At 37.1% G+C, this 72,089-nt stretch overlaps 5 protein-coding genes across 8 annotated transcripts; 1 reads left to right on the plus strand and 4 right to left on the minus strand.

Moving 5' to 3' along the window:
* Positions 1-18,837: 18,837 nt before the first annotated feature.
* Positions 18,838-21,749, minus strand: LOC113326104 (oxygen-independent coproporphyrinogen-III oxidase-like protein sll1917). 4 transcript variants are annotated; one of them, XR_003348297.1, is made up of 4 exons: positions 20,677-21,749; positions 19,817-20,587; positions 19,470-19,545; positions 18,838-19,021 (listed from the first exon to the last, which is right to left on the minus strand). XR_003348297.1 is itself a non-coding variant. In XM_026573900.1 (2 exons), the coding sequence occupies exons 1-2, from the start codon at positions 21,462-21,464 to the stop codon at positions 19,960-19,962; spliced, it is 1,416 nt and encodes a 471-aa protein (XP_026429685.1). In that variant the 5' UTR covers positions 21,465-21,749; the 3' UTR covers positions 19,773-19,959. The 4 variants fall into 4 exon arrangements, 1 of the variants encoding a protein (XP_026429685.1); XR_003348298.1 differs by lacking the exon at positions 19,470-19,545 and having other exon boundaries at positions 18,838-19,018; XR_003348296.1 differs by lacking the exon at positions 19,470-19,545.
* Positions 21,750-26,189: 4,440 nt separating this feature from the next.
* On the minus strand, positions 26,190-27,177 carry LOC113326177 (protein MAINTENANCE OF MERISTEMS-like). The gene is made up of 2 exons (XM_026573950.1): positions 27,043-27,177; positions 26,190-26,927 (listed from the first exon to the last, which is right to left on the minus strand). The coding sequence occupies exons 1-2, from the start codon at positions 27,175-27,177 to the stop codon at positions 26,190-26,192; spliced, it is 873 nt and encodes a 290-aa protein (XP_026429735.1).
* A 1,682-nt stretch (positions 27,178-28,859) lies between these two features.
* Positions 28,860-32,474, minus strand: LOC113327004 (Golgi apparatus membrane protein-like protein ECHIDNA). The gene is made up of 6 exons (XM_026574652.1): positions 32,281-32,474; positions 30,629-30,685; positions 30,336-30,539; positions 30,174-30,233; positions 29,901-30,027; positions 28,860-29,219 (listed from the first exon to the last, which is right to left on the minus strand). Exons 1-6 carry the CDS (start codon positions 32,287-32,289, stop codon positions 29,131-29,133), a joined length of 546 nt encoding a protein of 181 aa, XP_026430437.1. The 5' UTR covers positions 32,290-32,474; the 3' UTR covers positions 28,860-29,130.
* Positions 32,475-51,197: 18,723 nt separating this feature from the next.
* Positions 51,198-53,587, plus strand: LOC113326733 (cytochrome P450 71B36-like). Its single transcript, XM_026574397.1, has 2 exons — positions 51,198-52,449; positions 52,691-53,587. Exons 1-2 carry the CDS (start codon positions 51,562-51,564, stop codon positions 53,030-53,032), a joined length of 1,230 nt encoding a protein of 409 aa, XP_026430182.1. The 5' UTR covers positions 51,198-51,561; the 3' UTR covers positions 53,033-53,587.
* Positions 53,588-53,979: 392 nt separating this feature from the next.
* On the minus strand, positions 53,980-54,740 carry LOC113326734 (glycine-rich RNA-binding protein 2, mitochondrial-like). The gene has a single exon (XM_026574398.1). It carries the CDS (start codon positions 54,621-54,623, stop codon positions 54,213-54,215), a length of 411 nt encoding a protein of 136 aa, XP_026430183.1. The 5' UTR covers positions 54,624-54,740; the 3' UTR covers positions 53,980-54,212.
* Between the last annotated feature and the right edge of the window lie 17,349 nt (positions 54,741-72,089).

The raw sequence follows: 72,089 nt of genomic DNA on the forward strand, positions 1-72,089 counted from the left end.
AAGATACCTCACTCGTATTGTCACCTATCCTTGGCAACCATCTGGAGATAGCGATCACCACACAATCAGGAGAAGTTGGTACCGACGAGAATGACATTCCACCAAGTACACAATCATCAGGTAAATCCGGAAGACAGATCGTCGCTCTTGTGATGGGATTGTAACCGAAAACAACTTTTTTCCCGTCAGATAACAGAAGCCATCCATCTTTTGAAAAACGGATCGTAGCACTTGCAACCAATTGATCAGATACCTTCATGAGGTACTTTTCATTGTTATGCATCGGGTCTAAGATGTTGCAGATGGTCTCTTCATTATCTTCAAAGATCGAAATCATCCATGGAGATAAATATGTAGTTGCTGAGGCCATTGTAGAAACAGATCTCCGGTTCAGTGCAGGGAGAAAAATAGAACCTCTTTTACAGGCTACACGAAAATGAATGTAATCCACTGGATGAAGACATTTTGCGACCGCCAGTGTGCTGTCAGGATCACTAAGAAAATCCCACTGTTTTAATGCTTCTAATTCTCCCCCGTTAAACCTGCCCATGTTCTCCTCCTCTACACAGGTTTCAGTTGTATCTTGGCTTACTAGAAGGTCTGCTGCTATTCTTCTCCTTGTTCCAGCAACGTGCCTGCTTACAGTTGTGGGCATCATTATCCAAGTGGGAAGAAACCATGGAGTTGGAACCTTCAAACACGGCATGGCAACTGTAGTAGCATAGTCTTCAACTTCAAATATGTACAAGGTTTGATCTTCAGGTAATGTATAAAACAAGCAACCCCTTTCAAGACCCATATCAGCTGCCGAGCAATACGCACTGGAAGTTGAATAACACTTTCTAGATTCTATGTCTAACTTGTCCATGTTTGTACATAAAAAAAGAACATGATCCCCCAAAGACTTCAACAGAACCCAAGTCATCGATGAGAAATCCAACTTGAAGATATGTGTCGTGGTGGCTTTCTTATAACCTCTCATACTGCACTTGAAAAGAACTTTGAAGATTTCATTACCAGATTCAACCCAATCTTCCATGTAAACAGTGTACCTTTCACCTGCACTTATTAGTGGTGGGAACTCGGCTACCTCTAACTTGAATTTTCTAAGAAATTGCGTTTGTTTATCAACAACAAAATGATGCCATAGTTTTTGTATTTCAATCTCTATAACCCAGTTTTCGCCCATACAGAATGCATACAACTTACCTTGAAAGCTGTTAAGCGTACATCATAGAGTCTTCCTCAAGACTCTCTGTTCAGTTAGTCAGTCAGTCTGCACTAGACTATAGGCTAGTTAATCGTTCTCTTTTGGTTAGCTATAAATTCGTTCTCAATATTTGTAACAATATTTGGCTTTATCAATAACTCTGTAACTGTTTTTCAGAGTATAAATAAGAGTTTAATCTCCACAAGATTTCTGTAGAAGATATTCACCAAGAATAGTGTTCTAAGTTGGTATCAGCTTGTCGATCCAACGCTTCTGCAAGAACCAAAACCAAATATAACACAAAAAAAAAAACCCTAAAACATCAGAATGGCTTCAACATCCAGTCTTAGACAAATCCAGATACATCACCTGGTAACCCTCAAACACACAGAAACCAATCATCTTCTTTGGAAGACACAGTTCAAGCCTATTCTCAAAGGATATGGTCTCACTGGTTTTATTGATGGCACCAAGGTAAAGCCTGCAAGAACTCTTCCTGACGGTAATGACATCAACCCAGACTTTACAGAACATGAGGCTTGTGATTCACTGCTGGTTGGCTGGCTAAACTCCACTCTTACACCTGAAGTGCTAACTGAAGTTGGTGGACTGGATACGGCTAAGCAAGTTTGGGATAAGCTAGAGAGCCATTTTACACCAAAAACCCTTGCACATCAGGTGAATCTAAAAAGGCAACTTCATTCACTACAGAAAGGTAATAAATCTCTTAAACAATTTCTGCAAGAAGCTAAGAATCTATTTGAGCAGCTTACTGCATCTGGATGCACGGTTTCAGATGATGAGAAGAAACATGCCATTAGTAATGGTCTAAATCAATCTTATGACCCAATTGTAACATCCTTGAGCACTGCTGAAAATCTGACTATAGATAGCTTCTATACTCATTTACTAACCTTTGATATGCGGTTAGAGCAACAGTTACAATCTTTGCAGCAACCTTTGGCTAATGTTGTTGTTGCAAGCAGCAGGCCTGATCAGAGGCGTTTTAACAATCATGGGAATCAATTTCCATACAATAATAACCAGAACAACAGGAGGAACAACAACAACAATCCAAGAAACTACAACAACACTCATCAACAACCAAGAGGTAATCAGGGAGATAAGGTCTGTCAGATTTGTAAGAAGAGAAATCACATGACAAATCGTTGCTGGTTTCGATATGAGAAAAGTAGTGACAATCAACGTCAACCTGCAGCATATGTTGCTTTACCAGGTGGCCAGAATGATAATGGTTGGGTAACGGACACGAGAGCTACTCATCATCTTATTGCAGATTTGAGGAATCTCACTATACCTCATGAATATGATGGTACTGAGCAAGTACACGTTGGTAATGGTAATGCACTTAACATTGCCAATGTTGGTAATGGCTCATTCTTCTATAAGTCAAGATCTTTTGTTTTAAACAACATTTTTCATATTCCACAAATAAAAACAAACTTGCTGTCAGTTACACAATTTTGCAAAGACAATGATGTATTTTTTGAATTTCACACTTCTTACTTTGTTGTGAAGGACAGGCAAACGGGGGCAACACTGCTGCGAGGGCTGAATAAGAATGGACTCTACATCTTCTCGGGCATAGACATGTTAGCACCCTCAATAAAGCCGCAAGCTCATGTCTGCTCTACTCTACCACTGTGGCACCAACGTCTGGGTCACCCAATGTTGCGTACGATCTCCAAAATTTGTCATCAATCTTCAATTCCTGTCTTAAGTAATAATTTTGATTTCTGTCACTCCTGTCATGTTAGTAAAAGCAGGAAGCTACCTTTCTCTCTTAGCAAAACTGTTTATGACAAGCCTTTAGGCTTGATAGTCTCTGATATTTGGGTTTCACCCAAGCTGTCTAGACTTGGTTATCGTTATTATATTCTTTTTATGGATGTTTATTCTCATTTCACATGGATATATCCTCTTGTACAACGTTCTGATGCATTGCAAACATTCATTCTCTTTCGAAAGCAAATTGAAAATCTTACAGATCATAGCATTAAGGTTTTTCAATCTGATAATGCTCTAGAATACAAAAGATTCACATCTTACCTGAATGAGTCTGGAATCCAACATAAGTTTTCTTGCCCACATACTTCGCCTCAGAATGGAATTGCAGAACGTCGCATACGTCATGTGACTGAGTCGGGTTTAGCTCTATTGTTTCATGCACACATGCCTCAGTCTTTTTGGGCTGATGCATTCTCTACATCTTGCTATCTCATTAACAGACTCCCAAAATCCAAATATGAGAATATTACTCCTCTTGAACTCTTATTTAAAAAGAAACCAGATTACAGCTTTCTAAGAGTTTTTGGATGCTTAGCATATCCCTGCCTTCGCCAATACAATAAACATAAACTTGAGCCACGTTCACTTCCATGTGTTTTTATAGGATATAGCAGTGCACACAAAGGTTACATGTGTCTGCATCGTGAAACAAATAGAATCTATATTAGTCGTCATGTTCGTTTTGAAGAGATATCATTCCCTTTCATGCCTATACCACAACAGCTGCCGTCGTCTTGTTCAGGTATAAAGCCCTCTTGTACTAGTGTATTGTTTTCTCATCCATTTAAGAAACCAAATCTCTCAGCAGCTCATGATTCTGGTACTCATCACTCACTTGTTCACAGTGATTCACCTGCTAGCCTACCAAAAGTGTTGTCTACTGAAAGTGCATCTTCATCTGCTCAACAATCTCCAGTTTCTACAGCGCAGAAATATGGATCCGCTCAATGTTTCTCAGGCAAACTCAAGCAGTTCTTTGGAATTAAATCAGCATATACTACAAAATGTTCAGCACGAAGTTGAACAGCCTATGCAGCAAGTTGCAGTCACACATCCCATGGTTACAAGGGCTAAGGCAGGTATCTCAAAACCCATTCAAAAAATGTGCTTGACAGCTACGAAACATCCTCTTCCTGAGTCAGATTTCATGGAGCCAACTTGCTTTTCTACTGCGAACAAAGATCCACAGTGGAGGAGACCTATGGATGATCAAATCAATGCTGTCATTCAAAATAGTACGTACTCGTTGGTTAAGTATGAGCCTGGCATGAATGTAGTTGGTTCAAAATGGCTATTCCGTGTTAAGCAAAACCCTGATGGGAGTATTGAAAGACGCAAAGCACGTTTGGTTGCAAAAGGCTTCAATCAACAGGCTGGTGTTGATTACGGAGAGACTTTCAGTCCTGTTGTAAAGCCATGTACTATTCGGCTTGTATTATCACTTGCTGTGATGAATCAATGGCAGCTGAAACAATTGGATGTTGAGAATGCCTTTTTACATGGAAATTTGGAAGAAGATGTCTACATGACGCAACCGCCTGGATATGTGGATCCAAATTTTCCCAATCATGTTTGTAAGTTGCACAAGACGCTTTACGGTCTTAAGCAGGCTCCCCGTGCTTGGTTTTCGAAGCTCTCCAATCACTTGTTGCATCTTGGGTTTAAAGCATCAATTTCTGACAGTTCTTTATTTATACTGCTCTTTGACTCTTACACAATTTATGTGTTGGTATATGTTGATGATATAATAGTCACAGATTCGAATCCAAGAATGATTACCAATTTCATTACGGATCTCGGAAAAGCCTTTGCTATAAAAGACATGGGTGATTTGTCGTTCTTTTTGGGTGTTGAGGTTCTCAGGCAAGGATCAGAAATTGTTTTAACTCAGCGCAAGTATGTAACTGATCTTCTGCGTCGAACAAGGATGGATGGTGTTAAACCAGTGACGACACCTTTAGCCTCAAATGTCAAGATTCATAAAGTTGGCTCAGAAAAGTTTGCAGATCCAACTTTGTATCGCAGTGTTGTTGGTGCACTTCAATATTTGCATCTGACACGGCCTGACATTTCAGTGGCAGTTAATAAAGTGTGTCAATATATGCATGAGCCGTTTGTGGAGCATTGGGAGCTAGTGAAAAGGATCATCCGTTATCTGAAACATACTATTGACTTTGGTTTACATCTGAGATCATCCAAGGACTTCTCTTTACATGCTTATTCTGATGCGGACTGGGCAGGCAGTTTAGATTACAGAAGGTTTACAAGTGGGTATTGTGTATACTTTGGTGGGAATTTAATCTCATGGAGTGCCAAAAAGCAGAAGACTGTCTCTAGGTCGAGCACGGAGGCTGAGTATAGGGGTGTTGCAATTGCAACCTCTGAACTTATCTGGATTCAGTCATTACTTAAGGAACTAGGTATTTTTGCATCATCTCCAACATTGTGGTGTGATAATCTTGGTGCGACGTATCTCACTGCAAATCCTGTCTTTCATGCACGAACTAAGCACATAGAGATCGACTATCATTTTGTTCGGGAGAGGGTCGCTGACAAGCAGTTACAGGTGCGGTTCATATGTTCTAAAGACCAACTGGCTGATATATTTACTAAGGGGCTCTCATCTCCTAGGTTTCAGTACATACGAGACAAGTTGCACATTCGTCCACTCAAGTACAACTTGAGGGGAGGTGTTAAGCATACATCATAGAGTCTTCCTCAAGACTCTCTGTTCAGTTAGTCAGTCAGTCTGCACTAGACTATAGGCTAGTTAATCGTTCTCTTTTGGTTAGCTATAAACTCGTTCTCAATATCTGTAACAATATTTGGCTTTATCAATAACTATGTAACTGTTTTTCAGAGTATAAATAAGAGTTTAATCTCCACAAGATTTTTGTGGAAGATATTCACCAAGAATAGTGTTCTAAGTAAAGCAAAGCAGGGAATCAACAAACTCCGAGTCATCACCCACGGGGTTAGAATGGTGATCTAATTCCATTATCCTCCATTGTCTGTCCCCAGGCCGACAAAAAACTAGAATGTGCTTATGTGTACTAACTACACCATTACCATGTAATCCTCTAAATATGAGGAATACCGTGCAACCATCATCATTGTCAGGATTACTAGTAGGTGGCGAGGATAACACTAAATCGAACATAAAATATCTTTCTGATTTTTTTGAAAAAGACCGACGATCCAGGTTAGGTAATCGAATAGTTTGAGATGATACAGGGTTCCACAAGAAACAATCGTTTAAGTTTGTTGCCTCGGCCACCGAGTAATGATCAACATTATCTTTGACGTCGCCAATCACAATTAGCCATCCCTGATGACAACTTTTATGATAATATGATTTTCCTTAAAGCTCTGGCATAGATTTTATGCAACTTCTATTATTGGGTTCACAAGGATTATAAATACTTGGAATTACTAGGTAGTCCAGGAAACCCAGTACTGGTTACTCTCTAATCCACCCCTAGAATAAAATTATCCGCTGGTCCAAAAACATGTTTTTGGACCAGAATATTTATTCCCTAGTCCAAAACGTGCGGGTCACAAGAGACAAGTTTTTCAAAAGTACCAAAAATACCCTTTCTGCAACTCCACGAACAAATCAAATTCAGTTTCTTTCTCTTTTTTTTTTCATCTCAGATTGTTTCTCTTTGGTTTTCTCTGCTCCTGCGTTTTGGTTCATCACAGTATTTTATCTCGTAAATCACAGCTATTATCTCGTAAATCATCTGTACTTCGAAATCAGATTCGAACAAGGTATTTATCTCGTAAATCATCTTCCTCTGCTGTTGTTCTTGGAATGTTGATGAATAATTAGGTTTATTCTGATCCGATTTCTATCAGAATAGTTGTCTATGATGTACATTGTTATCTTTCTTTTATGATTTCAGTTTTGTGATGATTTATATTGTTCAATTCAGTTCCGTTCGATTTACATTGTGATTTTTGTGTGTTTCAATTAGGTATCTTAAAATCGAATTAGGTTAATCTCAGATTCGAACAATGTATGTTACTATAATCACCTTTTCTCTGCTGCTGTTCTGTTTTAGTTTCTTTGTAATCTGATATAGGTTTGTTTTACTGTATTTTTTGATATAGGTTTGTTTTGTTAGATAGATCGTGTAGTAATTTTGTATTCTCTTTTTGATATAGCTGCAGTTCTTCTATTTATAGAAGATGAAACTCAAAACATATTGATATGTTGTAAAATATATTCTACATGTTACATACAAATACATATCAATATGTATAACGTATAGGAATTCATAGACTTAGTTATTCTACATGTTACATACCAATACGTACTACATATAGCCTGCGCTCTTAGTATGTGTCGTGCAATACAGTAGATGCCAATACATATCAATATGTATAACTTATATCCATTCAGAGACTTAGTTAATTTTTGGATCATTTACAGGGTTAACATGTCTGACGTTAGTCCCAAACCAGACTTCTCCATCTATTCTCATGTACACCATAAGCAATATCATTTTGCATATGAGGTTACATCGTTTTCAACTTTATAGGATTTGAAATTTTGCATCTGTAATATGTGGAGCTGGTTGACTCCATCGACTATTCTGGTTAACTATTTCCATAATCAAGTGATAGTTCCTATTCTTGCCGATGTAACACTCCAGGGCATCTCTGCATTACATTCTTCAAAGCAATCAGCTTTCTTTGATTTTCACGTGGATGTAATTTCAAATGGCGCGTCTAGGCGTATGGAAGTTGACAGTAATGCAGACTTAGTTGTCAGTGCAAAGAATAGTTATTTGAAAGAAGGTAAAGAAGCCCCAAGAGTGTTTTTTTCAGATGGTTGGGATAAGATTTTTGATGATACAGATCAATTATTCTATGGTGGTGTTGATGCCGTTCGTATAGCATGCCAAAAATACTGCATGAGAACTGGATATGGGGTAATTAAAAAGAAGAATGACCTTGAGAGATTCACCGCCGTATGTAGTGTGAAAGGTTGTTCATGGAAGCTTCACGCAACTGCCATTGGTAGTTCTATTGATGTTTTTAAGATAAAGGAATATGTGGGAAGGCACACCTGTGGCGGTGGTTATATGTTGAAGAATCCAAGAGTTACAAAAAAACTCATGAACAGTCTAATTCATGAGATGGTCAGGCACAACCCTCGCATAACACCAGCAGAGATCATAGATTATCTTAAAGTTAGTGGTGGCATTGAAATCCAGTATCACCACGCATATCATGCAATTGAGTTGTCGCATAAACAGATTTTTGGTAATGATGTTAAGTCGTACACTGATCTTGCTTGGTGGGTGAATGCTGTTAGGGAAACAAACCCTGGGTCATTTATTGATTTCGATTTCAATGATGCTACAAAAAGATTCAATAGAATTTTTGTTTGCTTTGGAGCTTGTATAGAGGTATATAAACTATGTCGTCCCATGATTTTCTGTGACTGTACATTTCTCACTGGAACTTTTAAAGGAGGTGTTATGGAAGCAACATGTCTTAATGGTAATCAAGGTAACTGGTTCTTTTTTTTTTTTTGATATGTAGTGTCTGGTAGTTAGATCACTCATATTGATCTTACTTCACTATCTGACAATGAGTATTGACCATACTACATACTACATATTGACCTTACTGAGTATGAGATAAACCATACTGCATGTGAAAATGTAGTGTCAATCAGTTGCTTAACATGTTATTATGTAGTGTCAGGTTTTCACATATCAACAAAGAGGTAAACCAACTGCATGTCAATATGTAGTGTCAATATTAGTTGTTTAACATAACTAGTAATTCCTTTTTGCAGGATTTTATCCGCTTGCGTTTGCTTTAGTACCTGGTGAAGACAATATCAGCTGGGAATGGTTTTTCAAGAAACTGAAGGAGGCTTTGAATGATGATCGCCCAATCACTTTTATGACTGACCGAGGTGAAGGGTTGGTTAAATATATTCCCAAAGAGTTCCCTGATTCTCATCAAAGATATTGTTACTTCCATTTGGACAAAAACTTACCTATCGCAAAGTCTGACGAAAAGTATAAGGAAGTGACTGATGCTTTCCGAAAGGCGACATATGCTCTTTCTCCTGCAACATACGAGGAAGGTCTTCAAGAAATGGTTAATTTGGGAAGGCCTTGGGTTGCTGACTACTGCCGCAACATTCCAAAAGAAAAGTGGTCCAATGCTTTCTTCAAGGGTTGTAGTTATGGTTTCACTTCATCTAGCGTTGCTGAATCGTTCAATAGCTGGATTAACAAAGAGAATAAATTACCTGCGTGTGCGTTCGTTGACTCGATCAGGTTTGTATCAGTTTCCTTAGTCACAGTACAAGCTTATATTAGTTTTCTTTTTGTAACAGTATTAGCATATATGTTCTGTTAATCTACGTATATTTTTAGTATAACAGACTTTGCTATCCCCTTGTCGTGTAGGATACGTATGATGGAAATGATGTCAGAACGTCGTGAAGAGAGTCTCTTGATGGACCCAGAACTGTTAACCCCTACGTATCAAGCCTTGCTTGAACTACACATCCAAATTGGCCGTCCCTGGAAAGTTAGCCAGTCAGATGCTAATCGTTATGAAGTGCATTCTCCAAGGTTAGCGTTTACCCCTAATCTCTATCATCTGAATGTTATTTACTTTATCTTTCTTTTTTTTAGGTACCATGTTTCTGTGAGAACATATAAATATGTACTGTGTATATTAGGTGTCACATGAATATGTACTGTGCAGATCTCATATGGTAGATCTAGAGAGAAAAACTTGTACTTGCCAACGATGGCGCGTTTATGGTTTTCCATGCTCGCACGCTACTGCAGCTATTACTAGATCTGGAGGAAGGATTCTTTATTACGTTGAAGATTATTTCAAAGTTACCACTTTTCGCAAGCTATATTCAATAGCTATTAGACCCGTTCCTAACCACGACAGGTATGTGTCTTTAATCAGTACATTTTGTCAGCTATTACTAGATCTGGAGGAAACTGTCAACATAAACCTACTTACATATGGATGTTACATACTGATATGTAATGTTAGATACCACTACATTTTTTTATATTTGTTTTTCAGGAACAATATACCGTGTACATATTCATATGTAGTTGTGGTTCATTCCATTTATATGATACTGTTTTTTTCTCACAGGCCCGATGAGTATCACGTAGATGATATCGTTCTCCCAGCAGAAGTAATTAGGTCTCCACCAGGCAGGAAAAAGGGGAAACGTTTTAAGTCTGCATTTGAGACTAGTAGAAAATCTGTCAAGTGTTCAAACTGTAATTTGAAGACTCATCACAACAAGGCAACATGCAATCTTATCCGACAGTATGAACTTTCTGAAGAATGATTTTGTGTCAGGTATGTATTTCAGTCAGATACATATTAATGTCTTAATTAAGTAAGTTTGATACAATACAATGTACTTTTAAGCAAGTAGTGTTCTGATTTCTCTTTTCTTTTATCACAGGCTTGAACGTGCAGCAGAATGTTATATCGATGATGTTGCCAGATTCCTTTTCCACAATTCTTTCCTCTAGCCCTTGTTCTATTCTACCGTTTTTCTTTTTGATTTTGTCAGTACCAACTGAATTTGGTTAATAAGTATTTCATTTACAGTACATACATTACAAGTGTACTGAAAATACTGTTTTTGTTGTTTCTTAGAACATCTTTTGGTTTTTGAAACATTATAAGTCTATCAAAATGTAGTTATTGTAGTTATTTTCGAATAATGAAATATGTTTTTAAGTCTATCAAAATGTCATTATCTATCAGCAGTAGTGAAGTATTTACATACTGAAATTACATGTCAGTATTGTAGTGTTAGTATCTACCACTACATACTGATATGTAGTGGTTGTAGTGTAACCATACTAGATGTTTGTAACAAGAAAACAATTAAATATGTACTGGTTTGTGGTTTAACCATCTTCCACTAAGATTATTTAGAACATCTTTTGGTTTTCCAGCTGATTCACCATCTTCACGGGGGTCGAGGGGGCAGCGCCCCCTCGTATCAACAACACAAAATCATGTTTAAGTAACACAATTGAAATATCACTACATTAAAGTTAAACCCAAATTCAAATTAAAAATCACTACATATTAGATATATGTTTTTGAACATTCTTGAACTCATGAAATGAAATGAAACCAAGAATAAAAAAAAAGAAAATAGTTAAATAGTGATATGTACTGTCAGATTACTTTTAGCAAGTAAGACTATTTTTATGTCATCTGCCAACTGATTTCCGGTGGAGATGCTTTCAGCAATTTGCATGCTAACGGGACCCTTTTGTTACGAATCTTCGCTTGCACTTCTTCATCATCTCCCAAAGGCACTCCCACATATTTTCTTTTTGACATCATCTTCATAAAATGCATCACAAACAGTAGACAGTCTGGCGATCCCCCTTGTTGAGGTGCTTCACATTCATTCACTATTACATTCTTCATTGTTACTTTGTCCTTCTCCATCAAGTACACGTTGATAGGTACGTACATGTAATCTGCCATTTTGCAGGCGTGTGGATAACAAATACCTCCCCATTCAGCCTTAGAAGAATTGTAGTGGTTGAACACCATTTTTTCGCAGTCATACTCAAGTAGCGTCCAATGAAGATTGTGGTGGCACATTGGTACAAGAATCTTCTTGATACTTTCATCATCCATCGCCAATATTGGTTTGTAAACAGAATCATGTGCTGCTCCTTTGAGGTTATCCGGGAACTCGACATTGTACTGAAAACATGGATGTACTTGAAATAGTTTATATCTAATTTTGTTTTATGCAATATTGATATGTAGTATACCTACCCCTACATACTTTTTTAATTTTTGAATATGTGCTGTAGTAAATATGCAGTGTAAGATAACAACTTACCCAAGCGGATGGATCCAGATGCAACACAGGCAAGTATTTCCTGTATACTTCGTGCATCGGTTGCTCATTCTGAAATTTGGTGTTAAGCTTGTATTGTGCGTAGTTGAGAAGATCTTGTTCTAATAAATCGTTCTGCACCAAGTCATCAACTGTAGTTCCACTTACACAAAGACCACCTTCTCCCACTCTCCAAGCAATTGAGCTAGAAAATAAACGACGTAAAGGTTAGTATTCTTTGTGTAACAGTACATACTGATATGTCTTTCTCAGTATTTTTTATACAAATATGTATGTATATCAAATATACATACACAAACAACTAATATCAATCATATAAAAGTGTCAATTGAGAACTCACCTAAGATTTTTTGCATTATTGATGTATGTGGAAAGAGTACTCTTTTGTTCATCGTTCATGTCATTATAGAATGGTGATTTAGTCAGTTTCCGGAAATACTTGCGCAATTTAAGCTTTCTCTTTTTGTTTAGTGGTAGTGCTTCTGCAGCTGCAGCTTTCGGTCCTTTATATGATGGTGAGAACTTACTTCCACTCTCATATATCATCTACCTTCTTGCAGGATGGGAACGAGTAACAGGTCTGGTGGGTGTTGTTACCTGCTGCTTTTCGGGCTTTGTAGCACGCTTTTTGTTCACTTTTACCATTTTTTGTTTCTGGCTTCTTGTGCTAAACTGTTCCTGCATTTTTAATCAACATAAAAAAATATGTAAATATCTATATTGCATAAAACATAGTTACATCACCTAATCATTTTTGAAAGCATGTAGTGGTATATGATTGTATGGTATAGTGATTTCTAGTGCTACCATACTGATATACATATCAGTATGTAGTGATTTGTAGTGTAATATTAACTACACAAAATGAGATTTTTAGTACATATCATTCACCTGTGATGGAACCTCCAAAACATCTTGCGAGGGGACATCCAGAACATCTTGTGATGAAACATCCAGAACATCTTGTGATGAAACATCCAAAGGATCTTGTGATGCAACCTCCAAATGACTTTTTGAACTGGTTGTAGGTATGTATTCTTGTTGCTTACCTGTAACTTCACCTGCATCTTTCGGTTCAATGGGTTCTTGTTGCTCAGTTGTTTCTTGTGGAATTTGTAAAGGCCGCAAATCTCTTCCAAACAGATTATCAAATTGTTCTCGTAAGTTAATACCAAAAAGACCTTCGTTGTTATCTGGAAGGAGGTCTGCAAACTCTTCGACATAAACACCAATGCCAGAGTTTGCCATTTCTATAAAGTCTGGCATAGACAGCTTTTCAATGTGTTCCAAACTCGACATCATAGTAAACAAAGGTACATCCAGCAAATGAAACTCTTCCGCCGCCAATCCGGCGTTATACTCTGGAAATTTCTGCGAATTAACTACAATTGAAGACTTCGTTTCTAGCATAGTTGTAAGCAACTCCTTTGCTGCTTCCTGCCTAACTTCAAGTTGATCAACCTGCAAAAATCAATTGAAACTGTCAACAAAAACCTACTTAGCTTGAGTTTTTGCTATGTATACCACCACAAGAATGTACTGTTACATATAAATATGTTCCACTACAAGAATGTACTGTTACATATCAATATGTAATGGTAGATACCACTACATATTGATAAGTAACAGATAGATATTGATATGTAACAGATAGATAGTGGTATACAAGAATGTACTGTTACATATCAATATGTAATGGTAGATACCACTACATATTGATATGTCACAGATAGATATTAATATGCTACTTACCTGTGTGTTTTCTTTTCCCTTTTTCTCTTGTATCTCTTTGACTTTTTCCTCCAAATTAGATTTAGCCCAATTTTTAACCTCAGAACGCGGAACTTCAACATCATGGAACTTCAATACTGAAGTTGTTGACAATTCAACCTCAGAGGTGGCATTAACATGAGTTTGATCTTTCGGTGTTGACAAACCAACTTCAGGAATGTTGACATTAGCATCTGTTTGATCTTCCGGAGAACCTTGCATTTCGTTCTCAACTATTTGGTCCACATTCAACTCTTCATTGGGGTTTCTTGGAGTAGGTGTACATCCCAAGCTAACATAATCTTCCTGGCTGGCTTCTCTCTGCAAAGGGAAAGCTTTCCGGTAAATATCATGCAACATGAACTCAAGCTTTGAAGCGTCAACCGGTTCGCCCTCTTGCTGCATTGTGTTGAATTCACTCCATTTGGAAGATATTGTATTCCTCAAATCATCGTATTTAATCTTCCAATCTTCTCCCCCCAATACTGAGTCCTCTTCTTCTTTCTCTTCTTCCTCTCTTCTTCCTTTCTTCTTTCTCTTCTTCCGATTCGGAATTCTCATCTAAACAAAAAGCATCATCATTTGCTTCCTGTTGAATCCTTCTTGAAATACGATTAAGGATTTGTCTTTCTTCGTGTGTTATCTCATCTTTGAAATCAACATGGAACTGGTACAAATCAAATAAATGTAAAGAAGCAACTACATATTAGATATTACCAAAAAAAAACATGTCGTAGTTCTTTCTCTATTAGATACACAGGGAGAACTACATATTGATATGCTAATAACTACATATCAATATGTATCACCACAAATTGATATGCTAATAACTAATAATCTATGTATCTCTCAGAGATTACATTCTTATCTGAGTAAAAAAAATCATGGGTTTTCTTATAAGCATGATTTAGGTAGAGCGAACTTGATGTAGTTTTGGTTTTCTTTTTTCTAGGAGCCATTTCTATGTAGTATGATGAAGATGAATAGTAAATGTAAAATGAAAACAGATAATATGATCAAAACAGAGCAAATTTAATTGTTTGTATTTAGAAGATTACCTGGATGGCTAGATTAAGATCAGTCGTATGAGGAAACACATATGGAGAAGAGAAGAAAAGGAACTAGGGTTTGTGAGAAGAAAGTAGAAGCCCTAATTGATCATGATTCATGAAATTGAAGTTTCTACACTGTACCTAAGCAGCATTGATATGCTAATAACTACTACATATTGATATGCTAATTATTACATATCAATATGTCGAACTACGTGTACTTATCAATATATATTTTTATTATGACAAAATATGTAAGGCAAGTTTACCTGATACTCAGAAAGATCAATATCCTTTAGGAACTCAGCACATATCTTTGTATGATTCCACCTAGACACTCTTGGCACATACATTCCTGCAGGTTCTGTCACTATATCCTCGGGCGCCACCAAATGGGTATGCTCCGCAAACCATGGCTGCAAAATATTGATATGCAGTATTAGATATACTATCAAAATGTAGAAAACACATAAAACAAAAACATTTTGAAGTAGAATAAACAAATAAATAGATTCTTACCAACAAATAAATAGCACAACCATTTGTGCGTTCTACGGATTCCACGTTTTCATTCAGCTCTTTCTCTAAATGAGAATGGATGAGGTCAGGCCATGAAATATTCTTAGCCTTCTCAAGATCAAGAACGAAACCAATATATTTTTCAGTCAAAGCGTTTGCATCACTTGTAGCGAAAAATGAAGTGCACATATACAAGCAGATAAGCCTAACAAGATCTTCGGCATCTTCCTCGTCTTCCTCGTCTTCTTCAGAATCTTCATTTGATTGATCACCCACGCTTTGCAGAGACTCTTCATCAGACTTCTTCTTTTTCAGATTAATTGGTGTTCGTTTAAGGATATTCAAGATTGCCTTCACAATCATTGGCCTAGTCACTTTATCACCAGCTTTCATATCAGTAGGAAAAGTCCTTTTGAAAAATTCTGTTTCACGCCATCCACTTTTTTTATTGACTTGTGTAAGCCTATAATCAAGATATTCCCTATTTGGAATTCTCGGCATCCCATAAATAAGTGCCATTTCTTCTGGTGTGGATACTAGCTCATTCGGTTGGCCATGCCTTTTAAAGACAAATCTAAGCTTGTTTGGATCTTGACCCCTAACGTAACAGCGTAACATTTTCGTCATTGCATCTTCAATCTTCAACCAATGTTCCAACTCAAATCTTGTGTACCAGAACATTAGGAACAGGTTACCGAATGATGCTTCAGAAATCATCTTCAGCTGCAACTCACTCAACTCAAGGTTTTCAGTGGACTTCGCAATAGCCTTCTTAGTGGTCCTAATAGTCTTCGCAAGCCCCCACAAGCCCCTGAAACCGCCACGGTATAAACTTCGTGGTTTTCCAGCTCCTTTCTTACGCTTATTAGCACCTACACAATAACAAGAACCAAAAACTAATACAGTACATATCAATATGGTATATCAAATATGTAGTTACATCATCAATATGTAGTTGTAATATCTACCAAGTCTTCAGAAAACACTTAATACCAAAAACAAGCACAACAATGCATCATTACATACTCATAAACATATGTTATTAAGAATTATCTTCAGTTTTAACATTACAAACCTTCTTTCAGGAGCGCTTTTGCTTTCCCCCTTTTTTTTTTCCCTTTCCTTTTGGAGAAGGAGTAGCAGCTCTCAGGACAAGTGCTTTGTCCCCCTTTGCTGTTGGTGAAGGAGTAGCAGCCGTTGTCGCTGTTTTTCCTTTTGCTTTAGTAGTTGCCGCTGCTGTTTTTCTTTTGCTTTTTGCTTCAGGAGCAGCAGCTGCTTTCTTTCCTTTGGTTTTTGCTGTTTTTGTAAACCAAAAGTTTTGTACACATTACATATTACAGGCAGATAATAATATGTAGCACACATATCAATTTGAGATGCTATCATTACATATCAATAACTACAAATTGAAGACAACATATTGATATGTAGTACAGATATAAAACATATGAATCACACACTGCATGTCAATATGTTGTGTCAAATTACATACACAACAGATGAAAAACATGTAAAACATATGACTCACAGAGATGTTGTGTTTCTATTGAACAAAAAACATATGAATCACACATTGCATGTCAATATGTTGTCTCAAGTTACATATACAACATATGAAAACATGTATACCAGACACTACATACAAATATTTAGTGATTCCATTGAAAACATGTAAAACAAACACTACATACAGAGATGTAGTGATTCTATTGAGCATATGTAGTATATTAGTTGAACATTACTACATATCTACAGTTTTTCATCAGCATTAAATATTGATATGTATTGCATGTCAATATGAAATTCAACAACAGTTTTCTAAGTATTGCATGTCAATATGAAGTACAAAATTAGGCTTTACTTTCTTCTGATTTTTGCTTACCTTCTACCTGAGGAACATTTGTTCGTGACGGAGTACCAACTTTACTCATACTCCTTGTTGTCGGAGATTTAGCCGCAGGAGAGGATTGTGTTGGTGAATCATCAACATTTTCTCTTCTTCTTTTTACCTGGGTTTCTTCTACAATTTCTTCTGTAATTGTCCGCTTGATAGTTCTAACCATTTTTTCTCTTTAATTGAATGAATAAAAATTAGGTTAGGAACTGATGATTAGGTCAGGAACTGATGATTTATGTAATTGATTAGGTCAGGATCTGATGATTTATGTAATTGATTAGGTCAGGAACTGATGAAAGAAAGAAGTTGAAAGAAAAGGGAAATTGTTCAGATTATTTAGTTAGGTTTTTGAATGAGGAGAAGAAAGAAGAAGATCTGACAGGCGTCTTTGCAAATTCTCGACAGCGGAATTTTGAGGCGTCTTTTTCTTCAAGGCAGAAGAAGAAGTGGGAGGAGACAGTTTTAACCCACGCATGAATGTTGAGGGTAGGCTAGTAATTTTCTAGGATTTTAAATCTTTTTGGACTAGCGGATAATTGTTCTATCCCGGGTCGGATCTTTGGACCAAACAGAAAATTTCTCTTATAAAAACTCTGAAATTTCCTACCTTTCCCATGTGGAAAAACAAGGCAAGGCACTTCCTTTGGACTTCTCTCATCTGATACCTCGGCTGATGCTGCTTGCTTGTCCATGAAAGCAACTATATAACTTTGTGCGCACTACCGCTTTTTGAAAAGCCAACAAAATTTTTGCTCAAGTAATCTTTATATAAGAAATAAATATTGCGGAAGCATACGTTCTTATATAGATCGCAACATCCGAGTTGAGTGTCTTTTCTTTAGAAATCGACGAGGGTTAGAAATTGTTTTCAAACTTGGAATAGAAGAAGCTAATTATGGCAAGTCCATGGACCGGGGAACTTGCCACTTCGAGTCCTCTATGGGCTTGCCGGATTGGTAAACTAGGGATATTGGTTTGCCCGCTCACTGCTACTCTCCTACTCTTTTTCATCATCTGTTATTTGAAAATTGTGATATGACAATTGCTTGGATGATGAGCGAATTCATGGTAAAAAAAATAATCGAAAAAGTGCCAAGGATAGCCTGTAACTTGTTTCTTGGTATAATGCAGAAAGATCTAGAAAAGTTACTTATCATGCCTGGAAGGGGAATAAGTAACTTGTTTTGTAGTATGATTCAAAAATCCCCAACACTGAAAAAGAATGGGAAAAACAAGAGCAGAAGAATACAGAGTAAAACTCTCACAGAACAAGAGGGCTGGCAGTAGTTTATACGAGTATAATCGAAGTTATACAAAATCGTTGGGAGATCAAATTGTACACCCTTGCTGTCTTTTACATTCAAGTGCATACACATTTACCAAATGTTCATCCTATTTGGCGATGCCATCATATCTGTTAAGATGTTTGGTGGGGAAACCATCGTCTTTCATATTCATGCCAATTTTACCTGTCATTGTTCTAACTTTCAGACAGCTTTTGAGCATTGGACAAACAAAATAAAGACCAGCGTACAGTCTCCATAAAGAGCAAATTTCGTGATTATCAGTTCTTCTAACTGAAATTGGAGTAAGATCAATTTGAAAATGAAAAGCTACAAATTAAGATGAATAAAAAAAGCGTACTAGTTAATGACAACTGTTGTATGCATAAAACTTTAAGTTTCGAGATGAACTTTCATCGAAATACTGTAAACCAAGCATAAAAAAACTCTCAGGCAATTCAAAACCTTCGTTGTTGAAACTTGATTCGCTACAATAGTACTGCGACCTGATAAGAAGATTGACTAGATAATGCTGCAACTCACTTTATCGAAGAAAACGCAATCACCCTGCTACAAGCAAGTGTAAGTTATTTCAGTTAGAGTGCGTACATATATATATATTTGAAGTAATAATCAAAAGAATACAGTGGCAAGTTTACTAAGCAAGTGGATGTGCTATGTCAACAAGAATAGCGTTGCTCCCATAAGTGCTAAAGAACTCCGAGAATTGTGTATAAACAACCACAATACGTGAAAACCATCTTACTGCACTCATGAACCTATCTTAATTTCTTGCAAAATTTTCGCAGGCCTGGAAGACTAGCAAATTAAGTTCCACAAGGCTGATCCATTGATGAGAAGAAAAAAATGCTCAAGAAAGTACGTCTTAATCCAGAAATTAAGGTTTTTTCCAAGTTTATTTGTAGCTTACTAGAAGTATTTGCATCATTTATTCATTTGACAAAAAAGCCTAGCCAAGAACACGCAAACAAGAGAATAAGGATGAGAATGCCAATACTTTTCTACATGTATGGACTTTGCCTGCAGTCCCCAGACCGATTCTTAGTCCTTATCACTATTGCTTCAACTACACACTGATCAAAATAAATGAAGTAAGCACCTTTACAGCACAATTGACTTTTAATCAAGATATGCTTTATATGTAAAATTTTCCTTGTGTGCAAATAAAGATGCTTTTAACAGTCAATTAGACAAGGCAAAGACGCAACAGATAAGCTAAAAAAAATATCCTGCCAATAGGAAACTGAAAGATTAGTATTCTCTCTAAAGATACGGAACGGGCAAACAAATTAATCGGCAATTAGAAAAAGGGATAAATCTTCCGTTAAACTAGAGTTTGCTTACATCATAAATAAGCCAAATGGCAGTCCATGGTGCAGTGCTGCTAGAGCAAAATTCCTTCCATTGGAACTCCAGCTTACTGTATTATAGTTACTAGAGTATTTGATTCACAAATAAAAGTCTGAGCTGCAACAGTAATATCATCGTTATGGGGATATGCAACCAAATGCAATAGATATTAACTCATTTGATAGTAGGAAACCATCTGGATCACTAAGCCGAATGAACGCCACTTCCTCTTCAATCTTACTCTCGTTAGACAACACTGACCAGAATTCTTCTTCCACTAACACTCTTCTTTTATCATCTAACAGAAGTACATGTCCACTCTCTATATATGGTCTAAAAGTCTTGCAAAGAGATAAAACAAGACCACTACCAAAACATTCTCTAAAAGATGTCAAGTCCAGGCCTTTGGAAGTCCGAAGAGAAAGCATTACAACATCCATTTCCAAGTCCTTCGCATCCTTTTGGCCATTTTCATGCTGAATTAATGCTCCATCTTCCAGATTTTGGACGTAACTTGTGTACTCTTTCATTTTCCTTGGCCGTGAAAATCTTACCCCGTCGAGGTGACTTGCAGACCCAAGACCAAATGCATAGTAGTATCCGTTCTTCCAGTATGTAAGATTGTGTTGGCATTCGTACCCCTTTTTGCAGTAACTGCTAATCTCATAATGATTGTAACCAGTATTACAGAGTGTCTTTGAAGCCATTTTGTAAAACTCTGCTGATAGAGTATCATCTGGCAAAGGAAATTCACCAGGTTTATACCTGTTAAGATTCAAAACTCAAAATCATTAACAACTGGATAATGGCTATAAAAACTCATAACTGTTAAAGAGACGATAATGGATACTTACAATAATCCAAATTTGGTGCCTTTCTCCACTTGCAGATCATAAACCGAGACATGAGTTGGTTCTGCCTTTATGGCGCGTTCCAAACTCTCTTTCCACATTTCTGAGGTTTGATGAGGGAGTGATGAAATAAGATCCAAACTCCAATTACTTGCACCACAGGAACCAATAATCTCTATAGCTTCGTACACTTGTTTCAAACTATGAGCTCTGCCACAAGCCTTCAACAACTCCTCTTGAAATGCTTGAACTCCCAAAGATACTCTATTAACACCAAGGTTCAGTAAGTCGCTCAATTTTTGTGCATCAAAAGTTCCAGGATCCATTTCTATAGAAATTTCAGCATTAGAATTCACTCCAAATTTCAAGTTCAACGTTTCTAATATTTTCGAAACAAGTCTTGGAGGAACAAGAGAAGGTGTGCCACCTCCAAAAAACACCGTTTTAAGAGGTGAGTGGTTATCCGATTTGAGAACCTTTGTTGCTTCAATCTCTCGACAAAGGAGTTGAACATAATTCAGAATGCGCGGATCATCAATGTCATCGGGTAGGTTCGCAGATGATGAACCGAGAGCAACAATAGGAAAGTCACAGTAATGACAACGTTTTCTGCAGAAAGGAAGATGAATATAAGCTGAAGTTGGATATGACTGAGGTGGTGGTTCAACCGCGTTTGCTGAGACATTATCACGAACAGCTGATGGACGAAAAAGTGAGAGACACGCAACTGGATATTTTGGTGGTTTCATTGGAATGATTGAAAGAATAGGTGCCAAGGATGATTTGAGCATGATTGGAAAGAATTCGTGTCTATCTTTTCAGTGAAATGGAACCCAGTTTATTAAAAGATTTCTCGGGTTTTGCAGGAAAATTACCTACAGAAAAAAGGCAAAACGAAATAAAAGAGGAATATATCTTTTCGTATTCTTTATATTATTCAATACAATGTAAGACTGCGACTCGAACCCATAACCTTCGGGGTAAGATATAAAAGTTGAAAACCCAAGAAGTGGATGATGAGCAAATTCATGCCATGGTAATTGGTAAAAGAAATCGAAAAATTGCTACAGTGGTATGATGCAGAACAACCTTGGTATAGGGGCGGCAAGGAATAGTAAGATAAAAAGGGTTATTAGGTGGTAATTTAAGTGCCGCTTATCAAATAAAAATTTAGAAATGACCAATTAACCCTTATTGTTAATAATTAAGTTTAGTGTTTGATAATCAAGATTAGTGTGATAACTAATTTTCACTTATAATAAATCTAAAATCAGACTTTTAGAGTTATGAAAATTAAAAAAAAAAGTTTAGAGGAGAGAAAAAAAATTTATGTGATATTTGTGAAATCTTAGATTTTGATTCACTCAACCAAAATGAGTGATTTCAGTGCAACTTTGAGGTGGGTGAATCTCTATATGATAGACAAAACAAGTACTACATACTTCTTGATGGAGATCATGATATGGAGTATTTGTTAGATGGTGTTAACCCAAAGTGATGGTCAATCTCAACCAATTGAAGAAATTAGCCAATAAAGTGGAGAACCAAGCACTGAAAATGACCAGATATACTTCTAAACTAGTTCCCATTAGTTTTTTGTTGCTCAAAATTCTCTAAAGTACGTAAAAATATCAAACTTTTAAAATTTTCAGAAGAACATACGGTTGGAATTGAGCTCATTACCAACCGTACCTAGTGGTTACGGTTTGTAACTTGATCAGTTACCAACCGTATGTTCTTAAATTTTGGGGAAAATACCAGTTACGGTTGGTTGAGAATTTTCGATACCAACCGTAACTGATCATCCTATGCATGGCGGTATTTACTGCACCTAGTACGGTTGGTGTTTAAGAATTAGTTACCAACCGTATATTACTCTGTATGCTGGTACGGTTGGTTAAAATTTTCGAATACCAAACCGTACCCAAGGTTCGGTTGCTAAGTTTTTATCATTACCAACCGTACCCAAGGTTGGGTTGCTAAGTTTTTATCGTTACCAACCGTACCTATAAACATATATTTATTTTGTTTCCTAGTTTAGACTAATGTTGGTATATTTTTGTCCAGATCCTTATTGTACCTCCTACAATGAATGACCAACCTTTAGCAAATCAACTTCTCACCGAAGACTTTACCTCTCACTATGAAGCGGAGGATGAGATGGAAGAGGATGATGTTCAAGGTTGAAACAAACGAAAAATAGGTCAAGCGGATAAAGGGGAACCAAGCCGTCGAAATGTAGAACAAAGATGTACCGAGCTTCCTACTCAAGAAAGTATGACAAGCAAAATTGATGTTAAAGGAAAACGTCCGGTATATCGCTCTAAAGAACAAAAAAGAAACAAAGTTGATGATAAAGGAAATGGTTGCAAAGAAATTGGAGAAAAAGATGATGAATTTAAATGTAAAGGTTCCAATGTCGGTCCCGAGGTTTCCTCCCAAAATAGTTCAATAAAAGGCTTGTTGGTAGAGTTGGTGTTAAACAATTAGCAAGGAACAATGGAAAGAGTCCGATGGTTGAAATAATTCCGTCAAGTGCTGACAAGGAGAAGGTGACGATTCATCTAAAAGGATTGCCTAAAGCACCACCTAGAGATGAGAATGGTCGATATAGCCGGAACCATTACATTCTCTATGAATATTACCTTCGTTTTTTCCCCGACTATATTCGTGGTTATATCAAGGCCACGGAGGATGTTCATGGTAATGGGAATTGTGGTTACCACGTCTTCTTGGATCAACTTGGACCCTTTAAAGACGCGATAGGGTGGGGTTGTGATCAGGTTACTTACGTAAGGCAAAAAAGCTTAATGGAATTACGTGGTTATCGCGACTTCTATAAGCCGATAATGAGAGTTGAAAGAAACGAAACCGATAAGGTGTTAAATGAGAGCTTCAAGGAAATGGAAAAGCGATTAACCGACAAAATATGTTCATTACTAAACCAACACTACAACCATGAAACCATTACAAATATAAATGAAATTACAACTCATTCATTCATGCGAGTTAAAATGATACTAATATCCGGGTCTACGAGTGCGATAGAAGTCTTTAAGGATGTTGAAATGAGGTAAGTATTAAAAACTCGACCTTTTCCATTGCCTCCATTCTTGAATAGAGCTCTCTAAAACTTCAGCGTCAGTTCACCCCTTAATCGTATTTCACCCATAATACGAACTAATTCCATAAATTCTTAAACGTTATCCCGAATAGTTCCATAATGAACATACAACATAATTCCATTGCGGTTATTAGGGTTCATGTTTCGGAACAAAAGTTTTCAAATAGAGTACTCAAATAACTTGTACTCACCAAACCACATCGACGTCGTTCTTCTCCTCTTTTTGGATAGCATAGAACAAAGTTGCGGCAAATACATAAATCTTCTTCCAAAGTGAATTCAAGGTTTGGATCCATAATAAAGTTTAATGCAAGAGATCTATTTTTGGAATTCAAGTGGAGGTGTAAGTCCAAGCAAGGAGGATAAGCATATATATAAAAAAAAAAGTCTTCAATAACGGATCTATTTTTTGAAATTTAAGTTATTGATACTCTTAACGGATATATTTTCAATTTTCACAAGTACATGTCAGTGCAACCAACTGTCAAAAAGTGGGGAAAGTACATGTACGGTTGGTAATTACTAACCGTACCTATGGATTAATTTGAAATTCAGAGATACGGCTGGTAAAGGAAAGAAAAATACGAACTGTATATCTGAGTAAATTTGAAATCCGTACATACGGTTGGTAATTAAAAGGCAGTTACCAACCGTACCTATGGATTCATTTGAAATCCAGAGATACGGTTGGTAATTAAAAGGCGGTTACCAACCGTACCTCTGGATTAATTTGAAATCCAGAGATACAGTTGGTAATTAAAAGGCAATTACCAACCGTACCTCTGGATTAATTTGAAATCCAGAGATACGGTTGGTAACTGTTTCGGACTTACACACCGTACCTCTGAGTAATTAATAATTCCAGGGATACAGGAATATATAAGGTTGGTAGCGTAGTTGGGTTACCAACCGTACCTCTACATACGGTTGGTAGCGTAGTTGGGTTACCAACCATACCTGTTAAGTTAGCTTAGTTGAAATTCCATAGCTTAGTAGTTCAAATCCATACCTAACACATATAAGCTCATAAGATAAATTCCATAACTAACATAAAACAATTATCCATAACATAAGTCGAAATTCATAACATCCACACACAAATAAGATAAATCCACAAGTCGAAAGTCATAACTAACAACACACAACTAAGATAAAATCATAACTAAGAATGGCGGCGCCACGACCCCTTTTGTTGGTGCTACCACCACCACGAGTTTTAGGACCACCGCGAGTTTTAGTACCACCGCGACCGCGACTACCTCTTCGGCTATGGCCCACCCCGCCCTCCTCCTCTTCATTATTTGTCTCTTCGCTGCCAGGTGAAGGTTGAAGGCGGCTACTACTCGCACCTCCAAGAGAGTCTTTACTCCTCTTTGAGCCTCGTTCTTCCATGACCAACCCCTCATACAATTCTTCCATGTTGGGATTATGAAAATTCCTTATTTTCTCTTGCAAGATCTTTTGTTGAGGAGCTTTAATCATACCATTACTACGTATGCATGAAGTCATGCTATTTGCCAAAGTTTGTCCTCGCTCTTTCTGTTGACATGTCAAAAAGAGTGTTAAGAGATTATTTCATAATATACATTAATCTTCAAATCCAAAGTCATGAGGATAACAAAATTACGTACCGACATGAAGTATAGCTTCTTCCAAGACAAACCAAATAGACCCGTTTTCTCTTTGGTCTCATCAACTGCCTTCCTTTGTGCTACAGCCTTTAGAATAGCTTGCTGGGCCTCCGGATCATTATTGATCACATATGGATGACCAAAATAAGTATACCAAGTCATGTAATCAGCAGCGGCTTCTTTCGTGTTGATACAAGGAATTGCCTCTCCCACTGCGAGTTGGTATCTTTCTTCATGGCGATTGTTCCAAGCATCAACCATCAGAGTTGGGCGGTAGTTGAGTACAATGGTGGGGCCTTTTGTCTCGGATCCTTCCTTGGATAATTTGAAGTTTTCCTTGATAGCCCTTACTTGAATATGACCAATTTGGCGTAGAATGCGACGAGGATTGGTCATAACGTAACCTGTGGGATGATACAATGGTCCGTTGTAGCCTGCGGTCTCTGTGAATCTACGAACATCAACTCCATTGTGGATCCTCACATAAGGGTCAAAGATAACATCTTCAACAGTGAAAGCATCTATTTTCTCCCTCATTCGAATGAGCTTGTCGTCTTTGAACCTTTGTTGTCTACCAGTGAACATGAACTTATTTCCCGTAGGGCCATAATCATGTGGTTCCCAATTAGTAGGAGGGTCCAAGATAGGAAAGTGGTCATAAACTCATGCCTAAAAAAAAAGACGAGTATAAACTATTGCCTCATGACTAAAAATATAACAAACCATCATATAATTGAATAAAAATATAACCAAACTTACCATTAGAATCGCAACATTCCCGGCAATTCAGTATCTCCAACCCTCGAGGCTTTTCTTAGGCTATCAAGTAGATATGCAAGGGTGGCAGTGGCCCACGGATAGTTTTTGATGTTGTCCAAATTCTTCAACAATTGTAGATAATGAATATTCACCCGATTTCCCGAGTTGTCGGGAAAGAATACGGTCCCAAGAGAATAGAACAAGTAAGTTGTGGTTGTACGCTTAGCTTTTATTTCATCAATCACCTCACCTGCCTTTTCCCTCTTGAACGTTCCTTTAAACTCTTTCCTCAGATTCTTCAACATTAGCTTTTTCAACGGGTTTTTAAGTTTATGTGGTTGTTTTGGGTCATAACCACCAGCCAACTTAAACTCCATCTCAGTTTCATCTTTTCCCCACCCAAGTGTTTCTTCAAGAAGAGCGTAAAGGTCAGTCCAAGCTATGTTGTTGTTGAAACCTTCAAATACTGATTGTCCTTCAACTTCAAGGTCAGTAATTTGTTTCACATCGTCCGGTGTTATTGTCATCTCTCCAAATGGAAGATGAAATGTATCGGTTTCAAGCCAATATCGTTCCCTGAAGGCAGAGACCACAACAGTATCATACTCTGTTTGGCAATTGAGGATTCCGGGCCCTAATCCTGTACTAACCACTAGATCTCGAACCAAAGCACATTCTTTACTTAATGCCCAATGTTTAGCCCTTTGACGCTTGAGCAATTTTGTGCATCTTGCATGGTCCTAAAAACACAAATATGCAAAAATATTAGCACATATTGGTGAACTGAAATAAACAAACAAAATGGATCACAATCAGTTAAAAATTGAATGCTAAGAAAAACAAGAAAAATCATACCCTTTTCTGACAAACTTTTGCGGCCCAGGAATCTTTATAACCAAATAATATTGAAGACTTATCTGGAGCCTCGCCCCAAAGCATTTTGTTCTTCTTCGCTGGCAACAACAATTCTTTGCCTTTAGGAATATGCATCCCTTTCGGTGCGGACTCCTTTCTCGGCTTCTTTTCTTTCTTTTTCCTTCAAGGTGCATAAACAACTACCTCTTTTCTTTTGGTATTTTCTCCCTCTTCATCATTTTCTTCCTCTTCCATTTCTTCATCATTCTCTTTATCTTCCTCCTCTACATCATTTGCTTCCTCTTCCTCCTCTTCATCATTTGATTCCTCTTCCTCCTCTCCACCATCACCGGTTTCTTTAGATTCTTCTTGAGCTTCATCATTATTAGTTCCTTCCTCTTCAATTTCATTTACATTGCCTTCACGGTTAGTTTCAACTCTAACTTCTTCTTGATCATTATGTTCCACTCCTTCTAACTGAGCTACAGATTGAGCCACAGGTTGCTCCCTAACTTAATTTCAAACCTATTCTTCTTATTCATCTCATCCTTGTGGATACCTCTATTTTGAAATCCTAAATGTTTGTCACCACGAGGGGTGGGCGTATGATCAATCAGGGTTAAGTTATTTCCTCTCTTTTTCCTACACAAGCATTACAATTGATTGATTAACTAAGAGCATAACAAATAATATGGAAAACAAAACACAAAGATATTCCTGAGTAGGCTAAAGTACGGTTCGTAACTTGGGTTTCGACACCAACCGCACCCAATTCGGTTGGTAATTCAACTAAATTTTGTAACCGAACATAACAAAACATACACAGGACAATATACGGTTGGTAATGTGATTTAAGTTACAAACCGGACCCAGGTACGGTTAGTAACTTGGGTTTATACCAACCGTACCCAACTTCGGTTGGTAATTCAACAAATATTTGGAACCGAACATAAAAAAACATACATAGGAAAATATACGGTTGGTAACTAACGTTTCGCTACGAACCGTACCTAAACCTAATTCTTTTTCAAGGTACGGTTCGTATTTGGGTTGAAACCAACCGTATGTTCTTCAAATTTTGCAGGTACGGTTTGTATGTGGGTTATTTCCAACCGAACCTCACATGCAAGTTTCAATTTCCAGTTTCAATTTCGATCTAAAACCCTAATTTTTCATACAAAACTAACTTAAATCAAACACAATAGACTAAACACTAACTGGGTTTTTCGAAACATACCTTATATAAGTCATTGTGCATGATTTTGATGGTTTAGGAGTTTCAAATTGATGTTCTTGACCTAATGGAGGATTTGGTTTATTAGAACCGGTACAATGTTCACCAACCTGCTTCTTCGACATCTCTAATATAGTTTCAAATCAACGATTATCAATTTTTCAACTCGCCGATTAATCGAACAAGAACGATGAAAATAAGTGTTAATGGTGGTGGACAAGAGGAGAAGAAGATGAAGTTAAAAAACAAAACTGTGTTGAAAATCAATTTTAATTGGGTTAATAATGGGGAAGGACAATTCAGTCTTTTCAACCACAAAAGCAAGGGTAAATTAGTCCATTTGAGGTGAAAAGGGTAATCTGGTCAATTAACAACCCCCATAGGACACCCCCTAACCAATTAGAGGGACATTGCTATCACCCTTGCCGCCCCTCTACCATTCCTTGCCGCCCCTATACCAAGCTTGATGCAGAAAGGCATAGAAAAGTTGCTAATCATTCCTGGACAAGGATAAGTGGAAATTTATCCAAATATACGACTTATTTTCAAAAATCCACAATACTAAAAAGGAAAGGGAAAAACAAGGGCAGACGAATACAGAGTAAAATTTTCACAGAACAAAAGGGCTGGCAGTAGTTTACACGAGTATAATCGAAGTTATACAAAACGTTGGGAGATCAAATTGTACACCCTTACTGAAAGCAAACAGAAAATGATGCTTTCTTTTCTTTGTATTTGTCTAAGCAAGAACACACCAAGGTAACCAGGGTGATGAAACACGAAAAATTCACGTAAATACTTTCCTCTCCTCTTACAAGCTCCAGTGGTATTTTGATTATCTATAGATGGTGGAATCAGACAACGCTGAATGCTGACTGTATCGTTGATGAAAAGCGGTTTGCGATTGTTTGGGAGGCGAATGCTTGAATCTGTTTCTTGGCATCTGGACCGAAAACAATAACAAAAGAAAAAAACATTGAGATACTAGCTTTCTTGCAGATTATAAAATAGATACTAAACATCCAGATAATAGGTCATATCTTATAGCCTAAGGACAGTTACTAAAGGTGAATTGAGCGTAAATCTGTAAGAAACTCAATTTGATTTTTCAGCTGAAGACTATGTATTTCCTAGCCATCTCATCGACATCAGTTAAAACTTGCAAAATATCCAACTGTATAGCCTGAAAAACAAAGTAGCCATTCAACAACATATTTCAACTCAGCTCAATGTCGAAATGCGACATGTCGGTGACTCGAAGATCATCAGATAAAGAGTTTTTCTAATTGGTAACAGCTAAACTCTGAACCTATGTGAACCACATTTATCAGACATTATCCTTCAAAGTTAAAACAGATCGTTCGAAGTATCTAACTTTGATTCCTGAATGTGAACTTAACCTTATCCCTAAAACTCATGTCTTGTAATTTGTGCGTCCACTCCCTAGAGCTGCACTGACCAAATCTAATGCTCAGACTATGTAATGGTTCAAATCACCAGTATGGTTTGTGATGTTTATCCTGTTACCTATTTGCTTGTTTTAGAAAGAAAAAAAGGTACAAGCTATCTTGCTAAAATGGAACTGCTAGATTTATGATAGGCTTGTAAAAATTCTTTTGCTTACCTTTGCGGCACTTGGTGAAGCCAACAATATTAGCAATGCTTAGAGTCAAACAAACTCCGACAACAAGGACATAATCTGGTTGGAATCTTATAACAGAAAATATCCCAAGAAAGATCCATGCAACCGCCTGCACAGTTAGAACAGCGCATATAAGAAGTGACTAAAGTCTAAAGTCTGTCATTCCGAAGCTTGAAGATTCAACCTTAATATCCATCAATGTAATGCAGTAGGAGGTCAGAATAATGTATAACATTCAACTGAATGGAAACTTACAGTAAGGTAGAGTGTCCACCAGAATAGCCATGAATCCTTCTTGTTCATCCTAGACAATGACTATAACCAACAAACAACCAAATACAAGTTAAGGACCACTCAAATAATGGATGCACAAGTAGAATCAATGAAAAGACAAGGTACTAAAGAAGTATTAGTCACCTCTTGGTCAAGGCACTCAAATTTCCAGACACTTTCACCCAGGTCATTGATTTCATTCCACCATCTCAAACCAACCAATATTCGCCCACTAACATTCTTGACTACCCAAAAATCAAGAGCAGCAAGTAGTACCGTAACCACGAAAATGATCACAAAACTATTAAAGAAAAGCGCTGAAAGTATGTAGAATGCTAAAGCTCCAGCCTGTCGACAATTAAGAAATCCCGTTAAACACTACATATATTTCCACAGAAATAACTTACGAACAATTGAAGAAGGGTATAATCCTATACCTTGAAAAGCACATGAAAGAAACATGTTTTCGGGTTCGCGTAATTCTCCACAGCAGGCTGTAAAAGAAAGTAAAACTCCCCTCATTTAACAAATAATTCAGTTTCAGCTAGTGTATTCTAATACCAAAATAATGAATTATAATATTTCATACTGCAGAGGCGTAGAGAGAAAACCTACTAACCTAGACTAAAAATTAAAACTAATTTTGCAGAAAATTAAGGTTTTGACAATCCTAGCTAAATTGTGTGTTCAACTATTTCGCTCAACACACAATTAAAAATGAATTCAACAAATACCAACATCTTCAGTTAGTTCAATTTCCCTCCAAAGCTTAAACCTCCACCAACCCTGGGACCTACACTTGTACCATACAAAATACTCCACATCCCCTGGGAGCTACATTTGCACCGCACCACCCCTGGAAACTACACTTGCACCGCCCCAAATCCTCCACCTCGAGCACGCCATCCAACAAATCCACATCCATATGTACCAAGGTCCGATACACCTCATGCTCCACCACCCTCACCAACTCCACCTCCAGCACAGATTACATCACCATCTTCAACACCTCCAACACCGATTGCACCACCATGTTCTACACCTCTAGCACCAACCCAACCCCACATACTCCTGCACTGACTCCAACTCCTTTCAACACCTTCAGCCCAAATTCCACAACATATCCCAGCACTTCCTCTAATTCCTCCTCCTCCCCCAATACTTCCTCTACATTACAAGTTACTTTCTCTAGTTCTGATCTTGAAATCCCACATTATCGTAACTCCAATCCCAGTACCATCGCTGGAAACCAATCCCACATTATCCCAAATACAATCCCATATCCACCACCTCCCCTGGGCTTACATTTGCACAGCACCAAATCCTCCACCACCCCTGAGACTTACACTTGCACCACACCGAATCCTCCACCTGGACCACCTCCAACAAATCAACATCCATCTGTACCAAGGTCCAATGCCACGTTATACTCCACCACCCTCACCAATTCCACCTCCAGCACCCACTACCTCACCATCTTATACACCTAGCACCAATTACACCACCATCTTGTACACCTCCAGCACCAATTACACCACGATCTCTACACCTCTAGCACCAACCCAACTCCACATACCCCTGCACCGCCTCCAACTCCTTTCAACACCTTCAAATCCAATTCCAGCACATGCCCATCACTTCCTCTAACTCCTCCTATACCTCCCATTCCTCTTCTTCTCAACTCTACAGTACAAGTTACTTTAAATTGTTCTAATCTTAAAATCCTACATTTTACTGTAACTCCAATCCCATCACCATCACCAGAAACCACCTCCACTCCCCGCCCACATCATAATCACCTTCGTAAAACTTCTCTCCGATTGCAAAAAATCCCCAAACTTCAACAAATTAGGGTTTCAATCTCCATTCCCTCTAGTTTCCTACTTGTTCGATTTTCCCAAATTGTTTTAAATGAGTAATTTTACAAACTCCACTAAATATAGATCTTTCAGCATCAACTCAAAACAGATCCACAGATAATTCAAAGAAACCATTAAAAAACACATCCAAATTACGAGAGATTCAAATCAAATTACAGAAAGACAGGAAATGAAGATTTTTCTAGTTTTTTTTTTTTGACATTACTGACCTGATCCATCGCGCACTCTCTGGATTTCCTTCAGTTTTTGATTCTCCGATTCTTGTTGTTGTTGTGAATTTAGAGAGATCTTCTTGTTTCTTCAGTATTACGCTCTTCGTCGAATTTTAAGAACTAGATCGCGATGAGCTTGTGGCCTATGGAATCGTCCGACGTTTTTCCAAACACCAGATGAATTTTATTCACACCCAACCATCGCTCTTGGGTTTATATAACATGAGGCCACAAGGGGCAACAAATCTTCGATGAGGGGTACCAGTTTTGGCCCACCATTACATATACATTAGAAATTTTTTAAATTAATACTCGTTAAATTAATCATCTCTTTAAAGTAATAACATTTGATGATCCCAACTAGGCTTGCACAAATTAAAATTTAACTCGCTAAATTAATAATCTCTCTAAATTAATAGATTTCTCTGGTCTCAGGACTATTAATTTAAAGAGTTTCTACTGTAAAACAAATAATTCCGGTCGTCGAGAATTGTTTTGTTTTTAAGAGTCCATCTATGTGCACCCTATTTAACCAGAGGTGCATATTCCTTCCCTCATTATCGGCCACAACTAACCTTAGTTGTTACAATTTATAAATTCGGTCCATCACATATATAAATAAGAGTAAGTTCTTTTTTTCTTTTTTTTTGGGGATAATGATGTTATTAATGTCACTTTCATCATTTTTTTTTGTATGTTCTTCCTCTCACTTGCTGAAGTTCTTCTTCCTTTTCTGTTTTATTTGCTCGATTTTTCTTTCTTTACGGTAACTAAAATTTCAGCATCATGTTAATAAAAAATCATCTTGAGAAACCAAATTGAAGATTCTAAAATGTATCCTCGTCTCATTTTTTGTTTTGGCTAACAGAGATAATCCTTAAAGAGATCCCTAAATTTCAATACTTCACAGCAAGAGTTTAATTTCAAGATGATTAATTTAATTTTTCTTCGTTGTATTCTGTTTCTTTTTTTTTTTTATTTGAAGATGAATGAAATTCAACCTTTTTCTCCAAACACTACACTAAAATCAGGATTTTGTCACAATGTAACATGTCACAGTTTATTTTTTAATCACCGATACACTTGTAATAAGTCTTGTAACAATTATAATTGTTAATAATTTTTTTATTTGTGATAACGATTATGAATATTAATTTTTTTTATTAATAACAATAATATTTGTTGACAATTATCTAGACAATCACAATTATAATCTAAAATGATGTTTCCACCCAAAAAATTTAACAACATCTAAAGCAACCCAAATTAATAACTTATGATTTTTCTTGTCACTACTTTCGCAACATTTATAGAAAATAACAATTTTATTTAATTTCTAAAAATCAATATTTATTTTTATTTCTTTTTAATTTTCTTAATTTTAGAAAACAGGATCAAGACCAAATCAACAAGTCATGACTTTGTAGGAAATTTGACTTTGAACCACAATAGAAATATCTGCTACTTTCGAAGACTATGAAAATTACCAGACTACTCTTATCGGAATAAGTGCAATAAAAATTCCGAAAATTGTGAAAATGACAGATTATACCCTTACCGAAAATAAGTGCAATAAATATTCCGAACACTGTGAAAATGACCATACTACCCTTATTAAGAAAATAAGTAAAGTAAATATTACATATTGTGAAAATGACCATATTACCCTCACAATTATAATATTATCAAAATAAGTAAAGTAAATATTACAGACTCTTAAAATGACCATATACCCTTATTGGAAATATTATGGAGATTGTGAAAATGACCACACTACCCTTATCGGAAATAAGTAAAGTAAATATTACCATCAGTGAAAATGACCATATTACCCTTACTGGAAATAAGTGCAATAAATTATTATGGAGACTCTAAAAAATGACCAGACTACCCTTATCAAAATTAAGTAAAGTAAATATTACAGACTGTGAAACTGACCATATTACCCTTACTAGAAATGAGAGCAATAAATATTATGGACACTGTCAAAATGACCAGAAAACTCTTATCATAAATAAGTAAAGTAAATATTAAAAACTGTGAACATGACCATATTACCCTTAATGGAAAAAAGTGCAATAAATATTATGGAGACTGTGAAAATGACCAGACTACCCTTATCAAAAATAAGTAAAGTAAATATTATAGACTATAAAAATGACCATATTACCCTTACTGGAAATAAGTGCAATAAATATTATGGAGACTTTGGAAATGACCAGACTACCCTTATCGGAAATAAGTAAAGTAGATATTATAAATTATAAAAATGACCATATTACCCTTACTGGAAATAAGTGAAATAAAATATTTTGGAGACTGTAAAAATGACCAGACTGCCCTTATCGAAAATATGTAAAGTAAATATTACAGACTATTAAAATGACCATATTACACTTATTGGAAATTAGTGCAATAAATATTATTGAGATTGTGAAAATGACCATACTACCCTTAATGGAAATTAGTGCAATAAATATTACGGAGACTGTCAAAATGACCACACTAGCCCTATCATAAATAAGTAAAGTAAATATTACAAACTATGAAAATGACCATATTATCCTTACTGGAAATAAGAGCAATAAAATATTATGGAGACTGTGTAAATGACCAGACTACCCTTATCAAAAATAAGTAAAATAAATACTGTGAAAATGACCATATTACCTTTACTGGAAATAAGTGTAATAAATATTATGGAGACTGTAAAAATAACCAGACTACCCTTATGAGAAATAAGTAACGTAAATATTTTAGACTCTGAAAATGATTGGACTACCCTTACAAAAATTAAGTGCAATAAATATTATGGAAACATTAAAAATGACCAGACTATCATTATCGGAAATAAGTAAAGTAAATATTACAGGCTTTGAAAATGATCATATTATCCTAACTGGAAATAAGTGTAATAAATACTATGGAGACTGTGAAAATGACCAGACTATCCTCATCGAAAATAAGTAAATCAAATATAACAGACTTTTAAAATGACCATATTACTCTTACTAGAAATAAGTGTAATAAATCATTGGTTTAGATGAACCTTGTGTGGAAATCGATTCTCCATTTCTTATCCTGAAAGAGAAAAAAGATTGGAAACCGTGTTTTGTGGGAAGGTTAGCTAGCCACAAAAAATCTCATAACAAAATCTTATTGAATGCATAACATAAGTAGGGGTGGGACTTGGGTTGGTTTGGAGGGTTAGAAGCCTTGGCCGAGGCTAAAAAATTCGGTTTTCATAATTCCAATAAATGCTTGTCCAATATTTCCGAAATCTCTTAATAGAAAGTCTCAAATTAGTTAATGCACATTACTATTTTTTATTCTCTAGAGCTATATATGCATTAATTTCTGATAATTAAAGCATATAAAACCAAAAACCTTAATTAGAAGATTCTTAATTTATTTCAGCACGGGATCACCTTGAGTACCAAGGAATATCTTTGAACAATAAATGATAAGAGTTACTGCTCGTGTTCAAACTATTTTGACATCTTTTCACTGCAAATTCTTATTTCATATTTACATGGATTTGCTTCTTAGAATCGGTTCTACCACACTTCCAAACAAGTTTAAAATTGGTTTTACCAGTATTCCAAGACTACTATGTGATCGGTCATACCAAGTCACAATGATTAGTTGTGATCGGTGCTACCAAGTCACATACATTGGTTTAGATCGGTTATACCATCACTAGGATTGGTTCTATTTAAACATCGTATCTACTTGTGATCGGTCAAATCAGTCACTAAGATCTGTTACACCAATTACAAGGATCGGTCATACACACTTATGATCGGTCGCACGAATTACAAGGATCATTCACACCAATTACAAGGATCGATCATACCATCTCATGGTGATTACTTAGGATCGGTTACACCAATTACCAGGACTCGTCATACCAAATCATAAGTCTAGGTATTGTGATCGGTTATACCAAGATACATAACCTGAGTTAAGATTGGTTCTACCAACTCACACATATTGGTCATCCATAGAAATTGCAATGAATAGCCGGACCAATAAACCTATTGATTTCCCTTTCGATTCACGAAACAAGTTCATGAATATACTTTCTTTAAACAAATGTAAAACACTGTTTCCTAGGATGAAATCTTCATCATATAGCCATACACATACACATAAAACTATACAAGATTATGTCGATGTCATATCTATGAAGTTCAAAAGATAAGCGTTATGCTTCGTAGTCTAATTCTTTAATACTATGATCATACTATTATGATCATGTCTCATTACCAGAGTATTATATAAAATATGTAAAGCTTCACAGTTATGCTTTCAGTATGCACGACTTGAAAAATACGTTCGGAATGAAACAAGTTCAAGTCAGTATTATTAACCTCAAGTGGAAGGATGATGTCGTTGTTGTAGTTCGTCACTTCTTCTCATTCTTCAGGTATTCGGAGTAATACTTGTATGTCTCAATATTTCTAAACTTTCTAGTATAACGTAAACGAAGTTGACTCTAGTATGTAATGAAGCGACTCTAGATGAGTTTTTATACCAAAATATGACCACCAAACTTGACGCACCAATGCTTGGTGAGTTCAACCGAGCTATGCTCTAACACTCATTAATCTTTCCATACATGTATGGAAATCCTCTTTAAATCTCCTATGAATGCTAAGAGTGAAGGACGGATTCATTGTATCATAATAGTGAGAAAAGCTGTTTCTGTAAGTCATTTACTAATTGGAGACGACTGCATTTTTTTTCTGTAAGAAGCTAGGAACATTTTGCATATCTTGAAGGAATTTATTGAGTGTTCAGGACAAATGATAACCGATATCTTTCTCAAAAAAATATTATGATAAAGATGATCACACTCAGATCATAAATATCATAGGAGTCAAACCTATATCTATTAATGACAACAACTTGGGTTGTTAAATGATCACTAAAAAATCCAAAGTCAAAAAGTCTTTTATCCTGTTATTAATAAAATGAAGAACCAGTTAGCGGGTTGGAAGGGTAAGTAACGTCATTACTCCAGTCGGAAAAACTGTCCTGATCAAAACCTCAACTGCAACGATAGCTTCATACCAAATGAATACATTCATAAACGAAGACTATAATCGAGCTTCATACCCATTAACGAGTCATTCTGAGCGCGAGCTAAGTTCAATAGGTTCGCATTGGAAGATGGTTCTCCTGCATGTCTATCCCGATCCCTTTGAAGCAAAGAAACATTGCCTTGAAGATCCAAAACTTCAGCCTTAAGAGAAGAAATTTGACTGGCCTGAGCGCGAATCAAGTCCACCATCTTACAGTAATCTTCAACCCGGGTGACACTTCGACACATATTCAGGAAAAAAAGATAAAAGCATTAGTCAGAAAATAATACGACCAATCAATAAGAGGAGCACGAAAATAATGACTCACCAGATAATCAAGCGCGAGATGCTGATTTGGAGTAAGCAACGAAGCAAAATCCCATTCAGATTTAGTAGCATCAACAGATGACTGAGGAGCAAGATCCAACATTAGCTGGCGAATATGCGAAAGGCTAGGATTCGATATAGAAAGCTGATCAAGAGAGGCAATCTTTGAGGAGAAAGTCGCGACTACACCCTTTAGAGAAGGTGAATTTACAGATACCACCACATGAGAAGAATGAGTAAATCCGCTCGGCTCCTGCATGTCATTGTGGAGAGAACTCTTCCCTTTGTCATCACCAATAAAGGAAAACGGCCTAACAACTCCAGCCAAGGCAGACCTTGGGATAAAACCAGAGGCTAATGGATTCACCACGTTGATGACAAACCTACCCTTCGGCTCGCCGTTAGACCTACTATGATTGATCACTTTCGGCTTCTTGGGTTTATACGATGTAGGGGATTTCTTCACGAACAAACTCCTCATCATCGTCCTCATCCTCCTCATCTTCTTCTTCTTCCTCGGTCTCTTCATCATCGAGAGCAGGCTAGAAAAACAAGTACAAATTAACAAACTGAGGCAATAATATACACTCAGGGAAAATACCCATGACTCACCCCGTTTGAACGCGAAGATTTCTTTCCAGTCTTCGCCTCAGTCGACTTCTTTCTTTTCTTATCTGCAGCAGCTTTGGCTTTATTCTCGAGATAAACTTCCTCTTTCTCAAGCTGCCAGTCCGAGGAAAATACATAAGACCAAAGGAAGACTACATAGCAAAACCGGAAAATCATGCAACAAAAGATAGGAGAAAGCACATACTCAGTCTCCCTTTCAGGCCAGTTGAATTCCCAAGGACGATATGCAAGCACAGAAGATAATGAATTACGCCCTACAAGCGACTCATCCGGACCAGCGTGGGGATTCCCGTCCGGACCAAGACCCCATAAAAGAGGACCTTCAACAATAAGATAATACTTCATCCAGCTAGGGTCACTAGAAAGGCAAAGGAAGCTGTTAGTCTTACTGTGATGATCCACGTCGTCCATAAGCTTCTTCACGCCATCCTTCAACTTCGCGCTACTAAAAAGAACACCCCAACGCGAACCATCTCTGATAACACAATGCATGACATACTGTTGGAAAACAGATCCAACAGTAAAATCCGCGGGATCATAAGGCTCGGCTTTATATGGACAAAGAGATTTTTCGACGCCAGTAGCACGACGTGAAAACTCAAGAATAATGCGAATCGCATCCCCACCCAATTGATAGGTAGCGCGACCAATCCTTGCCAGAATTTGATAAAACAGCGGAATCTCAGGATTAAAGAGATAGAGATGAAGACCGGCCTTCAACTGTCCGAGCGCGACGGGCATACGATTCGCACTCCATGTTTCTTCTAAAATTCTATCCTCGTTCAGAAAAGTAACAGAAGCTGTACCCCTCGGAACAATAAGAGTAAAACCTTTCTCTTTAAGTGCGGTTTGGAAACCTTTAAGAACATCCGCAAACTCTTGGCAGGCTTACGCTTTGCACTGCATAGTCAGTGGGAATGAGTATGGGAATGTTAAAATAACAAAACTCGAAGAACAGTAGCAATGGTGGAAGGAAAAAATCATATAGAATGTGACTAAGGAAAAACTAACTCACCGGGAAGATAATGGAGCAGCAGCAGCAGGCGCAGACTCGTTTTGGGCCTCCATGAAGTGAAATCGGAAACTGGAAAACTTTAACTTGAAAGGAGAGGAAGATGAACAAAGGAAGAAGACGGTAGAAAAACGAAACCTTTCCTTTTACCTCTCTCCTAGATATTTATCCGAATAAAGCAGTAAAGACGTGCCGCTTGAAAGGGAAAAAACTGTCAACACATGTAACAGTTACGTGGAAATTACGGAAGTGTGTCAAGTAAGAATGAGAAAACGAAAAGACAGGTCTGACACGAAGGCTGACCAAGAAATCTCGTATTGTTCCACTTGCATAGGAACAACGCGAGAAGAGGCAAAATGGAGGGGTGAAATATCGCACAAGACATAACTTAACCTCGCCCCCAAATAAAATAATCATAAACACGAAGTTACTACGATAATCAAAGATCAAGGCGAGGACTATCAGCGCGACGATAAGAAAGAGTGCGAAAGAATAGTTACGCGGTGAAAATAATACGAAGACCAACTTCATTTGGGAAGTGCGAAGAACCAGCAAATAGCGCAAAGGACAGCGACATCTTCCCAAATCCTGGCGAATAAGACAAATTGAAATAAGAAGACCAACTTCTGTCAACAGAGATTTTTCATGTGAACCTTGGTTGTCTTCTACTGATACATTTACCTATATAAGAGTTCAAAAAATGACACAGAAAGAAAGAGATTGATCAAGAAAGAAGTGCTAAGGAATGTATCAAGAGAATCAAGAAGTAGCCATTAAAACTTAACCTTCATCTTATATTTCTCCATTGTTGTATACAAATTCATCTTGTGATCGTTGTAAGAGTTCCATACATTCAATAAAAAGTATTCAAGAAGATCATACTAGTGTCAAAGTAGTGAATAATATCATTTATGTTTGAGTTGGTCCATATGATTTAAGCTTTGTGTTATTATCATTACAACGGGTGTAGTTGTGGGATTTTCCGCAACTACATCAAGAGCTTCGCCAAAGGCGGATAATGAATTAAAAAAGAACAAGATCTATAAGAAAAAGATTGCAGTGACTGATTATATCCTCCAGATCTATTTGGTGCCGTATCTCTGGCTCTTTGCATTACAGTTAATTCATCATACAAAATCCTAATGCAGCAGAGCAATTACCATCGAAGTTGATATGATATTGAGTTTCTTCGCCCCTTTGATCATTTTGAACTTAAAAGGCACAAAGTGCAACCAAGAGTCTATTACGATATCAATATCATAGGCTATTAAAGTGGCAAACCCATTCCAATGGGAGAAAATAGTTGCAAACAGCACCAAATTCAGAGTGTCTACCTACCTCTCTAAACCACACAGTGAAGCAGAACTAAAAGAACCAAATTCAAACACAAAGAAGTCGAAATTAAACCTTCCGCATGCCATCACTAGGAGGAGGACAAACTAGGACGTATGGCTTGAAATAAAAAAAAATTAATGTCAACAATCTTAATTGTACACATCGGTGGAGCGACAGTATCACAATCCAACACGCATGCATTATAGATCCATATGGAGAAGACGAATATGTTCATAAGTAATGGGATTGGAAATGTATATATAACATCAATGAGTTACTAACTGTTTTGGATGCCCTTCTAACGGACCAACTAGCACTTCTCCAAAAACTTTCACCGAAACAAGGCTGTGAATATGGGGAATTGCTTGATAACCCCCAAACCTTTTTGCACCTGCATACCATATTTCTTAAAAGTTGTAGGGTCATAACAGGAGAGAACGTCATCCTGCCATAGTAGAATTTCACTCTCTGTTAAGGATAGTAGTTGGCATTTTGAGCGAGAATCCCACTTTCTGCTGAACAACTCGAACCAAGTAAAGTAGGTACGGGCTTTCAAACGAGTACTGCGTCGGCAGTTGTCCATATTTTTCTTCTTGAGTATCCATATATCCATTATACGTTCACCTTCCTTTATGTAAGGAAGACACAGATACAGGTTCCCTTCAACCGACCCGAGATTTACGTTCATATAGGAAGTGAAACGTATAGGACAAGGTGGTGGTACTGGGAGACGTCGAAATGTTTCATCTGCTAAATCAAAGGCTACGATAGTATGACGGTTATATTTATTATTTAACCAATACAGAGCCCCATTAGCAAAAACGCCTCGTTTCCCAAAATCATCGTAGCTAATGTCTGGTTTGTCTCTCCACCCGCTGCCATCACCAAGAGTATAAACTTAGACGCTTTGCTTGCCATTTTCAAAATTACAAATCTTAACAACCTTGTACTCATCTGTGGAATGAAAATAACCGAATCCAGCAGAGTGAAAACATCCATCCATGATACGCTTTCTTTTCTTTCTTTCTTTCTTATCAGAGGAAAGACAAATACGTTCACCAGTCATGGGATTGAAAATGTATATAACCCGTAGAGTTTCGTAACATACCAAACCATTGAAACTACCAATCAGGCTGAAGAACCATATACCAGTACCTATACTGCCTATCTCCGTTGCTATCTTTTCAAAATTTGGTTTTCCTTCTTCGGTAAAATTAAAATTAACCATCTGATCACACGATTGTTCTCTGTAATAGAGTTCAACAGGACCCCAGTCAGGACTCTTTGTGAAAAGAGTACCTATCTTAGGTTTTCCCAAGAGATTTTTCCACAGTTTGCGTACTTTTCGGCATTGCAAGACGGATTTGAAACCTGTCTTGGTCTTGGGTAATCGAGATAGTATATGTCGTACGATATCTGAACTCAAATTCTCCATCACCGCAATTGGTATGTTCGGATCCCAAGTGATTATTTTCTTCTGATATACTCCCTCCGTTCTTTTTTAATAAGCCAGTTTCTATAAATAAAAGTTTTAAAAAAATAGGCTAGTTTCCTAATTGGGAAAGTCAAATGTTATTTTAATTTTTTGGGACCACTTTTCTCTTAACTTCTTTTGATGACAAGTGTCATGTGGACCACTTCACTTTACTTCTTTTGCTAACAAGTGTCATGGGGACCATTTCACTTCACTTCTTTTATTGACAAGTGTCATGAGGACCACTTTCAATGATTAGTTCTCTTAATTTCCTTAAATTTCGTTAAAAACAAAACTGGCCTATTAAAAAAGAACGGAGGTAGTATTATTTATTGATTCTTGCTGTACTGCTAGGGTTTTCTACAATAATCTTGAAACGGCTGATGACCGTATATATTTATATAAAAAACTTGGCCTTGTTTTGGAAGTCAAATTAAAAGCAAATATATAGAAGGTGCCCTAATTCCACCAGGCTGCCATTCCCAGCTGAGTGGCCCTATCTTATTATTATGGGCTTATAATAACTGTGCCACATGCATGTTTGTCAAGCAGAAGAACCATTTTTTTTGGGGACTACTCCAAAATAGTGGGGATTACTATTTGATAGGAATGTCCATCCTAAACTCTTAAGGGGTATCCAAATAATTAGAGCAGACTATTCTGTCCTCCCCCTATTAACTAATCCTAATAACCCATAACAAATCCTAATAACATTAACCCTAAATAAAACTGATTAACAAATATTTTAATAAAACTGAAATTAATCAGTTTTAAAAACAAAAAAGAAAAACTGACATCTTCATTCTTTTTCTTCTTCCATTTCCTCTTCCTCTTCTTCGTAAACATCGACAGTAATCGTCGATTTGAAAAATTTTCATCGTCGATTAATCAAATCAATAACAATGCGTTCCAAGCAGACTCCAAGGATTCCAGGATTGAGTCCGGGGATCGCAAGTATAGCTAATATCCCAAATCAATATCAAATTGATAAACAAATTCAAGCAAAGGTTAGAGACCAAATCAAGCATCAAACATGAACCGGGAAGGTTGATTCGATTGAAATGCAAATCCGCGGGTAATTTCTTTCATACCCATTCCTTTTAATTCGTTTTTTGTTGAACAAATCGATTAGAATTCCTTAAACCCATTGAAACTGGTAGTTACGGTACATATTTCGGCTAGGAGAATTTTTGAAAACCCTAGATTTTCTTAACCGAACTTCCAAAATCAAGAACACTTCGGAAAATTAGAAAATTTTTAGGTAACTGAACTAGATAGTTCGGTTAGCTCGCAAAATAAAACCCTATATATTCATAACCGAACTTCTTTTTTAGTATGGTAAATTTGAGTTCGGTGTAGTCGATAAATTATATAGGTAACCGAACTTTGGTATAGCATAGTTCGGTTAGCTCGTAATTTCTAATAGGTAACCGAATTATGGTCTGTTAACACCAAATATGTAGTTCGGTTACTTCGCAAAACAAAACCCTATATATTCCTAACCGAACTTCTTCTTTAGTATGGAAAATTTGAGTTCGGTGCAGTCGATAAATTATATAGGTAACCGAAATTTGGTATAGCATAGTTCGGTTAGCTCGCAATTTCTAATAGGTAACCGAACTATGGTCTGTTAACACTAAATATGTAGTTTTGTTACTTTGCAACTCATGTTAGATAACCGAACTTTTAGTTCGGTTATTTCAAAACACATGTAAGCTTGCCGAATTTTAATCTGTTTACAACTCGTGTTTGATTTAGTCCCATGTTATTGATTTATTTAATAAGAAAATATTATGTTTAGCTAATATTGTGGTTTTCATTCATTAGGAAGAAAGGAAAGAGATCCAATCCCCATCTAGATATGGCTTTGAGAACTTCCATCCCCCGTGGTATAATACATTTGGATTTCCGAAACCGTGGTACTAAAAATGCTAAACATGAATGGGGGTCGTTACAGGAAGTGAACCAATATATTGTTAGTAATGTAATCCAAGATGTTAATAAAGAGGTGATGGAGAATTTAATTGATCATGCTATTGAAGAAGAAAATGATGATAAAGAAGAGCAAGGAAATGAAGCCACTAGAAATGAAGAGGTTGAAGAACAAAGAGAAGAAGTTGAAGATGTAGAAGAAGAGCAGTTGGAAGAAGAAGGACAAGAGAAAGAGGAAGAAGGGGATGAAGATAAGGTACAAGAGGGAGATGAGGAAGAGGAAGAAGAGGAAGAAGATGAGGAAGAGATACAAGATCATGAAATTTTTCCCGTTGAAGAGAAAAGGAAGCCGAATCCGCCGGGTCCTAGATATTCACACATTCCCCTGATGATTTTTGTTTGTCATCAGTGTGCCCAACTTATGGTACTCCAATTGATGAGGGGCAACATTGTTTGGCTACAAACACTCATGGACTGCGAAGATTTATGCGACAAAGGTATTCTTAAGTTCATTTTTAACTAGTAAAACAAGTTTAAGATGTTATGGACATATGTTTCGTTAAGTATTAATAGTGTGATGTTATTTTTGTAGGATCATAATGATGCAATTCGTCTTATTCGTCTTCAAAAGGCTTCCAAATGGGATTTTTCGAATGAGTGTCAAGAGTTTCAGGACAAGGTTAAATAATGCTTGTTATGGAGAGCCCTTGAGTTCGCACATAATGACTTTGGCGCTATTGCCGTTTCTGCGTTTCTTGAGAGGCATTATCTGGAGAGATATACCATGCATCTTCCATTTGGATAGATGGGAATTACTCCTGATGATTGCATGAGAATTACCGGCCTACCAGTGGAACGTAAATGTCTTCGAGAAGGCTACAACCAATCGATGAGTTATGAATCTCTTGAGGCATTGACTCTAAAGTGTCTAGGATGGGATCCAAGAAAGGCTCAATGTGGGTTTAAACGTTCCGTGAAGGAACCTAAACGTGAAGATGAATATAATCCAAAGGAAGAAAATTGAGCTTTGAAGAAGATGGTGAAGAAATTAAAGTTGGTAAGGTTGAAGGAAGCATTTGCGGATACATCTAAGAAGGTAAAGAGGGGACGGTTGGTGATGGACGAGGAGAATCTTAAGCACCATGTCACTGCTTATTGGTTATATCAGCTAGAAACTGTTTTTTTTTCCCGACACTTCTGGAAATAGGGTGGATGCACATTATCTATGGAAAGTAAACCTTATCCTTATGGCCAACCTACAACAAGAAAATGGGTGTTTTTGGATGCACAAAAGAAGTCTAAAGAAGAGCAGTTGGCTTCGTTGAGGGAGAAATTAGATCATTTGACGGTGAACATTGGTGCTTCACCTATACACGGTACCCGATGATGAAGAGGTACCTGAAGACAAAATCCAAGGTTACTCAGTCGTCTCGGTTTACTATGGACAAATTTGGTATCCTAACGGCTACGCAATCTATAATCCAAGGAGAGTACTAACAAAAATTTCGTGTGTCCAAATGGATCCTGATGTGGAGAAAGAAAATTTCGAGTTTCAGGTTCGAGGAACAAAGAACACCGAGAACTATTTTATCCCAAAATACGAACCAACTCCTACGATAGAACATTGGAATGATTTAATTAAATACTACATACCTGGAGGTGATTCTGTACCTTGTGGCGAAGATGTAAATGCATGTGAAGAAGATTACCTGAAGTGGTATCGAGAGATTAATCATCCTTTTGTGATTAATAAAGAACAACAAGCTCGTACTGATAAGGTGAAGGCGAAGGCAAAGGACAGGGAGGCTAAGAGAGCTCAGAAGGAGATGCCTATTTGTGGAGAAGAAGCCGTTTGTTTATGGGATAATGTGGTAAGAAAATTTCTTCTCTTTACACTTTAAGTTGTTACAAAGTATAGAAAATATGTTTACTTGTGGTTAAAATTTGAATCAGGTGAAGAATGGTAAGAAATTACTGAAGAAAGGGATTACTAGAATACGTAGTGGAGAGTCGATATCGGCAGAGGAACAAACCATGCTCCATGGCCAGTGGGAGGAACTTATATCTCAAAGAATGGTGGAGGAGAGTTGGTCTAAACAATTGAACAGGGGTCGACAACAAGGAGAAGGTTCAAGCCGCGACGCTCGTGGAGGATATGGATCCGGTGGAGGAGTTGAATCCCCAACTTATAAGGAAGTTCAACACAACACTCGGGGTAAAAAAGGAAATAAAAGAGTTCATCGTTGTGGTCATCTTTGAATCCCTTCTTTTATTTTATTTTAATTTCGTTGTGGTTTCAAAAAACATAGTTATGGATTCTGTGTGTTTTGAACAATTAGTTAGGGAGTTGGGTATGTATAACCCTTTTATATTTATTTAAATTGGGTTTGTGTTTCAATTTTATATTTTTTTCATAAGTAGCGTTCAACATTATGTTGAATGAAAAGGCTACATGATAGAATTCGACTAGCCAGAAATTCAAAGCAGAAAACCGAACAGCTAGTTCGGCAACCTGCAACTGATTACCAGGCAACCGAAACCCAGTTCGGCGACCTGAAACTTTTGACCAGGTCACCGGACAATAAGTTCGGCAACCTGTGAAATTTGACCATATCACCGAACTAGTAGTTCGGTGACCTCAAAATATCTCAGGTTTCCGAACTACTCTCTGTACATACAATGGTAGGTTAAGGAGATTAGTTCGGTTACCTCGAAATTTTAGGAAGTCACCGAACTCACTGTTTGGTTCGCTCTCAAATATAGAAAGCTTGACGAACTACTATCTGTAGACTCAAATTTTTCGTTGTCCACAAGTTGAAAGACTCATTCTCCTCATTCAGAAATCACAAAAATGCACTCTTAAGTTTGATTCAGAATGGTTTGTGTATTACTTATATGTTTAGTTTAGGTTTGTGGCCTAAAATAGTAGTTCGGTTACTTCCAATTTTTGGAGGGCACTTGGTAAAATATTAAGGATGATAACCATATATATATTTGTTAAGTTCGGCAACCTCGTAAAATTTCTCAGGTTGCTGTAAGTATATTTCGGAAATCTCTGTAATCCTATTATGTAACCGAACTTCTCTCTGTGAACTCAAAAAAATCTCAAAATTAACTCAATAAATAATACCACACTTCAAAAAACATAATGTATGATTCATGAGCATACTTAGTATCATTACATGTCTAATTTAATCCTACTCGATAACAATAGGACCTTCATGTACGATTTTGTCCGACTTCGAAACATTCCACATGTCCATGTTATGTTCATACATAATGCACCAACCCAAAATTATGTTGGGGTTAAATCCATGCGAATAAGAGGTTCCGGATATCGGAGGCAATGGACAATCGGGTTGTAACCGGAGGCCTATAAAGTGGTTGTTGTTAATCAACGCGATCACCAATCTCCTTCGTTTAAGTTGCTTGACACAAACGGTTATTTTTGGGGTGAATGTGAAACTATTATATTTTGAGAAAAAATGAACCACACAATTGAATGCATCGGCAATTAAGTGTCCACATATCGGCATGCTCATCCAATAATCCGTTGTGACCGGTTTGTCACCGTGAAGACGACGTTGATACGTAACAAATTGCTCGTTTAGACTAGCATCCCCATCTCTCAACATTGTCTTTTAAAAGGCCGAATTCTCCTTTAGTTTCCTTAACAAGCTTTGCCTTACATGAGTGATTGCGCACCCATCATATAGCTTGGCACCATGAGTGAATGACCCTAGTTGTTGTACGCCAACATGAAAACCACAATTACCATCCGGGGGGACGTCATCGGTGGATATAATGTATTCTCGAATGTATACGGGTAACTCTTCCAAATAGCCTTTATTAGGAGTCAATTGAGTTGGTTGGCTTGTACGACGCATCAAACCTTTTTTCTTCAAATCTCGCTAACTTATTTCACTTTTCTCCTCAATAGTCCTACCTCGTTTCTTATAGTCCTCCAAGTAATTTTCCGCGGTCCACTCATATGCACAAGTATCTCTAGTATTTTCATTTTGGTCACTCTTCTTCTTAGCCAATACCTTCGCATATTCTCTAAGTTGCTTTTTTTATTTCTTTCGAGCTTGGCCTACCTTTCCGTTTTCCTTTTTACGGTTCATAAACATTCTCCGAAGTTTCTGGATATATGATTTTCCACATGTCATCCCAAAAGATTTGTTTTTGGAGTTTGTTCATTCCTCGATACATCTTTATTACGGTTTTTTCCATTTCGTGATCACCGAACTCTTCTCCGGCTTCTTCACCATATATTGGAGGAGGAATGAAACTTAAATTCTTCCAAAAGGGATCAATATCGCATAAAGGGATTACTCCATTATCGTAGTTGAGTATCATATGGCGACAAGGAAGTACCATAGACTTCTTCATGTTACAAACACACACCTCATCCCGCTCGGTTTTCCACTTGTCAATCAACTTGATTTTTATGATCAACAACTTCATACATTTCCGAGATACGTTATAGTGGATTCCTTTCAATAATTGGTGATTAGCATAGTTTCTGGTCATTTTAAATATATGGATTTTTTGGAATTTCTCTTTGATTCTATCAGATTCGCGCTTGAAGTAACTTTTCATCGCTTTCCACACAGTTATGAAATTATCAACACATCCAAAAAGATTATTCTTCAACCGGTGGTGAGCCGACTCTACCAAACTTGTCACTTGATTTCCCAAGTGTTTATATTGGTTTGTATAGGCACTAACAAACCTCTCCTTGTGCGGTTCCAACCACTACCGAAGAACATATGATACAACATCGGGGTAATCGGGACTATCCTAATGGGCCATAAACTTCGCAAGATTTAGATAATACTATTCCTCGGCAACAGACCAACACAACGACTCTCATTCACCATTGAAAGCAACCCATTTAGCGTAATTTAGTTCGTATTTTTTTTCAAGCTCCTCTTTTGCATCCGCTCGTTCATCTTCCGGTAGCTTCTTAATCTCATCATATCCCTTTTTCATGGGTAGACAAATTATTGGCTTGCACTTACTCATCAAATTATACCATATATGGAACATACAAAGCATATTATGGGCTAACGGGAATAATACCTATATTTCGTTCATCAATGCGAATTCATTATTGGTCACTATAACCCCGGGAATATCGGAAGATTGCCTTAACTTGTTGTAGTGCCCAAATGTAACTAGGTTCTTGCTCATTTAGTATTTGGAGCATTTGAAGCGGTGAAATACTCATTGTCCTCATTTTGGCTACCTTGTCCATCTCTTGAGGAATTATCTTTGCCGCCATAAAATGTCCTTCAAGATGCTTCGGACGAGGGTGATTATGACGACCTTTCATAACCCAATAGAGAACCCATCCATACAAATATTTATTGTGATTAAATGCTAGCTTGAAGAGGAATTTAATCTTCTTTGAGAAATTTTTGTTCTTCCTATTTGTCTTTCCTTTACAAACATAACCCTTCCTCTTGTGGATTTTCTCAGGATCACCTCTTCTCTCACAAACCATTTCAAACCGTGTTTTGCTTTCATTCACATTCAAAACTAATACGCACATGTCTTTTTATGCATGTTGTCTAACCCAACTCTTTGCCTCTACCAGGTTTTTGAATACCAAATCATTCATGTAGTGATGGGATGTGTCATCGTACAAAATATCAACTGGGAAAGGTTGATTTTCCATTGGTATTGGATCACGTGCAACCTACAAGAAATAGCACAACGTCAATGCCAACCACAAACAAGAAACAAAGAGTAGTTCGGCAATGTAACAATTTTATCGATCATGCCGAACAGAAAGTTCGGTTATCTTTTCTCTAGAAATATTTTGCGACCTTGCCGAACTAAGATTTACTAATTTTCTCCTTATAAGTTCGGAAAACAGTTTATAACACACGATTAAACCGAACTCTTCGTTTCGGTTACCTAAGCTAATATACGATCTTGCCGAACTAGTATCTGTATACTCTGTACAAATAGTTCGGCAACGTTCTCTGGAAATACATAACCTAACTCTAAAAAACCTCCATTAAAATGGAGTTCGGTTATCTGCGTCTTCTTAATGAAGTAACCGAACTGTACATACAGAAGAGTTCGGTTACATCGCAAGGCAGGTTAGGTAACCGAACCTCTTTGACCTAGCCGAAATTTGTTACGGAAATTCAAGGTTTGGCCAATTTTTTGTACAATTCAAGCTACATTAACTAAATTTGAGCTATACATGAGTATCCATAACTTCATCTTCTGGTTGTGGTTGATAAAATCCATCATTTGGTTTGTCACATTGAGTTTGGGGAAGAATGCATTCATCATCTAAAAAATAATTCATATCCGGATCTTTATGAAGATTGACAAATACATTAGGAGCTGTAGGAGGTTCTGATTCAGATGAGGAACTATCATCACATGAATCGGTCAAATCATATTTAGAAAACTCAAAATAAGATTTTTTGGGTTCACCCCTCTTTTTGTTCCTCTTTTCTTCTTCTTCTTTCTCTCAATAATTATGATTCTAACAAACCTATCATATTATTAACTCACTAATCACTAAATAATTAATACACTAACACTAAGAAATCATTACACTAACACTAATTTGATTACCAATGACTTTTTTGGTATTAACAAAAAACTAAGATAAGAGGTGACTCATGTTTACTTCCATTATCCACCCATAGTAGTCCCCCACAAAAAGGGACTAGTCCCCAAAAAATGCTTCCAGAAGAAAGAGAGCAGTTTGCCCTTACCGAAGCCTTCAAAGCATCCACCCATTATGCTTCGAGAACAAACATTATGAACAATAATTGTTCGACTTTGGCACAGTTTCTAAATCCTCAACATCCACATATTTAAGGTGTGACATCTCACCTGACGGACATTTAAAATGTGATTCATCATCACAAACCCACATTAAGAATTTCAGAATTATTGGGAGACACGATTAGACACCGTCCAGTGATATTATTGCAACACAACAAAAGATGGGGAAAAAAACTATGCACGCATCACCCTCCCAAGTCCCACCACCACGACCAGAAAGATCTTTATTTTCTTTTCAGCAAAAAGATAACCACAAGCAGTAGACTTGCAGCAAGAAAAGAAAACAACCGATGGCAAAACAAAACAAACATGGAAATTATGCAATTATCATCGCTCTTGTGTCGATGCTAATGTAGCAAGGATACTTCACTAGACACTGGACATTCACCACTTCATCCCTTCCCTCCTTATCCTAGGTGAGTAGGCGGTGTTACACTCACCACGCATTTCACGATTCACGTAAAAGTCTTTGCTATTTTCTAAAGATCTTTTCTAAATTTTACGGTGAAACATATGAGATCACTTCAAACAACCATGACTTTCATATGGGATAAAATGCTTTAAGTAGATTGTCTACTTGATTAGATCCACAAGTCCCCAAATTGATCGCCTTTAAAAGATAGTAACAAAATTTAGCTCAATCTGCTTCATCATTTAGAAATATGGAGGTTTTTTCTTACAGTTTCATTCTACTACTTCCTCTTATTTTGCTTCCTCTATACTTCTTCATCAAATTCAATCATCAAAACAAACATAACAATCCTCCTAGTCCTCCCAAACTTCCTATCATTGGTAACTTACATCAACTAGGCAAACCTCCTCACCGTATTCTCCATAAACTCTCCCAAAAATACGGCCCCATCATGCTTCTACAACTAGGCAGTATACCCACACTCGTAATCACATCGGCCGAGGCAGCCGAACAAGTCTTAAAAACACATGATCTTGATTTTTGTAATAGACCTCCATTGGCCGGTCCGAAACGTCTTACATATAATTACTTAGATATTATTTTTTGTCCTTACAGTGAGTATTGGATAGAGATGAGGAAAATATGTGCTCTTCAACCTTTTAGTGTGAAAAGAGTGCAATCTTTTGCAGTAATCAGAGAGGAAGAAGTTTCAGTTATAATGGATTCCATCTCTAACGCTACCGGTCCTATTGATATTTATAAGTTGTTGATAAGTTTAATAGACAAGATTCTCTCGAGGGTTGTTTTTGGGAAGACATTTCAAAGTAGAGATCAATCCAGTGACGGTACACTTCAGGATATCCTTCTCGAAACCATGGCGATAATCAGTGGGTTTTCAGCGTCTGACTATTTTCCTACTGTTGGTTGGATTTTTGACAGGATTACTGGATTCCATAGGAGAATTGAGAAATGCTTTCATGAATTCGATGATTTCTTTCAGCAAATCATGGACGTGCATCTCAACCCGGAGAGACAGAAATCCTCGCATGAAGATCTCATAGATGTTTTGCTGAAAATCAAACAGGACGGATCAAGTACTGTTCGTCTCACTAATGATTATATCAAAGCAATTCTTTGGGTACGTGGTTTATCTTATTTTTATTCAATCACCATTCTGATATCTATAAGGTATAGGCTAGGCAAGCAGTTTGCACCAAAAAACCGGCCAACCCACCTAATGATTAAGCAGCAACAGACCTATGGTTGATAGTGCAATTACCTATTTCTCTGCTTACCATAAGCTAAGAGCAAACGAAATGGTTTTTTTGATTTATTTCCTTTGTCATAACTTGTAATACGAGAAAGAGATATATTTTCAGGACGTATGTATTGGAGGGATAGACACATCTGCTGTAACCATGAGTTGGGCAATGACGGAACTGATGAAGAATCCAGAAGCAATGAAAAAAGTACAGGAAGAGATCAGAAGTCATGATTTAGGAGTGAAAAGGATGGTACAAGAATCTGACCTTGATCACTTCTTGTACCTAAAAATGGTGGTTAAAGAGACTCTACGACTACACCCACCAGCTGCATTGTTGATTCCAAGAGAAAATACAAAGCATCATGTCATCCAAGGATACGATGTATACCCGAATACTAGGATCCTAATTCCTAATAAATGCATGGGCTATCATGAGGAATCCAAAGTATTGGGATAAGCCGGACGAATTCATCCCAGAGAGGTTTGAAAATCGCTACGTTGATTACGCTGGAGGACAAAATTTTGATTTCATACCTTTCGGTGGAGGTCGAAGGAGTTGCCCTGGAATGAATATGGCGCTCATATCGATTGAGCTTATCCTGGCCAATCTACTCTACTGCTTCAATTGGGAATTGCCAAACGGCATGAAAAAGGAAGACATAAACATGGAGGAATCGTCGGGTCTTAGTGTTCATAAGAAATATCCACTTGAGCTTATACTCACCAAGTACTTGGTAAAGGTATAAACGAGCAGTGCGAAGACCAATTGTAATTGGGATTATATGTGTGTAAGTTTTAGGATTAATCACAGTGAAAAAAATAATCAATCTAGGATTTTTACTTCTTAATTCCGGCACTGCCGGAAGTAGTTCTCTTATCCTAGAAACAGTGTTAGAGTCTCGCTCGTTCCAAAATTGGGTTATGTTTGAAGTACTGAATTGACATTTCTCATTTGCTTTCAGTTACCCAAGCAAATTTGCTGTGTATCATCAAATGGAGTCATGTTTCTCGGAGATGGTCCTTATGTGATGTGTGATGCTAGTAATATGAAGGAGAAACTTCTGTTGGAGTAAAATACTATCAAAAGCTCATTCCAGTAAAAATGACTTTACAATCAATTAGTAACACAAAGGAACTAACATGAGTACAAATTAGTATTGTTAATCTTAGATTCTTAGCACCTTTTGGTGCATGTTTTAGCAGGAAGAAAAGAATGTAGCAAGTAGTATTGGACCTGCTGTGCCAAAAATTGATCATGTATTGCAAAACAAAGAGAGCAATTTGGTGTTTTTTTCAAAGCCAATTCAAATTGTGCTAGTTAGTGACTTTTGTTGATGGAGGCTTAAACCCAAGACATCTATTGTTATTGATGGGCATCAGTTGCTAGATCAAGACTAGGGGTTCAGTTCAACACTTCCTGGCAGGCAAAATTTATTTCAAGACTGAGCCTTAATCCAGATATTAAAATTAAGTAATGCAACCAGAAATAGTCTAATCCGATTAGAGATTGGAGTATGCACAAAAGTAATTTATAGAAAATTAAATCTAACCGCTAAAGATTCATACCAAAAAAAAAAAACCTGACCCATTTCTCATAGTTTTGATTTCTAATTTCCACAACCACTTTAGTGAAACCTTCACCAGCTGCCACCGCCGCCTCCGTAGCCACCACCACCGCGAGGAGGTCTTTGGTTAGCATAGCTGACATGAATAGTCCTCCCAGCAAGTTCCTTGCCATCCATCCCAGTTATAGCTGCACTGGCACTCTCCTCGGAACTATAATTAACAAATCCAAATCCCCTTGATTTCCCATTTTCTCTGTCAGTGATAACTTTAGCTTCAAGAACTTCACCGAAAGTGGAGAATGCTTCCTTTAGAGAATAATCATCAGTCGAATATGAAAGACTTCCGACAAACAGGTTTGATCCTCCAGACATACACCTGAGAGAATTGTACATGGACGGTAAAGAACCATGCCCATTTGAAGCAATAATGTTTTGGGATATGCTTTGTTTTAGGAGGCTACCGATTCTAGCAGCAAAAGCCATTTTGATTTGATTCTTAGGATGGAAGATGGGTTTAGGGTTCGAATTGAAGGAGATGGAGATGGAGAGGAAGAGAGAGAGAGAGAGGCGGCCCCGCTTGCTAGGGTTTGAGTTTGAGGGTTCCGCAGTTTTAGCTTCTCCTCGTACAGATTTATATAACTGGGTATTTCATTTGAGCTCATGCACTCAGGCTGGCCCTGTTGGGCTTAATCAACAAATCACCAAGTTTGGATCCGTCTCAGACTCTCATTTGTAAAACGTACAAATCTTATGATTAAGATTATATACTTAGACTTCTAACCAATTGTCATCAACAAGTATAAATGGAATCATTTTTTGGGACTACTCTAAAATGGTGGGGACTATTATTTGATAGGGGTATCACACTAAATTCTTAAGAAGTGTCCTAAAAAGTTAGGGAATACTAATCTGTCCTTATCCTAATTAAGATTATAATTAATCTTAATAACTCACTAATTTAACCATTACTCACTAATCTAATCCATTAAATTAAAACATAAAAACAAAACAGATTTTTCAAAAACTATTCTTTTTCTTCTTTTCTTTTCCTCTTTCGTATACATCGATGTTAATCGTCGATTCGAAAAAAATTCATCGTCGATTAATCCATCTTTATAAACAATGCGTACCAAACAAACTCCAAGACTTCCAGGATCGAGTCCACGACTCGCAAATATAGCAAATCTCCCAAAAGAATTGGCCATTGATAAAGAACTTGAAACAAAGTTGAGAGGCAAAATCAATCATCCAACAACAACCAAGAAGTCTGATTCAAGTGATATGCAAATATGCGAGTAATTTCCTTCATACCCATTCCTTTTGATTCGTTTTTTGTTGCAGAAATCGATTAGAAATCATCAAAACCCATTGAAAATGGTAGTTACAGTAGACATTTCGGCTAGGAAAATTTTGAAAACCCTAATATTTTTGTAACCGAACTTTCAATATGAAGAACAGTTCGGCAATGTCGCAAACTTTATCCATTTTTAGGTAACCGAACTGTTTAGTTCGGTTAGCTCGAAATAAAATCTTGTGTAACCGAACTTTTTCTTTAGTATGCGAAATTTGAGTTCGGTGTAGTCGATAAATTATATAGGTAACCGAACTTTGGTATAGCATAGTTCAGTTAGGTCGCAAAACAATACCCTAGATATTCCTAACCGAACTTCTTATTTAGTATGGGAAATTTGAGTTCGGTGTAGTTGATAAATTATGCCGAACTTTGCTATAGCATAGTTCGGTTAGATCGTAAAATAAAACCCTAGATATTCCTAACCGAACTTGTTCTTTGGAATTAGAAATTTGAGTTAGGTTTATTCGATAAATTATATAAGTAACCGAACTTTGGTATACCAAAGTTCGGTTAGCTCGTAATTTCTAATAGGTAACCGAACTATAGTCTGTTAACACCAAATATGTCGTTCGATTACTTCGCAACTCATGCTAGATAACCGATCCGTTAGTTCGGTTATTTAAACAACTCATGTAAGCTTGCCGAACTTTAGTCTGTTTATAACTTATGTTTGATTTAGTCCCATGTTATTGATTTATTTGATAAGAAAATATTATGTTTAGCTAATATTGTGGTTTTTATTCATTAGGAAGAAAGGAAAGAGATTTAATCCCCATCTAGATGAAGATTTGAGAACTCCCACCCCTAGTGGTAGAATACATTTGGATTTTCGAAATCGTGGTACTAAAAATGCTTAAATTCTTGTAATGTAATCCAAGATGTTAATAAAGAGGTGATGGAGAATGATGAAGAACAAAATGATGATGAAGAAGAGCAAAGAAATGAAACCACTAGAAATGAAGAGGTTGAAGAACAAAGAGAACAAGTTGAAGATGCAGAGGAAGAGCCGTTGGAAGAAGAAGGACAAGAGGAAGAAGAAGAAGAAGCGGATGCAGATAATGGAGAGGAGGGAGATAAGGAAGAGGAAGAAGATAAAGAAGAGGAGGAATAGGAAGAAGATGAGAACGAGATAAAAGATCTATAAATTGTTCCCGTTGAAGAGAAAAGGAAGCCGAATCCGTCGGGTCCTAGATATTCACACATTCCCCCTGACGATTTGTGTTTCTCACCAGTGAGCCCAACTTATGGTACTCCAATTGATGGAGGGGCAATATTGTTTGGCTACAAACACTCATGGGATGCGAAGATCTATGCGACAAAGGTATTCTTAAGTTCATTCTTAACTAGTAAAACAAGTTTAAGATGTTGTGGACATATGTTTCGTTAAGTGTTAATAGTGTGATGTTATTATTGTAGGATCATAATGATGAAATTCGTCTTATTCGTCGTCAAAATGCTTCCAAATGGGATCTTTCGAATGAGTGTTAAGAGTTTCAGGACAAGGTTAAAGAATGCGTGTTATGGAGAGCCCTTTAGTTGGAACATAAGGACTTTGACATTGTTGTCGTTTCTGCATTTCTAGAGAGGCATTATCCGGAGAGATATACCATGCATCTTCCATTTGGAGAGATGGAAATTACTCATGATGATTGCATGAGAATCACCGGCCTACCAGTGGAAGGTAATTGTCTTCGAGAAGGCTACAACCAATCGATTAGTTATGAATCTCTTGAGGCATTGGTTGTAAAGTGTCTAGGATGGTATCCAAGAAAGGACCAATATGAGTTTAGACGTTCCGTGAAGGAACCTAAACGTGTAGATGAGTATAATCCAGAGGAAGAAAATGGAGCTTCGAAGAAGATGGTGAAGAAATTCAAGATGGTGAAGAAATTCAAGATGGTAAGGTTGAAGGAAACATTTGCGGATACAAATAAGAAGGTAAAGAGCAGACGGTTGGTGATGCACGAGGAGAATCTTAAGCACCATGTCACTGCTTATTGGTTATATCATCTAGGAACTGTTATTTTCCCCGACACCTCTAGAAATAGGGTGGATGCACATTATCTATAGATTTTGGAGAATCTCGATGAGATTAACAACTACTCATGGGACACTAGAGTGCTTGCATTTGTGTTAGGAGAGATGGCTAAAGGGTCGAGGATTAAGACAACTCAAATTGGAGGGTACTTAACTCTTATTCAGGTGACCTTCTACATTATTACTTAACTCTTATTCACTAAGATTTTCTGTTTCCAATTTAATTTCATCTACGTGTTTAATATTTTTGTTTTTTCGCATAGGTTTGGATCTACGACCACTTCCCTTCACTGAAATTGGCTATGGAAAAGAAACCTTATCCCTATGGCCAACCTACAACAGGAAAATGGGTGTTTTTGGATGTACAAAAGAAGTTTAAAGAAGAGCAGTTGGCTTCGTTAAGGGGTAAATTGAATAATTTTACGGTAAAAGATGTGGTGTTTCACCCATACACGGTACACGATGATGAAGAGGTACCCGAAGAAGAAATGCAAGGTTACTCAGTCGTCTCGGGTTACTATGGACCAATTTGGTATCCTAACGGCTACGCAATCTATAATCCAAAGAAATTACTAAGACAACTTTCTTGTGTCCAAATGGATCCAGACGTGGAGAAATAAAATTTCGAGTTGCATGTTCGAGGAACAAAGAACACCGAGAACTATTTTATCTCAAAATACGAACCAACTCCTACGGTAGAACATTGGAATGATTTAAGGAAATGCTACATACCTGGAGGTGATTATGTACCTTGTGGTGAAGATGTAAATGCATGTGATGAAGATTACCTGAAGTGGTATCGAGATATTAGTCATCCATTTGTGATTAATAAAGAACAACAAGCTCGTACTGATAAGGAAAAGGCGAAGGCAAAGGACGGGGAGGCTAAGAGAGCTCAGAAGGAGATGCTTATTTGTGAAGAAGAATCCGTTCGGTTATGGGATAATGTGGTAAGAAAATTTCTTATCTTTATACTTTAAGTTGTTACAAAGTATAGAAAATATATTTACTTATGGTTAAAATTTGAATCAGGTGAAAAAGGGTAAGAAATTGCTGAAAAAATGAGTGACTAGAATCCTTAGTGGAGAGTCGATGTCAGCAGAGGAACAAACCGTGCTCCATGGCCAGTGGGAGGAACTTATATCTCAAAGAATGGTGGAGGAGAGTCGGTCTAAGCAATTGAAGAAGGGTCGACAACAAAGAGAAGGTTCAAGCCGCGACGCTCATGGAGGAGATGGATTTGGTGGAGGAATTCAATCCCCAATTGATGAGGGAGTTCAACACAACACTCGTGGTAAAAGAGTTCGTCGTAGTGGTCATTGAATCCCTTCTTTTCTTTTATTTTCATGTGGTTGTAGTTTTAAAAAACATCTTAGTTATGGATTATGTGTGTTTTGAACAATTAGTTAGGGAGTTTGGTATGTATAACAGTTTTATATTTATTTAAATTGGGTTTGTGTTTCAATTTTATATTTGGTTCATAAGTAGCGTGCAACATTATCTTGAATGAAAAGGCTATAGGATAGAGTTCGGCTAGCCAGAAATTCGCAGCAGGAAACCGAACACCTAGTTCGGCAACCTGCAATTGATTACCAGGCAACCGAAACCCAGTTCGGCGACCAGAAACATTTGACCAGGTCACTGAACAATAAGTTCGGCAACCTGTGAAATATGACCAGGGATCCGAACCGTTAGTTCAGTGACCTCATAATATCTCAGGTTAACAAACTATTATCTATAATACAATGGCAGGTTCCGGAGAATAGTTCGGTTACCTGGAAAATTTAGGAGATCATCGAACACTTACTTTGGTTAGCTCGCAAAGTATAGATACCTTACAGAACTACTCTCTGTAGACTCAAATTTTACTTTGTCCACAAGTTGAAAGACTCATTCTCTTCATTTAGAAATCACAAAAATGCACTGTTAAGTTTGATTTAGAGTGGTTTGTGTGTTACTTATATGTTTAGTTTAGGTTTGTGGCCTAAAATAGTAGTTAGGTAACCTGGTAAAGTTTCTCAAGTTGCTGAACGTATATTTCGGCAATCTCTGTAATCCTACTATGTAACCGAACTTCTCTCTGTGAACTCAAAAAAATATCAAAATTAACTCAATAAATAATACCACACTTCAAAAAACTCCGCAACATTTAGACAATACTCTTTCATTATTAGAACTTTATGAAAGCATTGAGCCAATTGAACACTCGTCGGATGCGCAATAAAGAGTTGTGTTATCTCTCCCTCCGAATCCACATCCTTTTGAACCACGTAGTCTTTCTCTTTGGCCAAAAAACAACAATTGTTGCATCATTTGTTGATCTCTTTGTTCCTTCTTTCTAATTGTTTCGATTGCATTGCAAAAGGTGGACAAAGATTAGTGGTTATCCTTGTTATCCTCCTTTACTATTTGGAGCATTTGAAGCGGTGAAATACCAATTTTCCACATTTTGGCTACCTTCTCCATCTCTTGTGGAATTAGCTTTGTCGCCATAAAATGTCCTTCAAGATGCTCCGGACGCGGGTGGTTATGACGACCTTCCATAACCCTGTAGGGAACCCATCCATCCAAATATTTGTTGTAATTAAATGTTAGATTTAAGGGGCACATTGGTATTGGATCACATTCAACCTACAAGAAATAACACAACGTCAACGGCAACCACAAACAAGAAACAAAGAGTAGTTCGACGATGTAAGAATTTTATCAATCAAGCCGAACAGAAAGTTCGGTTATGTTTTCTCTAGAAATATTTTGCGACCTTGCCGACTAAGCTTGACTAATTTTCTCCTCATAAGTTTCGGTTACCTAAGCTTATATACGATCTATCCGAACTATTATCTGTATACTCTGTACAAATAGTTCGGCAATGTTTTCTGGAACTACATAACCAAACTTTAAAAGAACCTCTATTAAAATGGAGTTCGGTTACCTGCGTCTTCTGAATGAAGTAACCGAACTGTACATACAGAACAGTTCGGTTACGTCGCATGGCATGTTAGGTAACCGAACCACGTTGACCTAGCCAAAATTTCTTCTTGAAATTTTCGATTTTGCCAATTTTTTGCACAATTCAAGATACATTAACTAAATTTGAGCCATACCTGAGTACCCATATCCTCATCTTCTATTTGTGGTGGATAAAATCCATCATTTGGTTCATCACATTGAGTTTGGGGAAGAATGCATTCATCATCTAAAAAATAACTCATATCCGGATCTTTATGAAGATTGACAAATACATTAGTAGATATAGGAGGTTTTGATTCAGATGATGAGCTATAATCACATGAATCACTCAAATCATATTTTTGAAAACTCAAAATAAGATTTTTTGGGTTTACCCTCTTTTTGTTCATCTTCTTCTTCTTCTTCTTCTTCTTCTTCTCAATAATGCTGATTCTAACAAACCTATCATATTATTAACTCACTAATCACTAACTAATTATTACACTAACACTAAGAAATCATTACACTAACACTAATTTGATTACCAAGGGCTTTTTTGGTATTAACAAAAAATTAGGATAAGGGGTGACCCAAGTTTACTTCCACTATCCACCCATAGTAGTCCCCCCACAAAAAGGGAGTAGTCCCCAAAAAATGATTCTATAAATGATACCTGCATAAGGCCTATTCCTATGCACATGCCAAAAAAAAGTTGTTTGGCATACCAAGTGGCATGGCTAACCAATTGTGTCGCTATGAGAAAATCAAAAAGCGACCGAGTTTCCAGCAAGCGTTATCGCTGGCGATATTGTCAATAACGCTCGATATTTATTCTAGCACTAGCGTTTTAATTAATATCGCCAATGTTTGACTTTCTAATACCTATAAATACCACACCTTGTTCATCTATACTTCACACTTCCATTCTCAACTTTTCTCCGCTCTTCTGTTCTCTTTGCTAAGAAATTATCTTTCATTTTACTAATATGGCGAGTGAGAAAAGAAAAAGAAACAAAAAAGTCAAAGGATCTACTAGTACCCCAGCCAGTGGATTAAGCTTTATTGTGGATAAATATTATGAGTTTGAAAATGTTAGACAAGTAGAGGGTGATGGTGTGTTCTCTAATAACATATTTGACCATCCAGAAAGAGTTAATTCAGTAAATCTAAGAGGTGGATGGTCTGAGTTCCATATGATTTTTCAGTTACTTCCCCCTATTGTTCAAGAAAGAGTCCGAAGATATCCTTGGGGACATTTATATCATATACAACCTAGAAACCATTGGAATCGAGGAGTTCAAGTTATATTAGAACCATTGCGGAAGATTACAAAGACGTTCTTTTTCAAAGACTTTGAATGCGGTAAGTAAGTTTTTTATAGTAATTAAATTTTTAGATTATGTATTTTGTTTGATAAATTTCAACAAACTCTAATTATGAATAATTGTTGTTAATAGGAGTTACACCGATAGATTTGTACTTGTTAACGGGAATTCCATGTGCTGGAAACTTACTTCCACTTAACAAACTGAATTGGTTATCAGAAAATAAATGGAAACAAAGACTTCGTTTATACTCAAATGAAGTAGAATTAAATGATTCATATAGACAAATAAAAGCGAATGGGTTAAAAGTGGCTGGGTTGAAAAGTTTTTTGAAACGTTATGCTAAGAAAATGAATGAGAACAGGTTAGCACATAATCAATATTTTTTCCCTAGCCTTTATGAGATGCTCGAACGTCTATTTGTAATGTGGACACTAGGCCAATGTGTATTTCCAAATGCTAGCTCAGTGATCTTAATTGTTTTTCTCGAAGCATTAGAAGATTTAGAGCAAGCACCAACATATGATTGCGGGTCTCCAATTTTATCAGAGATTTATTTATCCCTCGGTGATTGTTCGACGTGTGTCAAAGATAATTTTAATGCTTTTTGGGGAGTGCTGGAGGTAAGAACCAATATTTTTCACACTATTTGTTTGTTATTTCACATGAAAAATTTAGTAAAAAATAATTTTATTATTTTCGGTATTGGTGGTATACATATTTCTGTGTTTCAGAATCTTCTCTTAAGAATCACACCAATGTTTTTCCGGTCATACTGAAGTACGATTCCGAGAATTGGCAACAAGAACAGATTGAAGATGGTCAACATACTGCTATTGTTCATAAGATTCAGCAGTTGTGAAGAACATGCCTTAACCTTGTCTCCCAGCCGTATGAAGCAATCCCTGAGTTCGAAGAAGAACAATCTCGGAAAATGGTACAGATAAGCCTTACAAGGATCGTTTTATACAACCCTATTTATGAAAAAGGGTGTTTTGTATATGGTGAAAGACAACTTCTTCAGCTGCAAAGAAGATCAGTGATAGCCATCAACCCCTATCCAAGTTCAGAGGTTTGTGAAGACGACTACTTGAAATTGATAAGGGAAGGTCATCATTGGCAAGAAGCTGATGAATTGATTCAGGAGCCAATGAACAAAAATGAGTACCTATTTCTGTTTAACATTATTTTCAATCCCAATATTGCTATGCAACCGCAAATTTTGGGTCGGATGGATTTTCCAGCTTTAGGTAGGATGCCACTTTCCGATGAATTTCTTCCTTCCCAACCTCCACCAAAGACAGGCGACACATTTGCATATTCTTCTCAAAGTTCATCGGCAACTTTGCCACCATTTTCTTGGGATGTACAGACCATATCCACCATGATAGACACATTTTTGTGTCTAATTTGATCTCAATACTATATATTGTTGGCACTCGATTTTGTACTAATTTTTTTATTTTATGTATTTGTAGGTATTTTTTGGAAATAAATATTTTAAGAAAATTCGGCTCGAAAAGTTGATTTTGGCACCCGGAGGGCACGTGTTATTCGGACTCCCAAGTTTGGATAAGGGGTAACCTAATTACTAAGGGGCACCCCCAGGTCACCCCCAAGGCATCTGCTATTCGCACCCCAGTCCAGGATAAGGGGCACCTTCTTCAACAATTCAAATTCTCAAAATTGGCGGGAAAAATGTTCACACACAGGAGAATTTTCGATCAAAGAAATGAAGTAGTGGTAAGTCGATTCAATGGCTGAATTTTGGTAGAAAGATGTGATTTAGCCTAAGGAAGATAGTTTGGGTGTCGAATTTGATCGGAATTGGCTGGAAATATCGATTTGATTCTCGAGCTCAAAACAGAGCTACACGGAGTGAACACGACCTGTACACGGTGTTGTGTGTGTTTTGGTTGTGCATGGAAGTGTTTTGGAGGAGTTGGATGACTTATGAGGCATGTATAATCCTTACTAGAGCGTGCAGGATCCAAGTTTACGTGTGAAATTCTAAATCCAAGTTTACGTAAGAAAATATTCAAAAATAATGTTATTCACTGCCGAGTAAAGACGAATTATTTGGAGTTATGGCGAGGGATTTCAGCGTGTCTTTTAGTATAAATATGATCTTTGGGTCTACTAGAATGGCTGTCGAGAGTTTGGGGAGGTTTGGAGGCGAGCAGAGAGGCGCAGGAGGAGTTGCAGAGAAGTTACCTGCTGCTGCTGCTGCCATTAACACGCCTGAAGAACACGAAGAACGGACTCGCAGAAGCAGTCGTTCCTCAACAGTGAAATCGACTGTCGTCTGTGGGTCGTAGTTCTTCAGCGACAACAGCACCTCAGCTCTGTCGTTGATTCTGGACACCTTCTGTGGGTCGCAGAGTTCTGTTTTACATCAATTTCTTGTATTTCTCTTCATTGTAAAACACTTTTGAGCATCAATGAAATATTTTGAGGGCATTTTTACTATGATGAGTTAAACCCCAACACTGGGGCGACGGAGGAGGCCGAGCTTCATAAATGGGTAATTTTATTAATTCTTTTTAAGACTTTTGCATTAAAAATTAAGTGAAATATGATTTGATTAAATTGGGTGTTATTTGATTAGATGGGTCATGCTTAGCTTAGGTGATTTGATGTTCCATGCTTAACATTTACAACCAATGTTTTGAGAATCGACTTTGGCAAAATAAGAGTCCATATATGTTTTGAGCTATTATTGTTGAGAATAAATCATTAAGCCTTATGTTATGAAGATTGGCCGAATCATTAGTCCCAGTACCTCTCTACCAATTTGTCAATATTTGTATATATATTTTTAAATCTAAAAATCCATTACCTTCACAAGTTCGAGTTTGAACGATACCCCTTATCATCATTACTACAACCACGAAAAATCTTTTAATCATTTTGGCGCCGCCGACGCGGATTTGTGCTTAGGTAGAATTTTTAGGTTTATTTTTTTTTTATTTATTTGTTCCTTTTTACTTTGTCTTTTTGTCTTTAATTTACAGGTTCGAAGTATAGCACTAAGGACTTGGAGAGGAAAAAGCTTAAAGCGAAAAGAGAAGAAAAAAGGACAATTTTAGGATTTAATTTTTAATTTTTAATTTTTTTAGAGTGTGTGAGGAAAACTGTAAATTTTTTTATTTTGGACTTTATTTTTTATTTGGACTTTATTCTGGACTTTGGACATTATTTTTAAAACCCTACGGAAGGGTTATAAATTAAAAAAAAAAAAAAATTAAATACAAACTGTTTGCAGGGAAGGACGACGATTACTATATCGTCTCGGCCCCTCGGGTTCGCACACGGCATAGGAGTCGTGGCCCGAGTCGACGACAACGGTTCATCGCCCGTCTGGTACGGGAGGTAAGTCCAATCGAAACACCCGCGAATCTCCTGCAAGCGGGTTACTGTCTGCCTTAAGGTGATAATTGTTTGAGGACGAACCGGACTGTTTTTATTTTCCTAGTAAAGGGCAAGGCCTGGCCTAAACAAGATAAGGGTTCGGATTTCATCACCGTTCTCTTCTTGCCCGCCTTAGGAAAACGAAACCGAACGCGAACCTAAGCTTAAAATTTGGAATAGAACGAGACCGATAGGGTAACGAGCTTAATAGGAAACTCGTTCGAAAAATATTGGTTGCTCTTTAAGCACACTCCAAAGTTCATGATGGTTTTGTGAGTTGAATGCGTGACTGCGCCGCCTTGATAGCGGTGAGGCCTTGGGTATCAAAGCTCCACTGAGCTTCCCTCGCCTCAATTCAACTTACTTTGACTCGGATTGATTCCAGAGGGGTTTGCTCAAATTGCAACGAATTCCCTTTCGAAAGATAGAAGCTGGTCTAGAAACAATCTAAGTGGAGCCATCATGCTTTTTGTTTGCTAGAAATCTTTAGGTTTGTTTTGGTGGAGTCGAGTCGGCCTTGTTTGTGGTTGTGTAGAATTCCCTTGCAATTAAGAATGTCGAACTGGTATGATAGAAGCCAATACAATGAGTATCGACCTGAATTTGAATATGGACATCATCAGTTTTATGACCATGGTGGGAATAGTAGTTGGGAACGCCAACCTTTTCAAGGTTATGGTTCATACCATATGAGCCCAATTACTATCCACACACGAATTGGTCTTACGAGCAAGAAAATCAGGAATATTATAGTACTAGTCATGCGTTTTTGGAAAATTACTTAAAAACTAGTCCTGATTATGACATTTCTAAACCTGTTCAATCTCTAGAAGAAACCTACCAACAAATTCGAAGGGAGTATGAACGTGCAGTTAGTTCAAGAGAAGAGAGTACACAACGGTCTAAGATATTCAATGAGACTTGTGAAAGTATAAGTGTTACGCTCAGTGAAATTCAAGCACGTTTAGAGGAAGAAAATGAACAGTTATCTAATGCTGCTCGAAATAATCTAATTTTCCAAAATAGTGTTTCCAATTCTACCCTTGATATAAATAGTGAATATTTGCCTAATTTAGAGGACGAGGTTAGAATAAAAGACACTATTTTAGATAAGGTCAATCATTTTCGTACTATGATGATGAGGATAGCAGTGATGAAGAATCTGAAATTTGTAGGCATAGTGATCAGGAGTCTAGTAATCCAATTGAGTTGTATAGTGATTATATTATTTCTAGTTCAAATCCAAATAATTTTTATGATTATTCACCTATTCAAAAGGACGAGGATTTGATTAGGGATACCACCGTTTTAGACGACGTAGTATTTCCTGTTTACGAAGCCGATAGTGGTTTAGAGGAACGGGTTCATTTCGAAAATACTGTTTTAGAGTCTAGCGACTTAGAAACAATAGTCTTGGAAGAAAAAGATAGACCCGTAGAGATGAGTAAAGATGCACTACCTGATAATAACTTAGAAGAATCTCTTGAATATTTTAAGGACTCTGAAGATACGGAAATTCAAGAAATAATTAGAGGTCTATCTAGAGACACTGAAAACTCTAAGTTTGGGGGTGATTATCACTTCCCTAGTGCCTTACCTTTAACTCTCAGAAAGTCCCTACACTTAGGACTTGATATCTGTGCCTCGACCATTTTACAAGATTACCTTCATACTCGTTTTCCCGAGCCTAATGATGTCCATGAAGGAGTTCAGTCGTTAGAAACCCATCCTCTGGTTGATGTGGTTTGCCCAGGCTATGATCCCCAGATTGACTTTGTTTTCCCACCAAATAGTTTTCTTCCAACTGTGGGAACGTTTATATTCCAAATGTGTCGAATATTAAGTTGTGAGACTAGACCTAAATGCTTTAGGAAATTAGAATCGACACATTTGCTTAAGAATGACCACTACTCTCATTGTGGTCAAATTTGTAAGTCAAATCTTATTGGCTTAGAGGATCCTCAGTTATTTAGGTTATTATTGTGCGCTTCTAAGATCATATTTGAGTTTTTCCAGACTCTAGGACCTAATAATTTGGATCCAACCTATGAGGAAATGCATCCGAAAATATTTTTTTAGACCCTTTCATAGAACCTGAACCTGAACCAAATTAGATATAAATTTCTTAATCAGAAACTAGATAAGGGCATGTTATTCTTGTCCATTTTCTTGGTTCACTGCAGTTTCCTTTGGTCAGCTCTATTTGGTTTTGAAGACCCACAGTTATTTCGACTGTTACTTTATGGTTCGAGTTGACTAATCCTTTCCTAAGTCTGGCTGAAGACTTTAAACTTAGCACTTCTTGGGAGGTAACCCAATATTCTTGCGACACGGTAATATCCTTCCTTATCTCTTTTGCTTCAAGTGGTAACAGTTTCTCCTTGTTCATGCTTTTAGTTTCATCTTTAGAACATTGAGGACAATGTTAGATTTAAGTTTGGGGGTATGGGAGAAACTTTTTAGTTGCAATAAATAAACTCCAGAGCCTAGAAATTTATGCCTATTAAGGATAGCACTAACCAATCTAAGTGGATGGAAACATTTTTGTTTTAGGAGTTGAGGAACCAATCTGACTAGATGGAAACATCTATAGAGTCTATTCATAAAAGCACAGAGCTCAGGTGTTAGAAATAACATGATAGTTTCGCCATATCTCGTCGAGTCCTTTTCACGTTCTATTTTTTCTTTTATTTCAAGTGATTTGGTGGGGCACACGATTCAAGTTGTTACCTTTGCTAGGGTGAAATAGAGTGACTGAGTTACCTTTTCCAAAAAAAAAAAAAAAAAAAAAAAAAAAAATTAGACCGGACCAGTTAGACCAATCGGAATAAGTATTAACACTTGGATAGCAATATGCGTGTGTTCTCCCTGTTTCCGTCGCCTAAGCAAGCGTGGAATGCAGGACCCGTGGGAACTATCGTGTAATCTGCTGACAAGAAGCATGCGCTTGGATCAAAAATCTATTCATGCCGTTAAGTTAAAAAAAAAAAAAAAAAAGGTTATTGTTATGTGTAGTCAACTGCTGGTTCCCTTGTATTTGCCAGTTTGTTGATCTAGATTTAAGTTATTGACCACTGGTTCCCTTGTATATGCCAGTGTGTTAATATTAGTCAGACCGGTATCTCAGTCATTTAGGTTAGGTTCATCTTGGCAGAGGCCTTCAGACAGATATGGGAAACACCGTTCACTTTTCAACCATCTACATTTTTCTTTTTCCATCTTCTTAATCTTTTCATGTGATTAGTCTGACTCCGAGTATGATGTCCATCGTGAAACTATCTTAGTAGAGCTCTGTCACTTATATGAATTTTAGTATGCTTGAGTGCAAACTCGTGTACAGCAATTGGAATTTCGCATCAGGGTTCTTCCTCTTAGAATCAATAATTGTATGCCAACCAAGGAGGTTCTTTAGTGCTTTCCAAGGTTTGCGTAGATAGCTAGGATCTGGAGTATTGGTTTTTGTGGGTACACCTCTGATAAACCCACCCGAGATTAACTCGGTCACTTTTCAAGAATAAATTTTGCTCGAGGACTAGCAAATAATAAGTTTGGGGGTATTTGATAGACACATTTTTGTGTCTAATTTGATCTCAATACTATATATTGTTGGCACTCGATTTTGTACTAATTTTGTTATTTTATGTATTTGTAGGTATTTTTTGGAAATAAATATTTTAAGAAAATTCGGCTCGAAAAGTTGATTTTGGCACCCGGAGGGCACGTGTTATTCGGACTCCCAAGTTTGGATAAGGGGTAACCTAATTACTAAGGGGCACCCCCAGGTCACCCCCAAGGCATCTGCTATTCGCACCCCAGTCCAGGATAAGGGGCACCTTCTTCAACAATTCAAATTCTCAAAATTGGCGGGAAAAATGTTCACACACAGGAGAATTTTCGATCAAAGAAATGAAGTAGTGGTAGGTCGATTCAATGGCTGAATTTTGGTAGAAAGATGTGATTTAGCCTAAGGAAGATAGTTTGGGTGTCGAATTTGATCGGAATTGGCTGGAAATATCGATTTGATTCTCGAGCTCAAAACAGAGCTACACGGAGTGAACACGACCTGTACACGGTGTTGTGTGTGTTTTGGTTGTGCATGGAAGTGTTTTGGAGGAGTTGGATGACTTATGAGGCATGTATAAGCCTTACTAGAGCGTGCAGGATCCAAGTTTACGTGTGAAATTCTAAATCTGGTAAGAAAATATTCAAAAATAATGTTATTCACTGCCGAGTAAAGACGAATTATTTGGAGTTATGGCGAGGGATTTCAGCGTGTCTTTGAGTATAAATATGATCTTTGGGTCTACTAGAATGGTTGTCGAGAGTTTGGGGAGGTTTGGAGGCGAGCAGAGAGGCGCAGGAGGAGTTGCAGAGAAGTTACCTGCTGCTGCTGCTGCCATTAACACGCCTGAAGAACACGAAGAACGGACTCGCAGAAGCAGTCGTTCCAACAGTGAAATCGACTGTCCTGTGGGTCGTAGTTCTTCAACGACAACAGCACCTCAGCTCTGTCGTTGATTCTGGACACCTTCTGTGGGTCGCAGAGTTCTGTTTTACATCAATTTCTTGTATTTCTCTTCATTGTAAAACACTTTTGAGCATCAATGAAATATTTTGAGGGCATTTTTACTATGATGAGTTAAACCCCAACACTGGGGCGACGGAGGAGGCCGAGCTTCATAAATGGGTAATTTTATTAATTCTTTTTAAGACTTTTGCATTAAAAATTAAGTGAAATATGATTTGATTAAATTGGGTGTTATTTGATTAGATGGGTCATGCTTAGCTTAGGTGATTTGATGTTCCATGCTTAACATTTACAACCAATGTTTTGAGAATCGACTTTGGCAAAATAAGAGTCCATATATGTTTTGAGCTATTATTGTTGAGAATAAATCATTAAGCCTTATGTTATGAAGATTGGCCGAATCATTAGTCCCAGTACCTCTCTACCAATTTGTCAATATTTGTATATATATTTTTAAATCTAAAAATCAATTACCTTCACAAGTTCGAGTTTGAACGATACCCCTTATCATCATTACTACAACCACCAAAAATCTTTTATCACACCACATCTGATGAGATTGTTACTTATCCAATTGCTTCAAGTGCACCTGATGAGACTTATTCATACTGGGGGGTCAATGCTACACTAGAGCAGTATCAGACCCAGTTGAACGATTATCATGCTCTATTACATGGATTTCATAAATTCCACTTGGATGAGTTGCAAAAGGTGGGGAAAAGCATGATGTTTTACATGAGTCAAGGATATGACGGTAATGATGGTTCAGCTAGTAGTAGAGGCATGAGTCCCGGTGTTAGAGCACTGCGTTCCAATGGTATAGGAATTACTCATTTGAGTCCCAGTGGTAGAAACTAGTTTTACATTTCATTAAAAATAAACCTTAATTACATAACACAATACTTAAAAATTGAATCTGTGCACGTGAACCTTGTAAAGTTCATAACATTCATCGTGACTAAACCATCTTCTGTTGTCTTCAGAAAATTTGGTATGAGCTCTAATTTTTAGTTCTTTAGTTGACAACCCAGGATCTCATCCACATAATTTCCTAATACTTTCTCACATTATTATTGATGAAACAATACTGTTTTGAAGACAATCATTTTTTGTTCTTGAATTTACGTGACTTAACGTCATAAACCTTTGAAACACAGTGTCCCATAAGTTAAAAATCTCTAAGTTGAAATCTCTATCACTTGCAACTGAAATCCAACATCGAATTAGAGAACACCTAGTGGAAAATGGGGTTTCTATGACCCACATCAGAGACCCTTATTAAAAGTGATACGTTGACCAAAGATACCTGTCTCTGATTCGGTAGAAACACAGAAAAATTCTGAGAGCCTAATAAGCGGTCTCTGAATAATTACTAATTTGCCCTAAAACTATTGTTGATCCCGCGACCTATGAAAACTGATTTATATATGATAATTTTTATTATTTGATAAGGCATATAAATACCTTTTTTTCTCTCCCATTTCTCATCTCAGTTTCTCTTTCTTCTTCTGCTCTCCTGGTCACCTCCTCTTGTGCCTCTCTTATCCATATTCTTCATCCTCACCACCAAATCGAAACTGAAAGAACCTCAGAAAATATCAATTGCTCTCAAACCCAGCCCCTTTCCCCATCTTCTTCATCTCATCCATAAAAATTATTGAACTCTCCAGTAAAATCTATAACCAGAGACTTAAGCAAAGAGAAAGAAATCCATCCATTGCAACTCAAACCCTCAATCCATTGCCTAGAGATTCCAATTACAGCGTCTCTGCAAAAACCATTCACAAAACTGCATAGCTCCTAACATTCATCTAATTCCTTCTCAAATTCATCCGTACCCGTAATTGATTCATTCCCTTTTCTACAGCACACACAACATCACCATCAACTCAAATCCATTGCAACCACCACCTAAATCAACAACAACAACAAAAGTGCAACTGTAGCTTGTTGTAGTCTTTCCTGGCTTCTAAAATATCATTCAGTCCATAACTCCCCATTAAACCAATACTGCAACACTGCCTTACCTGCAACCTCCACTTTATATAAATGAATCAATAGAACATTCTCTATTACTTGTTGATTTTTCTTGCATCCTACATGAATGAATTCAAATTACTATAAATTAGGTTCTCTAATTTAAAATCAACTAAAAAAAGAAAAACTTAAAAGAAAAGAAAAAAATATTAAACACCTAATGTATTGATTCATTTTGATCAAAATTAGGGCAAATTCCAAAAGAAAACGAATACATCTCAATGAACGAGAGGGAGTGTAAATTTACCGTGGGTTCGAATGAAAGATAACCGTAAAGAGTACTGGTCCGTTTTTGTTTGTAAAAGAAA

The sequence above is a fragment of the Papaver somniferum genome, unplaced genomic scaffold, assembly GCF_003573695.1.
Source record: "Papaver somniferum cultivar HN1 unplaced genomic scaffold, ASM357369v1 unplaced-scaffold_10, whole genome shotgun sequence".
Classification (NCBI taxonomy): Eukaryota; Viridiplantae; Streptophyta; class Magnoliopsida; order Ranunculales; family Papaveraceae; genus Papaver; species Papaver somniferum.

Bases quoted from the DNA above. Each gene is read 5' to 3' on its own strand.
- LOC113326104 (XM_026573900.1), bottom strand. From the start codon at position 21,464: ATGCTCAAATCATCCTTGGCACCTATTCTTTCAATCATTCCAATGAAA. The intron at 20,588-20,676 runs GTAAGTATCCAT...GAATCTTAACAG, and splicing joins GGCACCAAATTTGGATTATT to GTATAAACCTGGTGAATTTC.
- LOC113327004 (XM_026574652.1), bottom strand. The intron at 30,540-30,628 runs GTATAGGATTAT...AATTGTCGACAG, and splicing joins TCTTTCATGTGCTTTTCAAG to GCTGGAGCTTTAGCATTCTA. The intron at 30,234-30,335 runs GTGACTAATACT...TGTTGGTTATAG, and splicing joins TTGAGTGCCTTGACCAAGAG to TCATTGTCTAGGATGAACAA.
- LOC113326733 (XM_026574397.1), top strand. From the start codon at position 51,562: ATGGAGGTTTTTTCTTACAGTTTCATTCTACTACTTCCTCTTATTTTG. The intron at 52,450-52,690 runs GTACGTGGTTTA...ATATATTTTCAG, and splicing joins ATATCAAAGCAATTCTTTGG to GACGTATGTATTGGAGGGAT.
- LOC113326734 (XM_026574398.1), bottom strand. From the start codon at position 54,623: ATGGCTTTTGCTGCTAGAATCGGTAGCCTCCTAAAACAAAGCATATCC.
- LOC113326177 (XM_026573950.1), bottom strand. From the start codon at position 27,177: ATGCATATTCCTAAAGGCAAAGAATTGTTGTTGCCAGCGAAGAAGAAC. The intron at 26,928-27,042 runs GTATGATTTTTC...TTGTGTTTTTAG, and splicing joins CAAAAGTTTGTCAGAAAAGG to GACCATGCAAGATGCACAAA.